A 72,089-nucleotide genomic window follows, 5' to 3' on the forward strand; every position below is an offset into this window, starting at 1 on the left:
CCTCAACCAAAAAGATTTACAAAATCCTAATTCTCTCCATCTCCTCCTCCTTCATTACATCGTTTTCTTGGTGGATACCGGTGGAGTGCTTCACACTTAAGGAGCAGCTGCTAAGGATCTCCGTTCATCATTTTTGGATCGCTATTAAAGACCTCCACCTTTCCATTAACGTAAAGCTTCTTAAGGTAAACATACTGAACTACGAATTAAATATTATTTTTTCGCATGGATCCTACAGAGGGTTTCGTTTTTTTTTTAAGATTTAATTTACGTTTTCGCTGCGTTTATGTGCTAAACCCTTCAATGGCATCAGAGCTACTTGCGAAAAGTTTTTAATTCGTTTATGTGTTTAACTGTTTTCGATATATGAGCATGTACGTGATTCGCCATGATTTGATGTTGATATAATATGTTTATATATGTATGGTTTTGAATATATGATATTCATGTGAGTTGTATAATCATAAGATGATTATGTAATCTGTATATATACTGATATATACATGATGTATGTTTGTTATAATTATGAGAATTATATTAGATACAGATTCTGAATTGGCTGCTGCAGATTTGCTGAAATCTGGGTTTGGTGTCCAATTTACGCAAATGAATACCCTATTCCATAGGTAAACGAGCGTCTGAACAAAACTGATAGCAAAAGCTATCAACAACTCGTCTGTAAGGCGTTTGACGTCGTTTACTGCCCGTAAACAGTGATTCTTGTTTTTCTGATTTGATTCTGATTTTTCTGATTTTTGTCATATTTTCTTTTTATAATTAGATCATGGATAATATGATATGTTAAGATCAGATTATGTGTTTTAACATGCTTTTATGTGTTGTATGAGCATGGTGGATGGTTATGGCCTTTCGACCTTAGTGTAATGGTTTTGGTTTTGGTTTTGGTTTTAAATACGACTTGCATGTCGTCAATCTTTGTAATCATAAATCTCGAATGTAACTCGAGTTATTCTTGTAAGTTCATTAGATTAGTTTTACTTTCAATCATGTAATTTAATTGAAGACTTAAGAAGACTATCCAATGGAGGTGATACAAAGAAGAAGACGAGGCATACAAGAAGACTTATGTAATAAGTAGTTGTATTTATTTCCATCACCATATTAGATTGACCTTGATCTTTATCATGAGCTTGATAAAGATCACATAGGATGGGGCCATAACCAAACATATTTACTTTATTGCACTTTACATTTACTTGTTTATTTAATTTTATATATGAGATATATGCCTATGTTTAGGTGAACTTAAATCAATATAAGGCGTGCTCTAGAAAATCTAGAATAGACATTATTTCTTGCCTTAACAATAAATATTATGAATACGATCATGAGATTCTTGTGTTTATGAAACACGTAATTGAATATGAATTTTCAATATTGAGAGAAAGGATGATTCTGTCAACAATCTGTAAGAAAGGGTTATTAAGTGACGCCTCTTGAAAATGCTTCACCCGATCTGGGAATCATCTGATTATCGATTATTGATTTGAAATATTTAATTTAAAAGGAAGAATCTCTTTATAATATGATTATGATTGTAACGTAATATAATCCCTCTAAAATTAAATAATATCAAGTAGTAATTGGCCAATAACACAACGGGCTTGTGTCGGTCATAGCCTTCCAACATGGTAGAAAGTGGTTCTTATTTTTAAATCATTGTCGTTTCGTGCTACACCCGAGGGCTTTGATTTCAAAATAAGAAATACTTGTCTATTACATAGAGATGTGTACATTGAATTAGAATCTAAAGGTCGGTACGTGCTACAGCCGTGGGCCGTTGGAGACTGATTCAATTGTACGAATTGTTGGGTTAATTTTAGATTATGAATGCTTAATTTTCACTTAGGGGGTTGAAAAAATTAGATAAACTAGTTGTAGACACTTATGAATAAAGTCCCGATTCATATAGTGTTTTGAAATGAAATTGAATATTTGCTAAGTGTTGTTATGTGTTTATCATTTACAGATTTACTATATTCGTCATGTCTTCTGCACTATCACTCCGGAGCATACTAGATGCTCACAAGTTGACTGGTCCTAATTTAGCTGTTTGTTTTCACTGTAACAAGTTGGGGCACTGGAAGAGGAACTACAAGGTTTACCTTGCAGAATTGAAGAAGAAGGGTAGTGAGACTACCGCTTCTGATTCAGGCATGTTCATGATCGAAGTTAATATGTCACTAGGTCAAATTTCTACTTGGGTATTAGATATCGCCTGTGGTTCTCATATTTGCAATTCGTTGCAAGGACTAAAGGAAGTAGGTCTCTTAAAAAAGATGAGGTGATTCTACGTATGGGCAATGGAGCAAGGGTTGCGGCCATATCTGTAGGATCATTTAGTTTACATATGCCTATGGGCAAGAATATTATTTTGAATAATTGTTATTACGTTCCCTCTATTGTGAATAATATTTTTTATATTCCTATGTTGGATGTGGATGGTTTTTCATTTATTATTAAGAATAATGAATGTTCTATCCTTAGATATAATGTTCTTTTTTGGACGTGGCATTTTAAATAATGGTCTGTATGTATGTAACGTAGAGCGTGATTTACTTCAGATTGAACAAACTAATAAAAGAAAACGAGATGATGAAAATCTGACCTATTTATGGCACTATAGGCTAGGTCATATTAGTGAAAATAGACTTCAGACATTGCATAAGGAAGGGTTACTTGACCCCTTTGATTTTGAATCATATCCTACATGCGAGTCTTGTCTATTGGGTAAAATGACCAAATCTCCATTTAGTGGATATGGAGAGAGGGCTTCAGATTTGCTAGGATTGGTACACACAGATGTATGTGGACCAATGTCTACGCAAGCCATGGGTGGATTTTCGTACTTCATTACTTTCATAGATGATAGATCTAGATTCAGATATGTAAATTTGATGAAACACAAGTCTGAAGCCTTTGAAAAGTTCAAAGAATATAAACATGAAGTGGAGAAACAAACCAAACACAGTATTATAACTCTTCGATCAGATCGAGGTGGTGAATATTTGAATGGAGAGTTTCTAGATTATCTCAAAGAAAATGGTATAGTCTCTCAGTGGACTCCTCCATATACTCCACAGTTAAATGGGGTATGTGAAAGGAGAAATCGAACTTTGTTAGACATGGTTCGGTCCATGATGAGCTATGCAAATCTTCCAGTATTCCTATGGGGTTATGCATTGGAAACCTCAACATATTTACTGAATAAGGTGCCTTCCAAATCTGTTCCTCAAACACCATATGAGATATGGAAAGAAAGGAAACCGAGTCTTAAACACGTTAAGATTTGGGGATATCCAGCTTATGTCAAGAAAGTTGACCCAGATAAGCTGGAATCTCGATCCGTAAAATGTAATTTTATGGGATATCCTAAAGAGACTTTGGGGTATTACTTTTACACCGATCATCGGGTGTTTGTCTCCAAACATGCTACCTTCTTGGAAAAGGAGTTTATCTTTGAAGGAAACAGTGGGAGCAAAATTGAAATTGATGAAGTTCAAGAAGCACAAACTACTACGGATCAAGTGGAAACACCTGTTCAGACTGAACAACCTTCTGTAGAACAGCCCATTCGTAGGACGGGGAGAGTGTTTGAGAGGTATTATGGCCTTGTCATTGAGAATGACAATGAGTTGTCAATCATTGATGATGACAACCCTGTGACCTATAATGAGGCTATGAGTAGTGTTGACTCAGAGAAATGGCATAGTGCCATGAAATCCGAAATGGAATCTATGTATACCAACCAAGTATGGACTCTGGTTTAGGCGCCTGAAGGTGTTAAGCCTATTGGGTGCAAGTGGGTATACAAAAGAAAGATTGGAGCAGATGGCCAGGTGGAGACCTATAAGGCCAGGCTCGTGGCAAAAGGATTCAAACAAAGGCAATGGATTGACTTTGATGAAACTTTTTTGCCTGTAGCCCTGTTAAAATTAATTCGGATTTTGCTTGCGATTGTTGCTTACTACGACTATGAAATCTGGCAAATGGACGTGAAAACGGCCTTCCTCAATGGGGAACTTGAGGAGGAAGTGTATATGACACAGCTAGAGGGTTTTCTTTCCAAGGGAAATGAACACCTAGTGTGTAAGCTGCTGCGAACCATATATGGTTTAAGGCAAGCTTCTCGTAGATGGAACATCCGTTTTGATGAGACAATCAAAGAGTTTGGTTTTATCAAAAACATAGATGAACCATGTGTCTACAAGAAGGTTAGTAGGAGCGCGGTAACATTTCTTGTATTGTATATGGATGACATACTTCTTATAGGAAATGATATACCGATGCTACAATCAGTCAAAGTATGGCTATCAAAGAACTTCACTATGAAGGACTTGGGAGAAGCATTCTACATTCTCGGTATGAAGATCTATAGAGATAGATCTAGAAGAATGATAGGTCTTACCCAGGGTACATACATCCAGAAAGTGCTTAAAAGGTTTAGCATGGAAAACTCCAAAAGTGGTCTCATACCGATGAGCCATGGAGTGTCTCTTTCCGAAAAAATGTCTCCTAAGACACCTGAGGAAAGAGAGCGTATGAGTAAGATTCCTTATGCTTCAGCAATAGGATCTATCAGGTACGCGATGTTGTGTACAAGGCCTGATGTTGCTTATTCAATTAGTGTGACGAGCAGATATCAGTCCAATCCAGGTGAAGACCACTGGAAAGCAGTGAAAAACATCCTTAAGTACTTGCGAAGGACTCAGGACATTTTTCTTATTTTTGGTGGTGAATCTGAGTTGAAAATAGAGGGTTATACTGACTCTAGTTTTCAATCAGAAAGTGATAGCAAATCCATGTCAGGGTACGTGTTTACTCTAAATGGTGGTGCAATTCAGATTGTTGAAAGAGGAGATGTCAACGTTGAGAGAGTTGACATACATAACAACGTAGAAGACCCACTCACAAAGCCACTTTCTCAGAGTCACTTTGATCGTCATAAAGACAAGATGGGTATTAGATACCAGAGTGATTGGCTGTAGTACAAATGGGAGATTGAAAGAGATATATCCTAAGTCCAATCATGTATGAGGATTTAGGAATAACTTTTATGTAATCTGTTTTGATTTAATTGATATTAATAAAAGGCTTGTTTTGTTTTTATTGCGGGCTCTATCTATTTAAATGTTTAAATAAGATATACCACAGTTTAGAGTAAAGCTTTTATGGATTGTGATGAGATCATAATAATGAGAGCTAAAAGATGATAACTCTAAACTTAAATAGTTCTTGGTCGTAGGATTACTAACTGGTAATTAATAATCCACAAAGATCGGTACATACTATGCTTGTTTCATTATGAAGGATGTCTGTTCTCATAGACATGTGTGTATTGACACTATAGCTAGTATGCAGGTGCTTATTATAGAATAAGTTCACTGAACATGACTCACACAGCTGAACAACTGATGGAGTTCACTCACGTGTTAGCAGTTGTTCATATAGTGATAGTTGTACAAGTATCCTTAGACTTGAGGTCATCATAGTCATCTTGTGTACACTGAACTATGCTTTGGTTTAGTTCTTAGTCTCAAGGGACAATTATAAGGGCTCTACTTGGTATAGGAATTTGTACACAAAGATAATGTATGATCAATAAAGGAGCTACCCCTTCCAGTGTAGGAAGAGAATGTTCAATACTGATCCACTAAAGTTAGTTCTGGAATCTCTGGCCAGAGTGAATGAAATTAGAAAGGAGTTTCTAATTTATATTAAATAGAACTAAGCATAGTGAATGGGAAAACAAGTGATTAAATAAGATAGGTTTGACACAAGTTCCATACCTTGTATTTAATCGTGACATTGCAGGGTAGAAGGAATTGATTGTACGGTAACTACTCACTGAATAGGTTCTTGGTATTCTAAGCAGTGAATTCGTATTATCCGGATAGTCACGATATGCTGAAAAGTATCCCTCACAAAGTAGAATAAATATGATTAATTAATTAATCATATTTAATGAATTAGAGAATTTATATAAATAATGATATAATAGTTTTATTATTATTTATTTCTACTACCGGCTTAATATTGAACCTACAGGGTCACACCATAAAAGAGAATGATTTAATGGTGGAGGAATTAATTAATAATGGCTGATAATTATTTATTTATGAAATAAATAATTAATTGGCAAATTTAATAATTGATTAAATGAGATTTAATTTGTTAGTCCCTTAACAATGTAGCAAGAATTACAGAAGGGGGGTTGAATGGAATTCTTGAACCTTTTTCTTGAAATAAAAATGTTCAACTCGATTATTGATATATTTGTTTTGATTAGCACAATGTGGAATATAAACTTAAATGAATCAAAACACAAGTAATTAAAAACAAGAGTCTTTAAAAACTTTTTGGTGGATTTAAACAATTCCTTCAGAGATATATATAATATATCGAGAGGACTCTGTGTGCAGAAATGCTCACAGCTGCTTACAAAATAGAACTACTGAGAATACAGGAAATGCTAAAGATTATGCTTACAAAGATTTCTCTGTTTTTGTGTTTCTCAGCTATCTCAGTTATTTTTCTATTTGCTACTCTCTTGGTTTATATAATACCAAGATTACAAAGTCAAAAAGACTGAACAAATATAAAATCTAACAGTCTTAATCTTTGCTGCTTTTCGTCCTCTATTACCCAGTTAATGGGCTTCCACAATGTGTTTGTATCCAACTCGAAAGCTGCGTGTCAGCTTTCACTGTTCAACTGATGTTTGAATTCTTGATATGATCATCCGTCGACTTTCAGATCATCCGTCGATGACTTAATTGATCATCCGTCGACTGCTATGTTAAACATCCGTTGATAGTCATTTGATCATCCTTCGAAGGCTTTGTTAATCATCCGTCGGTAGCTATTTTGGCACTTGACTTCATTTCACTTATACAGAATTACAAGACATTACTTATGTACAATTAATCAACCTATTCTGCATATCTAGTTAAAGTCAACATGACTTATATGCTACTACAGATTCTATACAAAGGTGCATACATCACTGTGCTACAAACTTATTATTACATAAGCTACTCAATCGATGGATAATAAGTTAATCATCCATCGGGACTATAATGAGTTATCCGTCGGGACTATAATTCTTATCCGTCGAGTGCTCTTATTTCACAAGTGAAATCTACTTAGATGTTTTGTTTAAGTGATCATCAAGTACACAACATATTCATAACAATCTCCCCCAATTTATGTCTACTGGAATTGTAGCCATAAATTAAGAGATACTTGATGATAACAAAACATTCTAAACATATATCTTTAAAGATAAGTAGATAAAACTGAAAGTGCTTCAATTAAACAAAATGTACAAGGTTTGGCTCACAGTCAGTTCAAGATGCTCCTCTAGCCTGAACAGGTTTTTCTAGTTTCTTGAAGGTCTGGATCTTCTTCCAAGCTTTCTGTTATTTTCTTCAATTTGATTCTGGAGCTGCCTGTGGAATTCTAGTTCATCAGATTCTGAGAGATCTAGCATTTCTTGCATCTCCAAGAGAGTCTCATTGCTAAAGATGCTCAATTGGTCTTCTAGTCTGAAGAATCTTCTCACACCCTTGTCATCCATGAATTCCATCAGCCAGTAGGGCCTTAGATGCACTCTTCTCCCTGTGTATGGGATGATTAGAGTCTTTGGGAGTGCATCTTTAGCTCTAACACTCCTCAGCTCTTCAATCTTCTTCAATACTAGTCTTCTTGCAGTTACATTGAACCCAAAGTTTTTCTTGAAGGATGAATAGACTTTGATCAACACAGCTTGGATTTCTTGAAGTATCCTGTGAAGAGGCCACTGAATCTCCCTTCCTCCTTTGTACTTGAATACCAACCTTTCAGATAGGTTTCTGTATGCATCAATTGCCCTTACTTCATCCAGTTCCTCCAGATAAAGGTTTAGATCTGAGAATTCTTTGATGTCACACAAGAACAAGTAGTCTCCCCTATTGACCTTGGGTTGAGCTTTAACTACTAACTTGGATTTGAGAGGTGGCAGCTTCACTTTCTTGACTGTCCTTGATTTTGTCCTTTTTGGCTTGGTAGGGATTGGCAAGTTGAAGTCAGGAATTGGTAATTTATCCCACTCTATTGGCTCATCTTTTGGCACAATAGGCTCTCCATATATGTTCCTGTAGGGGTCCACCACCCTTATGTCTTCAAATACCATAGAGGGCTTTGATGCTTGAGTTTTAGCTGGTGTGGATTTCTTAGGAAATTGATCTTCCAATTCCTTGTCAATAACATCCAGTTTCCTTTTAGTTCTTCTAGCCAATTTTTTCTTGGGGATTTCTTCTGTTCTTCAATCTTCTTCTTTGATTCAGCAGCTTTAGATGGTTGAGAAAGAATTTGTTGAGAAGAATTCACAGCCTGTAGCTTGGCCAAGATAGCAATATGTTCTTTCTTTTGTTTAGACTTCTTTGCATCTAGAGCAGCTTGCCTCTTTTCCTGCTTTAATCTGGCGTTTTCTTCTTTTTTTGCTTGAGCAAACTGTGGATGTCCAGCTACCACACAAATTTCCTTTCCATTTCTGAATATCTTAGCAATTCTCCTTTTTGAAGCTGAATCAGCTGGATCTTTATAGAAGACAATGGATCTTGACAGAAGCTTCTTTTCATCAGGCTTGGGTGTCTCATACACAGTGTCCAAGGGATTCTTCAAAGATGACTTTGGATAATTTGCCCTTGGTTTGAGAATTATTTCAGCCTTTTGTGATTTGATGCAGGAAGATTGTCCTTTCTCCAGATAGTTCATGCTCATCTCATTCACACTGATTGGCTTGACATGAGAGTGATGGATGGATGACTTAACTGGCTCCTCAACTAGTTTAAACTTTCTCTGAATTTCCTCATCAATCTTTTCCCAGTTGATTAAACTCAACTTTCCTTTTTCAGCAACTTACAAATTTGCTACTGCTGCTTCAATTAGATCTATACCATCTGCAACTGGTGGCTTGGAGATAGTAATTGAAGGTACAATTACTTTGCTGATTTGTACTTGAAGTTTCTCCCCCTCTATTGGTCCTTTCTCCCCCTTACTTGATTCTCTCTCCCCCTTTTTTTTATCATCAAGTTGAGGAGTTAGGCCTTGTGCTTTAACCAGTTGCATGAGAAGATTTGTCTGAGTCTGTTGATTTTGAAGAAGAATAGCCACTGAATCTTCAATAACTTGAACTCTGTTTTCCAGCTTGGCTAGCTTCTTTTCAGATTCTGATTCTCTCCTTAATCTTAGTAGTAGATCTTGCATGCTACCATATGGCATTACTGAATCCAGCTTCTCAGAGTTATAGGTCTTCAAGTCAGCTATATCTCTTTTTAATTCATCCACACTGAGATTCTGTCTTAAGTGCTGGATCTTCATTAGATGTAGAGAGTCTAGGTGATCTTGCATGGGACTGTGTCTTTAGCACCAGTTTGCACTGTGTGTGTGCCCTGTGCATCCCCAGTAGTTTTGGATTTCTTCTTTCTAGTGTAAGTTTGGGGTGAGCTTGTGTCCCTAACCCTTTTGGCCTGTGCTCTTGGATGAGAGCTTTTTTCAATAGCCACATCCTTTTGGGAGGATGCAGCTAGAAGTGAGCTTTTGTCCTTTTTAAGCACTGCAGTTTGTTGGGAAACTGCAGTGTGGCTAGGCTGGGATTCACTCAACTCTCCAACCTTATCCTTGGGGTTTCTTTGATGTTCACCCCTTCCCTCACATATCTGACCCTCCTTCACACTCCCCTCTTTGGCTTTGGTAGATTTTTCAACTGGTACCTTTTGAGAGATACCAGAGGGGGTTTTCTTTGATTTGGATTTGGAAATTACAGTTGATTTGGCAGCTTTGGTAGGCAACTGTTTGGTCATTGTCACAGTTGTCATAGCTATGCCTGAAGTCAAAGAAATAGAGGAGATTGGAATAGTTGAGGGTATGGATGAACTTACCTCACTTACCTGAGGTGTCAGCATTACAGGGAAATAGAACATTGGCACATCCCTATGGTGGTTGGCTCTGTTCAAATCTGCAATGATTCTTCTCTTTTGAACCCAACAAGCTAATTTGTTTTTTGGGTTCTCAAGTGCAATTTTTTGACAAAGATGGTTAGCCAATAGCATAAAAAATCTAGCATAATATATGTTCTTTCCCCTTTTGGCTAACTCACCTAGTTTAAAACCTAACTCATATATGACAAGGTCACTGAAATTGTAAAATTAGTCTGTAACTAGCATGTTTAGCATGTTAAGCATGGAAATGTTCACAAAATCAAAATTACTGATTTTTCCAGAGAAAACTTTAGTTACAACATCACACATAAAACTCCATTCCTTCCTAAGACCTAATCTCCTAATATCACTTAGCTTATTAGTAGGAAGTGCATAATGCATGGAATTAAGCATATTGATCAAATCAGTGTCAGTGTGTGGTAAAGTTACATTATCATCAGGAATCTTGAAACATGCTTTTATCACATCACTATTGATACAGAATTCATTACCTTTGATGGTCAGAGTGATGGTTTTGTCAGTAGAGTTGTAAATTGCAGAGGTCCGCATCTCTTCTACAACTTCACAAAAGATTGTGGGTTATTCAAGCATGGAAAAACTTAACTTGCACTTCTTCACGAAGTCCATCATCTTGTGATAGTCTTCTGATTGTTGAATGCCCTTGTTGACCAAAGCAGTGAAGTTGTTCTTCTCATAAATGAACCCAGTCTGAGACATAATCTTTACTACAGGTGCCATTGTTAGAGAAGGAAAGCTTGAAGAGAAAGAGGATTTTTGCTTGAGAGAGAATGAAATAAACACAGTTGAATTTGAGAATGATAAAAGAAAATGATTAGAATGAAATAAGCTTTTATACTTTGCTCAAAAACAACGGATAAAAATAATAAAGAGAAGTAAATTACCCAATAGAAATTGTCTAAATTAGCCGTTTTAAAAATAAACTGTAAAAATTCCACTCATTATCCGTCGTGTAATGCTTACAAACTGTAAGTATACTCGATGGATAATGTTCAGGGAATTAACAGTTAAGATTTAGACACTTCGACGGATGAGGATAAACTGTTATCCGTCGAGTTTTAAAAGATTCCAGAAAAATAATTGATTTTTATTTGCACATTGTATATCGACGGATGACTTAACTTGATGGATAATGGCCATCCGTCGAGATACAAATTTTGACTTAGCCAAAATTTCATCCATGACTAAAAATCAGTTAAATTTCTGGCTACTTTTCAACTTGCAAAATAACTCAGATAGATTCAAGAGTAATTAAGCATACCTAACTCACTTACCAACCTAGAAAAGGTGGATTCATCCAGTGGCTTGGTAAATATATCTATAAGTTGCTTCTCACTAGGAACAAAATGTAACTTTACAGTACCATTCATTACATGTTCCCTTATGAAATGGTACTTGATATCTATGTGCTTTGTCCTTGAATGTTGCACTGAATTTCAGTGATGGCAATTGCACTTGTGTTATCACAGAAAATAGGAATCCTCTCAACTTGCAAACCATAGTCTAGCAATTGATTTTTCATCCATAAAATCTGTGCACAGCAACTTCCAGCAGCAATATATTCAGCTTCAGCTGTAGAGGTATAAACTGAATTTTGCTTTTTACTGAACCAGGACACAAGCTTGTTTCCTAGAAATTGACAAGTTCCTGTTGTGCTTTTTCTGTCAATTCTGCAACCTGCATAGTCTGCATCTGAATAATCAGTTAGATCAAAACCAGAATCTCTAGGATACCAAATGCCAAGTTTTGGTGTTCCCTTGAGATATCTGAAAATTCTCTTAATAGCTATTAAGTGAGACTCTCTAGGATCAGCCTGAAATCTAGCACATAAATATGTAGCAAACATTATATCTGGCCTACTAGCTGTTAAGTACAGAAGTGAGCCAACCATGCCTCTATAACTTGAAATATCCACAGACTTTTCAGTAGTTTTTAGTTCAAGCTTAGTTGCAGTGGCCATGGGAGTTTTTGCAGATGTGCAATCCATTAGATCAAACTTCTTTAAAAGATCAAAAATATATTTAGTTTGACTAATAAATATTCCATCACTAACTTGCTTAACTTGTAAACCAAGAAAGTAAGTTAGTTCTCCCATCATACTCATTTCATACTTACTTTGCATCAGTTTGGCAAACTTTTTATAAAATTTCTCATCTGTAGAGCCAAATATAATATCATCTACATAAATTTGAACAAGTATGCTAGAGCCATTAACATTTTTAAAAAATAAAGTTTTATCTACAGTACCTCTTGTGAAGTGATTTTCCAAAAGGAACTTTGATAAAGTGTCATACCAGGCTCTAGGTGCTTGCTTCAGTCCATAAAGTGCTTTCAGTAGATAATAGACATACTCTGGAAAATTTGGATCTTCAAAGCCAGGAGGTTGACTAACATACACTTCTTCCTTTAAATCTCCATTCAGAAAGGCATTTTTGACATCCATTTGATAGACCTTGAAATTGGCATGGGCTGCATAGGCTAAGAAGATTCTGATGGCTTCAAGTCTTGCAACAGGAGCAAATGTTTCATCAAAATCTATTCCTTCTTGCTGGCAATAGCCTTTAGCAACCAATCTGGCTTTGTTCCTTACTACTATGCCATTTTCATCCATCTTGTTTCTGAATACGCATTTGGTGTCTATTGGATTCTTTCCTTTAGGTTTGGGTACCAGCTTCCATACTTTATTCCTTTCAAATTGGTTTAACTCCTCCTGCATAGCTAAAATCCAATCAGGATCTAACAAGGCTTCTTCTACCTTCTTTGGTTCTTCCTTTGACAGAAAGCTGCTGTATAGACATTCTTCTTGAGTTGCTCTCCTGGTTTGAACTCTAGAAGAAACATCACCAATAATCAGTTCAAAGGGGTGATCTTTTGTCCATTTCCTTGGTTGAGGTAGATTAGCTCTAGATGAAGAGACCTCAATGTTGTCTTGATGTGTGATTGAGTTATGATTGCTAGAAACTCCCCCTGAGTTTGTGGATTTGTGATTTGAGAAAGGGGTACTTTCTATGGGTGATCTGCCTTGACTTCCTTCTTCTTTTGATAACCCGACGGATGGTGAATCTTGAGTACCGACGGATGAGGCAGGTTGTCTACCGACGGATAACACAGATTGCCTTCCGACGGATGAAGCATTTTGCAACTCGACAGATGTTGAGTTTTGTGCTTCATTGGTGGTAGATTTGTCTGCATTATCCTTAGACACTGTTTCTTAATCACTCTCATCATCACTTTCATCACTAACCATCTCAACATTGTCGAATTTGAGACTCTCATGGTAATCTCCATCTTTTAGTCCTTCAATCTTTTTATCATCAAATACAACATGTATAGATTCCACAACAATGTTGGTTCTTAGATTGTAGACTCTATATGCTTTACCAACAGCATATCCAGCAAAAATTCCTTCATCTGCTTTGGCATCAAACTTCCCATTTTGATCAGTTTGATTTCTCAGAATATAGCATTTACAACCAAAGACATGAAGAAAGTTAGAGTTGGCTTCTTGTTCTTGAACAATTGATAAGGTGTCATGCATCTTGCTTGATTAATCAGAGAGATGTTCTGAGTGTAGCATGCAGTGTTTACAGCTTCAGCCCAGAAATATGTTGGTAATTTTGATTCTTCAAGCATTGTCCTTGCAGCTTCAATAAGAGATCTATTCTTTCTTTCCACTACTCATTTGCAAAATGCCCTGCCAAGCCACATTTGAAACATTTGAATTTTGACTTATCCACCATGTTTCTATTTGGCTTGGCTGCTCCAAAGTTCTTTTTGAACTTGAGCTTGGCAAATCTTCTTGAAAGGAATGCTAGGTGCTCATCAATATCCTCCATGTCATCTTGGCTCAATGATTCTTCACTTTCTGCAGCTAGCCCCTTACCCTTGCTTTCACAGACCTTTGAAGTTGATTCCACAGCTTCCATCTTCACTTCTTTCTCCTTTTCCAGATCAGCAACTAGTGCAATGGATCCTCCTTTCTTCTTTCCTCTCTCCATTCTTTCATCCTGCTCTATCTCAAGCTCATAGGTTTTCAGAATGCCATACAGTCTCTCTAAAGTAAACTCCTTATAATCTTGTGAGTTTCTCAATGAGATTGTCATTGGTTTCCATTCCTTTGGAAGAGATCTGAGAAATTTCATATTGGAGTCTTTAGTCTGATAGACTCTTCCATGCAACTTAAGAGCATTTAGTAGTTTTTTGGAATCTACTAAAAATGTCAGTGAGTGACTCACTTTCTTCATTGTGAAAATGCTCATATTGCTGAATCAGGAGCTGCATTTTATTTTCTCTTACTTGCTCAGTACCATCACAGATTATCTGTATTATGTCCCAAACTTCCTTGGCAGTCTTGCAGTTGATTATGTTATCAAACATGTCTGCATCAAGACTATTGAACAGAATGTTCATGGCCTTTTTATCTTTCCAGACTTGTTCAATGTCAGGATTAGACCATTCATGCCTTGGCTTTGGAACAGATGGCTCATTTCCTGTTGTAGCTCTCATTGGAACATGAGGGCCTCTTTCTATGCAGTCCACATAGGCCTCATCTTGAGAGATCATGTGAAGATGCATCTTTACCTTCCAATGATGGTAATTACCTTTATCAAGAAAAGGAATCTTGACTCCAACATCTTTCTTGTTCATCTTGCTGAATTGTTTTGATCTTTAAACTCTTTGTAGATTAAGAGCTTGCTCTGATACCAATTTTTAGTCTCTTAACAATGTAGCAAGAATTACAGAAGGGGGGTTGAATGGAATTCTTGAACCCTCTGAAATAAAAATGTTCAACTCGATTATTGATATATTTGTTTTGATTAGCACAATGCGGAATATAAACTTAAATGAATCAAAACACAAGTAATTAAAAACAAGAGTCTTTAAAAACTTTCTGGTGGATTTAAACAATTCCACCAGAGATATATATAATATATCGAGAGGACTTTGTGTGCAGAAATGCTCACAGCTGCTTACAAAATAGAACTACTGAGAATACAGGAAATGCTAAAGATTATGCTTACAAAGATTTCTCTGTTTTTGTGTTTCTCAGCTATCTCAGTTATTTTTCTATTTGCTACTCTCTTGGTTTATATAATACCAAGATTACAAAGTCAAAAAGACTGAACAAATATAAAATCTAACAGTCTTAATCTTTGCTGCTTTTCATCCTCTATTACCCAGTTAATGGGCTTCCACAATGTGTTTGTATCCAACTCGACGGCTGTGTGTCAGCTTTCACTGTTCAACTGATGTTTGAATTCTTGATATGATCATCCGTCGACTTTCAGATCATCCGTCGATGACTTAATTGATCATCGGTCGACTGCTATGTTAAACATCCGTTGATAGTCATTTGATCATTCGTCGAAGGCTTTGTTAATCATCCGTCGGTAGCTATTTTGGCACTTGACTTCATTTCACTTATACAGAATTACAAGATATTACTTATGTACAATTAATCAACCTATTCTGCATATCTAGTTAAAGTCAACATGACTTATATGCTACTACAGATTCTATAAAAAGGTGCATACATCACTGTGCTACAAACTTATTATTACATAAGCTACTCACTCGATGGATAATAAGTTAATCATCCGTCGGGACTATAATGAGTTATCCGTCGGGACTATAATTCTTATCCGTCGAGTGCTACATTATTTCACCAAGTGAAATCTACTTAGATGTTTTGTTTAAGAGATCATCAAGTACACAACATATTCACAACATAATTGATTATAAATTAATTAAGAAAAGGTTCTTAATATTATTAATTAAGAATTTAATTTTTGGAAATTAAATCAAGTGAGAGAATTATTTCTAAAGAGTTTAGAAAAAGGATTAATAATTAAAAGGTGTTTTAATTATTAGTGAGAATAATAAAGGGTTAATAATAATAATATTTTATGGGAAAATTTTCAGCTGAAAATTTTGCCTATAAATATACTAGTATAGACCCTATTTTTGCCTCAACCAAAAAGATTTACAAAATCCTAATTCTCTTTATCTCCTCCTCCTTCATTACATCGTTTTCTTGGTGGATACCGGTGGAGTGCTTCACACTTGAGGAGCAGCTGCTAAGGATCTCCGTTCATCGTTTTTGAATCACTATTAAAGACCTCCACCTTTCCATTAATGTAAAGCTTCTTAAGGTAAACATACTGAACTACGAATTAAATATTATTTTTTTGCATGGATCCTGCGGAGGGTTTCAGTTTTTTTAAGATTAAATTTACGTTTTCGCTGCGTTTATGTGCTAAAAACCCTTCAGTTGTTGGGTACAAGTCCCCGGGGTTGTGTTTGGGTAGGCCTTTTGGTTCTTGGCACTTGGAAATTTTTTATCATTTTCCTTTGATTTGTGGCCCCTAACCCCGAGGTGTTGTTGGGTACAAGTCCTCGGGGTTGTGTTTGGGTAGGCCTTTAGGTTCTTGATACTTGGAATTTTTTTTTTCATTTTTTCTTTGATTTGTGGCCTCTAACCCCGGGGTGTTGTTGGGTACAAGTCCCCGGGGTTGTGTTTGGGTAGGCCTTTAGGTTTTTGATACTTGGAATTTTTTTTCATTTTTCCTTTGATTTGTGGCCCCTAACCCCGGGGTGTTATTGGGTACAAGTCCCTGGGGTTGTGTTTGGGTAGGCCTTTAGGTTCTTGATACTTGGATTTTTTTTTTCATTTTCCCTTTGATTTGTGGCCCCTAACCCCGAGGTGTTGTTGGGTACAAGTCCCCGGGGTTGTGTTTGGGTAGGCCTTTTGGTTCTTGGCACTTGGAATTTTTTTATCATTTTTCTTTTGATTTGTGGCCCCTAACCCCGGGGTGTTGTTGGGTAGAAGTCCCCGGGGTTGTGTTTGGGTAGGCCTGGGTGCATATGTGACATTCGGGTAGTACTTTAGCGCTTTTCCCGAAGTGTCAGGCGGTGGTTGAGTTTCTTGTACGAATATATGTGTGAGTATATGTATATATACGAAACGTTGCAGTTCCCCCCTCCCCCTTTTTCTCCTCAAAAGCCGCGCCTGTTAAATAATTACAGCGATGTAATCATTAACTGCGGCGGTTATTTTCTTGACACTCAGGATTGCGCCACGTGTCTTCATTTGAAGGACAGGATTGCGTGGCAATCTAGTGGGTTACTTCTTCATTTGTGCCTATAAATACTCCATCTCTGTCATTTCTTTTTTCTTTACGCAATTGCAAACACAAAAACTCTCTGTAACTTTTCTCCAAGGCGAATTTGGGAGCTTTTCTCTTTGAAGCCGCCTTATTTCTCCTGCTTTCTTGTAAGTTTTCGAACTTTTCTTCGTTCTCTTTTCTTTTGTGAATATTTAACGAATATTTATAGTCTAAGTTCTTAGAATGCATGTGTGTCCAAACATCTGAATCAATTTACTTTTATTGTGTCGAGTTTTGGTGAATCGAACAGGTTATTGTTTATTGTTTGGATTTATAATTTTTGCTTGCATAGAAATAGTTGATGCTTGTAGTGAATCTGGGTTCGTGTTTTGGTGTCTGTATTTGCACGAATAAGAGGTTTAATTTATGCAAAAATCTGGGCTTGTTCTTTGTTTTTTTGACTGTTCGTGACATGTGTTGTAGGTGTATATATGTATGTATAGGTTGTGTGATGTACTTAGGATTAATAATTAAAAGGTGTTTTAATTATTAGTGAGAATAATAAAGGGTTAATAATAATTATATTTTATGGGGAAATTTTCAGCTGAAAATTTTGCCTATAAATATACTAGTATAGACCCTATTTTTGCCTCAACCAAAAAGATTTACAAAATCCTAATTCTCTTCATCTCCTCCTCCTTCATTACATCGTTTTCTTGGTGGATATCGGTGGAGTGCTTCACACTTGAGGAGCAGCTGCTAAGGATCTCCGTTCATCGTTCTTGAATCGCTATTAAAGACCTCCACCTTTCCATTAATGTAAAGCTTCTTAAGGTAAACATACTGAACTACGAATTAAATATTATTTTTTCGCATGGATCCTGCGGAGGGTTTCGGTTTTTTTTTAAGATTAAATTTACGTTTTCGCTGTGTTTATGTGCTAAAAACCCTTCAGTTGTTGGGTACAAGTCCCCGGGGTTGTGTTTGGGTAGGCCTTTTGGTTCTCGGCACTTGGAAATTTTTTATCATTTTCCTTTGATTTGTGGCCCCTAACCCCGAGGTGTTGTTGGGTACAAGTCCTCGGGGTTGTGTTTGGGTAGGCCTTTAGGTTCTTGATACTTGGATTTTTTTTATCATTTTTTCTTTGATTTGTGGCCTCTAACCCCGGGGTGTTGTTGGGTACAAGTCCCCGGGGTTGTGTTTGGGTAGGCCTTTAGGTTTTTGATACTTGGAATTTTTTTTCATTTTTCCTTTGATTTGTGGCCCCTAACCCCGGGGTGTTATTGGGTACAAGTCCCTGGGGTTGTGTTTGGGTAGGCCTTTAGGTTCTTGATACTTGGATTTTTTTTTTCATTTTCCCTTTGATTTGTGGCCCCTAACCCCGAGGTGTTGTTGGGTACAAGTCCCCGGGGTTGTGTTTGGGTAGGCCTTTTGGTTCTTGGCACTTGGAATTTTTTTATCATTTTTCCTTTGATTTGTGGCCCCTAACCCCGGGGTGTTGTTGGGTAGAAGTCCCCGGGGTTGTGTTTGGGTAGGCCTGGGTGCATATGTGACATCTGGGTAGTACTTTAGCGCTTTTCCCGAAGTGTCAGGCGGTGGTTGAGTTTCTTGTACGAATATATGTGTGAGTATATGTATATATACGAAACGTTGCAGTTCCCCCCTCCCCCTTTTTCTCCTCAAAAGCCGCGCCTGTTAAATAATTACAGCGATGTAATCATTAACTGCGGCGGTTATTTTCTGGACACTCAGGATTGCGCCACGTGTCTTCATTTGAAGGACAGGATTGCGTGGCAATCTAGTGGGTTACTTCTTCATTTGTGCCTATAAATACTCCATCTCTGTCATTTCTTTTTTCTTTACGCAATTGCAAACACAAAAACTCTCTGTAACTTTTCTCCAAGGCAAATTTGGGAGCTTTTCTCTTTGAAGCCGCCTTATTTCTCCTGCTTTCTTGTAAGTTTTCGAACTTTTCTTCGTTCTCTTTTCTTTCGTGATTATTTAACGAATATTTATAGTCTAAGTTCTTAGAATGCATGCGTGTCCAAACATCTGAATCAATTTACTTTTATTGTGTCGAGTTTTGGTGAATCGAACAGGTTATTGTTTATTGTTTGGATTTATAATTTTTGCTTGCATAGAAATAGTTGATGCTTGTAGTGAATCTGGGTTCGTGTTTTGGTGTCTGTATTTGCACGAATAAGAGGTTTAATTTATGCAAAAATCTGGGCTTGTTCTTTGTTTTTTTGACTGTTCGTGACATGTGTTGTAGGTGTATATATGTATGTATAGGTTGAGTGATGTACTTTGGTATTTTGATTTTGAGGTTAACTGTTTCTGAGGAGCTTTTGTGTTTCTTTCTTTTTCCTTTTCTTCCCGAAATGGCATAGACTCCGGGGTTATATGGTTAGGAGGGGTAGAAGGAAACAATTGGCTAACCTGAAACGTAGACCTGACCCTCCCCATTTTGGATTTCCCGAACATTCTTCGAGTGACTCTTCCCCGGAACCAGAAAATATGCCTCCCCGTCGCCAAACTATAGTTGAGGAGTTGCCTACCTTCCTATTAAACCCCGGGCAAACTTTGGGTAGGAGAGATGGGTCTTGGGTAGACATAGATCATTACTATGTTCAGACCCGTAAGAATAGCCCTCCCACGATTACTACTTCAGGGACCTTACTACTGCTTACAGGCCCGGGGGCATAGAACCTTATGATGGGGCCCGTATGGATCAGATTTTCTACAATGCTCCCGGGACTAGGTATGTTCCAGCTCCCCGTCATCCCGACCTCTCCGAGTATACCTTTCAGCAGATAGATGATCTAGTGAAGGCCGTTTTCCATTTCGGGGATGATATGGAGTGGAGGTGGCCCGAGCCTCACGAGAGGGTTTATCACCGCCCCGTTGGTGGTTGGGTAGGAATTCATTTAGAGCATCTACGTAGTATGAGGCCCAACCTTCATCAATTTACCAAGTCTCCGTGTCGCGATGTCTACGGGATACCTTTCACCCAGTTGGCCCCGAATTCTGTTAAGTGGGTTTCTTGGTTCCTTGCCTGCTATCATGTAAAGAAGTATCTTCCCACGTTTAAACTTTTCCACTACCTTTTTAAGATTAAGAAGTCCACCTTGCCTCCCCTTTTTGAGTTTACCTTTAATATAGATGGTTCTGGGCTCCATTCCGATGCCAAAAAAGCTCCCGTCTTTATGTTGAACTCGCTCCAGGGCTGACACCAGGTGTTCATCTTCGTCCGGGTCTGGGACCTGGAGTTTATGCCTTTGTACAAAACTGTTTTGAAAAATAACAGGTTCCCATCCGAGCGGCTCGGTGGAGATGCCCTGGTGAAGATGTATGACTTTGTGGTTGCTCTTGGTGCCCAGTGGACCAGGGATACCTTTTTAGATAACCAAACATTATTTAATATTGGTTGTAAGTGCTTTACATTAGTAGTTTTTGAAAGAGATATGTCCTAAGTCCAATCATGTATGAGGATTTAGGAATAACTTTTATGTAATCTGTTTTGCTTTCATTGATATTAATAAAAGACTTGTTTTGTTTTTATTGCGGGCTCTATCTATTTTAAGTATTTAAATAAGATATATCACAGTTTAGAGTAAATCTTTTTATGGATTGTGATGAGATCATAATAATGAGACCTAAAAGATGATAACTCTAAACTTAAATAGTTCCTGGTCATAGGATTACTAACCGGTAATTAATAATCCGCAAAGATCGGTACATACTATGCTTGCTTCATTATAAAGGATGTCTGTTCTCATAGACATCTGTGTGGTGACACTATAGCTAGTATGTAGATGCTTATTATAGAATAAGTTCACTGAACATGACTCACAGCTGAACAACTGATGGAGTTCACTCACGTGTCAGCAGTTGTTCACATAGTGATAGTTGTACAAGTATCCTTAGACTTGAGGTCATCATAGTCATCTTGTGTACACTGAACTATGTTTTGGTTTAGTTCTTAGTCTCCAGGGACAATTATAAGGGCTCTACTGGGTATAGGAATTTGTACACGAAGATAGTGTATGATCAATAAAGGATCTACCCCTTCCAGCGAAGGAAGAGAATATTCAATGTTGATCCACTTATGCTAGTTCTGGAATCTCTGGCCACAGTGAATGAAATTAGAAAGGAGTTTCTAATTTACATTAAATAGAACTAAGCATAGTGAATGGGAAAGCAAGTGATTAAATAAGATAGGTTTGACACAAGTTCCATGCCTTATATTTAATCGTGACATTGCAGGGTAGAAGGAATTGATTGTACGGTAACTACTCACTGAATAGGTTCTTGGTATTCTAAGCAGTGAATTCGTATTACCCGGATAGTCGCGATATGCTGAGAAGTATCCCTCACGATGTAGAATAAATATGATTAATTAATTAATCATATTTAATGAATTAGAGAATTTATATAAATAATGATAAAATAGTTTTATTATTATTTATTTCTACTACCGGCTTAATATTGAACCTACAGGGTCACACCATAAAGTAGAATGATTTAATGGTGGAGGAATTAATTAATAATGGCTGATAATTATTTATTTATGAAATAAATAATTAATTGGAAAATTTAATAATTGATTAAATGAGATTTAATTGATCATTAATTAATTAAAAAAAAGTGCTTAATATTATTAATTAAGAATTTAATTTTTTGAAATTAAATCAAGTGAGAGAATTATTTCTAAAGTGTTTAGAAAAAGGATTAATAATTAAAAGGTATTTTAATTATTAGTGAGAATAATAAAGGGTTAATAATAATAATATTTTATGGCAAAATTTTCAGCTGAAAATTTTGCCTATTAATATACTATTATAAACCCTATTTTTGCCTCAACCTAAAAATTTACAAAACCCTAATTCTCTCCACCTCCTCCTCCTTCATTACATCGATTTCTTGGTGGATACCGGTGGAGTTCTTCACACTTGAGGAGCAGCTGCTAGGGATCTCCGCTCGTTGTTCTTGGATCACTTTTAAAGGTTAGAAATCGATCCCATATGTTTTAATCACGATTTGTATGCTTTTATTTGGATTTTATATCAAGAAAATTGTTTTACCATGCTTCTGTGATAGATAAAATCCTACAGTTTTTCCCTTGTACTTTTCTTGATGTATATCTTTGCCCTGTTGCTCCTCTTTAAAACCGTTATTCCTTGTGCAGGTCTTCCCTTTCTTAATCATTTCCATTACGCTATGTCGCAACAATTTAAGGATTTGGCCGGAAGGTTCAAGAAGATTGGTGGTGCTATGCAGTTGGACTCAGGAAAGAAGACAGCTGGTGTGGGTAGTGGCTCTCAGACACGGGATGCTGGTTCCTCGGGAAATAGTGTAAGGCAAAGTGCCTCGGTGCTTACTACACCTGTTGTCCCAGAGCCCGAGGAGGTTGAGGTGCTGGAGTTGGAGGAGGAAGAGGTTGGAACTTTAAATCCTCGTAAGAGGAAGGCTGTGGAAGAAGTTGCTGGTGGTTTCGGAACCCCCCAACATAGGAGGGTTGCTGCTTCGGGCCCTACCGAGGAGGAGAGCCAAAAGTTGGTGGAGGAGGATGCGTTGAAGAACCTCTTAGCCCGGATGACATTGGATGATCGCCGGAACGAGATGTTTGAGAACTATGCCACCCCTGCCGACTTTGATTGCTATGCCAAGGAGGATCTGGATACCTTCCTCGATTATCTGGTTCGGGATGTTTCGGAGGTAAGATTGTTCCCTTATCATTTTCCTTTCTACCCTTGCATTAGTATTGAGTCATTTATTTTCAGGTCAATGCTCGGATCAGCGGCTGCTCCACCATTCTTCACAATTACCGCATAAGAGAGGCCAAGAATAAGGACGCGGTGAAGGAGCTAACTAAGGAGAATGAAACCTTCACCAAGTACCGGGAGGTGAAGGAAAGGGAGTCTCGAGAGCATAAGAAGGCTGTTGCTGAGGCGGTGAAGTCTCGGGAGGCTGCGGAGCAGTTGGTTGGATCCCTCCGGGTGGAGGTGGAGAACTTGAAGAAAGAGCTTGCTGCTAGGCCCCGGGCAGAGGAGGTGCTTGAGTCCGTCTGGGGTACCCCCGCTTACTACGAGGAGCTCAACAACAAGATCTTTGAAAAGGTCAACATTTGCTGGGACATTGCTTCTTCTTATTTGGCTGCGAATCCGGGTGGTGATATGGATGGATTCATAGAGTTGTACCTCATAGAAGAGCTCCGTCGTGAAGAAGCCAAAGCTGCTGAGGTGGGTACATCCGGGGCGCAGCCGCCTCCGCCTCCCGAAGGGGGCCGCGAGAAGACTCATCCTCCTCCCGAGAATTGAAGAATTAAGAATGAAGACCCAGGCTTTGTGCCTTGTAATTTGTTTTTCATAGTTTGCTGTCATTTCAGAATTATCCCTTGTGGCCTTAAGACTTTGTTATTTGGATTTCGTTTGAATTTGGTTTGGATTTGTCCCGGGGCTTGGTTTGCCTCGAGAATGCATGTAAATATATTTCCTTTTCGTATTTGGTTTTGTTTTCCTACGTCAAAATTTTTCTAAGTACACGGAGTCCCCGAGAAGGGGTTTAAAATTTTAATTGAATAAAATTTTCTAAGTACACATGGTTTGTGTAATAGTCCCCGAGAAGGGGTTTAAAATTTTAATTGAATAAAGTTTTTTAAGTACACATGGTTTGTGTAATGGTTCCCGGAAAGGGGTTTTAAAATTTTAATTGAATAAAATTTTCTAAGTACACATGGTTTGTGTAATGGTCCCCGGGTAGGGGTATTAAAATTTTAATTGAATAAAATGTTCTAAGTACACATGGTTTGTGTAATGGTTCCCGGGAAGGGGTTTTAATTGAATAAAATTTTCTAAGTACACATGGTTTGTGTGATGGTCCCCGGGAAGGGGTTTAAAATTTTAACTGAATAAATTTTTTTAAGTAATATAGCGACGGTGATCGAATGACAATAGAATAATCTTGAGCTATGGGGTGCTCAAGGTGGGGTTTTAATTTAAATCATAATACATCCAAAATACATTCCGGGGAAAATGTTGAAAATTACATCAAGCTGTCATAGCCTAAAAGTAGAGGAGATCCCGGGATGTGCGCCTTACCTTTACTGGTAGAATTTCCTTAGGCGGGCTCTGTGCCAAGTGTTTAGGACTTCGGTTTCACCGCGATAGCTTAGCTTGTAGGTTCCTGGTCAGAGCACTTCTTTAAACCTATAGGGGCCTTCCCAGTTGGGTTGGATTTTTCCTTGATTTGTTGGGTCCGAGGCCTCGGTGTGCCGGAGTACCAAGTCTCCCGCTTCGTACTCTCTGATTTTTGCCTTCTTCCCAAAGTAGAGTTTTGTCTTTTCTTTGTAGCCTTCCATCCTTTTTACTGCCTTGTCTCTTACCTCATCTAGGAGCACCAGGTTGGTCTTAAGTCCCTCAATATTTGAGATCTCGTCGAAGTTGATGACTCTGTGGGAAGGGGACCCGGTTTCGATTGGTATACGGGCTTCGGTACCGTATGCCAGCTTGAAGGGGGTCTCATTGGTTCCCGTTCTGGGGGTGGTTCTGTAGGACCACAGGACTTTCGGAAGCTCATCAGGCCAAGTTTTCTTGGACTCTTCTAGTCTTTTTTCCAGGCTCTGAAGTATGGTTCTGTTAGTTACTTCGACCTGTCCATTATCCTGAGGATGTGCGACCGATGCCCTTTTGTGCTTGATTCCGAGCTCTTTCAGATATGCCTCGAAGTCGGACCCGACGAACTGCGGGCCGTTGTCGGAGAAGAGAACTACCGGGATCCCGAACCTCATGACGATTGAATCCATAAACTTGATACAATCTTGTTGATTGATTGTCCTCATGGCCTTAGCTTCTGCCCACTTGTCATGTAATCAATGGCTACCAGGACGTAGCGGAGGTCACCTTTTGCTCGGGGAAAGGGGCCCATGATATCTATGCCCCAAACAGTAAATGGGATCGGAGATAATACCGATGCCTGAAGGCTGGGGCTTTGCCTGGGAACGTTGCTGAACTTCTGGCATTGGGGGAATTTCTTAACATAGGCAATGGAGTCGGAGTGGACTGTGGGCCAGTAATATCCTTGCCTGATGACTTTATAGGCTAGAGCTTTGGCCGCCAGGTGGTCTCCGCAGATGCCTTCGTGAACTTCCCGGAGACAATAATTTGCCTCATCCGGGTCCACACACTTCAGGGTGGGTGCTGAAAAGGTTCTTCTGTATAACTGACCATCTTCTAGGAAGAAACGAGCAGCTTTGTGCTTTAAGTATCTAGCTTTGTTCTGGTCTTCTGGGAGTGTCCCATCCTTTAAGTAATCTATGTAGGGGGTCATCCGTTTGTCTGCGCTCCCGATGCACGGGACCTCAGCTCGCTCTGTGCTGTGTGCCTTGAGTTCTTAGAAGTACAATGAACTGGCGAGGTCCGAAGTATTTTGTATGAGCTTGGAAAGCTCATCTGCTTTGGAGTTCTCTTCTCTGTTGATCAGAAGTATGGTGATGTCGGGGGTGGCTTTCAGGATATTCCGTACAATTGCCTGGTATTATGCCAATATTGGATCTTTCGCAATATATTCTGCACTGGTTTGCTTAACCACAATCTGAGAATCACTATAGACGATCATCTTTGAAATACCAAGAGATTTTGCCAATTTGATCCCGAAGATGAGTGCCTCATATTCAGCCTGATTATTCGTTGCCTTGAAGCCAAATGTTATTGCCTGTTGAATGGTGAAGCCCTCCGGGCTGATTAGGATAAGGCCCACTCCGGACCTTTCAGCCGTGGATGATCTATCAACATAGAGCTTCCAGAATTCCGTTCCCGAGTTGGTTTCTTCCGGGGTTATCTCTTGGGAGGAGGGTAGTTGCTGCTCCGGGAAGGTGCATTCCATGACGAATTCTGCTAAATCCTGGGCCTTTATCGTCGTGCGTGGCACAAACTTGATGTTAAATTGGCTTAATTCAATGGCCAGTTAACCAACCTTCCGGAGGCATCTGGCTTGTGGATGATCTTCCTGAGCTGCTGATCTGTGACCACTCTAATCTCTCGGCCTTGGAAGTATTGCCTCAGCTTCCTGCTGGAGTATACAAGGACCAAGGCGAATTTTTCTAAGTTTGGGTACCGAGTCTCGGCGTCCTTGAGGACTTGGCTGACATAATAGATGGGGATTTGCATTCCTCCTTCCTCCCAGACCAGGGCCGAAGAGACAGCCTTGGGGCCGGAGGCGATGTAGAGGGATAAAGGCTCTCCGGGCTTGGCTTTTGATAGCACCGGGGGGTTCATCAGGTGCCTCTTGATTTATTCAAAAGCTGTGTGGCATTCTGGGGTCCAATCCCCTAACTTCTTGTTCCGGGCACCTTTTAGCAACTCGAAGAATGGGAGACATCTTTCCGCCAATTTCGGGATGAACCTGCACAGGGCCGCTAGGCAACCTGCGCAGGGCCGCTAGGCAACCTGCGCAGGGCCGCTAGGCATCCTGCCAACTTCTGGATGTCCTTCTGAGTGTGAGGTATCTTCATTTCTATTATGGCATTGATTTTCTCCGGATTTGATTACATTCCTCTTTCTCTAACCAAGAATCCCAGGAATTTTCCTGAACGTACCCCGAATGCACATTTCTTCGGGTTCAGCTTCATGTTGTATCTCCTCAGGTTGTCAAAACACTCCTTGAGGTCTTTTATGTGATCTGCGACTGTGAGTGACTTGGAGATCACGTCGTCTACATAAGATTCCATATTCTTCCCCAGTTGGCTTTTGAAAATTGTGTTCATCATTTTCTGGTAGGTGGCTCCGGCGTTGATGAGCCCGAAAGGCATCATGATGAAGGCATAGACTGCCCTATGAGTGATGAAGACTGTTTTGGTGATGTCTTCGGGATTCATGCGGACCTGGTTATATCCTGAAAAGGCGTCCATAAAGCTGAGCATGGTGTGGCCCGAAGTTGCGTCGATCAGCTGGTCAATGCTTGGGAGGGGATAGGAATCTTTGGGACATACAGCGTTGAGGCTCGTGTAGTCGACACACATTCTCCACTTTCCATTCGGTTTCTTGACTAGCACCACATTAGCGAGCCAGTCGGGGTACTTGATTTCACAGATGACGTCGGCCCTGAGTAGCTTCTCTATTTCTTCGTCTATTGCTTGCTTTCGCTCAGGGGCAAAGTTTCTCCTCTTCTATTTGATCGGTCTTTTCCTCGGGTCTACGTCCAGACTGTGCGTTGCCACAGACTGGTCAATCTCGGGCATATCTTCCGGTGCCCATGCGAATACATCCGCATATTCCCTTAACAGCAAGATGAGCTCTTCCTGGAAGGATGTCTCTAGGCCTTTTCCAATTTCAATTTCGGGGTGGGGTTACCGGGATGCAATTCTATCTCCACTGTCTGGGCAACAGGTTCTACCTTGGTTTTCTCTTTTATTTCCACAAATTTCTGAATCCGGGCGTCGGCGTTGGTACGTTGTATCCCGAATCCTCTATCATGTTGACATTCAACTTTAGCCTTTTGCTGAAATGTTCACGATGCTTCTTGCGGCTTTGGCCTTTGGGTAAGGCCATCGCCTTCTTTCTGTTTTCTGGGTCAGTTTCGGCCATGACCAGCGCTTGTCCGTAGCATTTTTCCGATGTGCCCCGGTCCCCTCTGAGTTCTTCGATGCCTCCCGGGGTGGGAAATTTCAGCTTCAAGTGAATGATAGACGGGATGGCCCGAAGCTTGGTGATGGTGGGTCTTCCCAGAATCATGTTATAAGAGGATGCAGCACTTATCACGTAGAACTTCATGACATGAGATACCTGCCGGGGTGCGGCACCAAAGACTATGGGGAGGTATATTACCCTGCGGATCGGGATCATATTGTTCCCGAATCCGTAGAGAGGGTCTTCGAGGCATGGATCCATACGGAGGTGTCCCAACTTCATCCTGCTAAGGGTATGCTCAAAGACAATGTTAGCTGAGGAACTATTATCAACCAAAATTCTTTGTACCTCATTGTCGGAGATGTCAAGAGTCACGACCAGGGCTTGGTTGTGCTCGGGATCTAGGCCCTCATAATCGGCTTTGGAGAAATATATGTGTTCATCTTCAGCAGGCTGGATCATTAGGACATCATTGTCCACATCTGGACTCCGGGGTGGGGAGGAGGTCCCTCCGAAGATCATGTTGACCACATGTTTCCCGCCGCCATAGGGCTTATCTCTGTCATCGAGTCTTCTTTGTAGGTATTGGTTCATGTTTCCCTTTTTGATTTGGTCTTCAATGAAAATTTTGAAAAAGAAGCAGTTCTCCGTGGTGTGACCATGATCCTCGTGATACCCACAATGTTTGTCCGGGACCCTGTTCCCGGGGGTGCCAACAGCGGCTTCGGGGGGTAATAAAAGGTTTTTCCCTTGACTTATCTCAAGATGTCGGCCCGGGGCCGGTTGAGTGGAGTCCATTCGGGCTCCGGTTTTGGCTCCCTTTGGGGCTTGGGCTTCCTTTCAATCTTCTGCGGTCTGGAGTAGTCGTCCCGGGGTGGGGTCCCACGGGATTGCTGCACATAATTGGTCTGCCTTTCTGTCCTGTGTCTCTTTTCTTTTCCGTAGGTGGAGCGGCATTCCGGAGACTCATCATCATCCCGGATCCGCCTGTTCATCTTCATCGAGGCGAGGAAGTCATTTTCTTTGATAAACTTCGAAGCCGAAGCAAGGCTTTGGGGCTCCCTATGGATCAGGTCCTTCACGTAGCCTTCGCATGAAACCGGGTGGAGATTACGCCAAAAAATATTCACGGCTTCCTTCTCCTCAAGGTTGGAGAGCTGGTTGACTGATTCCTGAAACCTTTTGATGAATTCTGGTAGAGTTTCTCTGCCTCTCTGTTGAATGGTTTCCAAGTGGCACATCTGGAGCTCGTTCATACGGTTCGCCCTGAACCTATTGAGGAATATCTCCCGAAAGTCCTTCCTAGAGTCGATGCTCCGGGAAGAGATTCTACTGAACCATTTATGTGCTCCTCCCTTTAGTGTTGAAGCGAAGAAACGACATTTGGTGAGGTCATTGTAATTATATATGTTTGAGATCTGTTCAAAGTAGTTGAGATGTTCTTCAGGGTCGGCAAGCCCGTCAAAAGAGTCGAAGTTGAAGTGCTTGAGTGATGGTTCCCTGGGGGTGGATTCCAGCTTTCTGGTGAAGGGCGTGGCCGGCGCCCCGACTTCCACGTCCCCCTCCACTTTTCTTTTGAGATCTCGGAGAACCCGGGCCATTTGCTCCTGTTTAGATTCCTTCTCTGGTTCTGAATCCGAACACACATGAATCCGACGTGTCTTCTTCTTTAGTTTGGCTTCCTCCTTTTGGACCCTCTTTTCAATGTTAGCTTTCGCCTTGGCCTCTTCCTCCTTCCGGATGCGGTTCCGGAGTGTGACCCTCTTGATCTCGTCTCGGGCGTCATCTGACGGTCTCTTAGTTCTGCCAATACGGTCCAAGACTGAGCCCCGAGATTCTTCCGAGTGCTCTTCCTGGTTCCCGGGACGGGTTTCAGGGGCCTTGTTCTTTTCTTTCCACAGGTCCATAGCCGCTTGAATCTGCTCCGAAGTCATGCTTCCCCAAGGATTTGTAGAGGGTTCAGCATACTTATGGGTTGTTTTCTCTATAGTTATCCTTTGGTCTCCGGGCTGGAGCTGAGATGAAGCACGAGTTATGGGAGGCTCTTCATCTATATCTTTCATCTCGCCGTCCCTGGGCGGGGCAACGGTGGGCTGAATGGTTCCGGAGATCGAGATTTTGCTTTTTCTCGTGGACATTAGTTTCGGAACAGATTATGGGAGATAGTAGCAGGTGTTCACCAGGGTGATGGTGTGTGTATAGGTGTGTAGCAGTCAAATATTTTTCAACCCCTAAAACCCTCTTTTTGGGGCCTTTTATAGGTCCCCAGATTTAGAATTTTTGGGGTTTGTACCTTTTCATCCTGACCTTTGATTATTCTTGGTTGATGATTGATTGGACGGTTCGGATGGACTGTGTGGTCAGGTGTCCTTTCTCCATCAGAGTTGCATTGGGATATTTACCAATGAACGGCTGAGATGCAATTGTTCCATTTTGGGTAACATGAGACAGTTGACTCTTTTATCTTGTGTCACGTGGCACCGGGGACCACCCCGGCTTAGACCTGGGATGTTATCTCTTTTGGGCCTCTGTTTCTTTATTTGGGCCTGATTACTTCCTGCCTATCAATGATTATTTATTAAGATCTAACATTTAATCTCTCCGAGGATCAGAGCCGCAAAATAGCTCCATTATACAGAAGCCTGCTAAATATCAACCAATGTTCTCACATCTTTTCCTTGAACCACTAGCAGAGCTCCTTTTGCTCTGAAATTCGGTTTAACCAGCTGTAACATTTACACTTTATTAACTCATTTCTTACCATTTCAAAATTAATCTCCAACCTATCCTTAGGTGGACAGAAAAAATGAACCAGTCGACAACTCAATATCATGTCATTTCGCAATTGCAAGCAAATAATTGAACAGGTTTCCATTTTTCAGTCTGTTGAAATCTCAGCATTTGTTTAAATTATATTGTTTGATAGGATCTATATTTATTTTTATTTATAAGGACACAAATCAGGTCAAAATCGGAAGTCTTTCCCATAGACAAGCAACTTGTTAACTATTGGGGAAGAACGAGGAAAGTTCATGATTATTTTTTAGTTGAAACTTCAACGACAACATGACCACTTGGTACGGTCGATCTAGGTATGAAACTATCTCTTATCATTCCATGTCCGCAACCACCATTTCATAATCTATGGACTGTCAGTGGTATAGTTTGACGAAATGAAAAATTCGCAATCTCTGGGTGGTCGAATAAGAAATGTGACTAAATTAACTATTTTTTATTAAATAATTTATAGCTCCATTGCAAACTATAAAAGCATACATGGTCTTATGCTAACAACATAAGAGTGCTTAGGAGAATCAGATAGCCCTAGCAGACACAAATGGTTAGACTATTGAGTTTACATAATTTGCCTACGGATGGCGGTGCTGCAATTGGCACATCCGGGATTATGCTGATGCTGGTGATGATTGTCGCGACACTGTCAATTTTATCCATGATCATTTTTGGTTGTGGCGACTGTGATGGTGAAACCAGTTCAGGAGCTGGTGCTATGGCATCTTCAGCAGGTTCCGCGGCGGTAAGCGGAGGGGGAGGAGGGGGTTGTTGAAGTTTAGTATATGGCACATACTAGTGTTTTGACAAGTTTGTTATGTGAAGTTTAATTTCTATGTTAAATTGCTTAATGTTTTGGTATGTAATGAAGAGATGTTTGTTACATGCTACTACTGCACAAGGGTTGCAAATGTATCTCAATTATTATGTTTTTATGTATCCATTTCTGTGGACGTAACATTACTCCTTGTGACAATTGACGAGCGATAAATGTAAGTGAGATAGTAAGTGAGGGTTAAGTCAACAACTATATGAGTGAAAGAGCTAAATAACCAAAGATAACAAAATGACAATTGTAAGACCTCCATACAGAGCAGCAAAATGAAGGGAAAAAAATACTGGAAGTCCTATTGATGAAATCGTAATGGGCGTACAGGGATATACTTTTTGGGTCGATAAATATCCGTAAAAATATAGAGAAGCGTAAAGCATTGGGACTGTGGTATTTCACTGGGCTCAAACTATTTCTAGTTCTTTAATGGTGTATGTAATTGTATTATGCGCTTACCAAATACAAATTGTATTATGCAACGCTTTCATGGTTTGTACTACTTTACTTCTCTTTTTAATACATAATATTGACTATCATCTGGGAACATGTTAAATGCATTTTTCTTAGGAGCAACTCATAACATCCTTGTTTCACTGGATCGATACTCCGTTTGTCCCATTTAATTTTATACAAATAAAATGAGCACGGACATTAAAAGAAAGTGTAATTTAGTTTTAAAAAATAAAAAAAGTAAGTAAAACGGTAGAATCAATCAATATTTAATGTATAAAGTGTGTGTAATGGGAAAAAGTAATTATTATACTTAATTTTTATTATAAAATTTTACTACTTTTGCTGACTTTTCAAATATATACCAAATGAGATATTAAAAAGGAAAAACATATATAAATGAAGGGAACATGGGAGTATATATAGATGAAAACACATTAATCCCGAGGGCACATTTATAAGCCCTTCAGGACGAGTAACCCAGGTCCCAGGACATCCTTGTTTTTTCCGGTTCTCTAGTCACTAGTGGTTCATCTTCTTTGGTATGCATGACGTCAGTTAATTGGATGGTTCAATGGTTTCCTACTTTCCTTGATGTCTTGTCAGTTTGTCCTCGTCTCTTCACCAGTGGTTCTGGTTCATTATCTTCGGCCGCCTGATCTCTTTTGTTAAGTTATTCAAACTGTATTTTTGTATTAGGGTCTAGTTTTATTTTTAGTATATCTGATTTGATAGTTGTTCAATTTTCAACCGCTCAATTCATATTCATTTTGTTAACATTTTAGATTGTCGAATCAAAGGTTCTGACGATTTTAATATTTGGATATATATAATTAATATAAAACATATTATTGACACAGAATTGATGTAGTAACTAGTAATTGAGATCTTGTTCCATTGCGGAAGGTCAAAAATTAGACACGTGAATGTGTAATTAATTAGTAAAAAGATAATATAACACATATTGAGGTCCCACTATAATTAAATAGTGAAATAAATAATTTTATTAATATTATCAAACGGAAAAAACTTAAAAATTTTGGTCCATAAAGTTTGCAATAGTACAGTAAAACCTCTATAAATTAATATAGTTGGGACCGGAGAATTCTATTAATTTAGAGAGGTATTAATTAATCGATAAATTAATAATTATTAATTTATAGAGAATTTTCGTAGCAAACAAAATTAACTTTTGATTAAATTTTTATTCACATAAATTTAAATAAAATGAATTGTACAATTTATATTTTATACTTAATTCAATTAATTCAATGTATATGAATTTAGAAAGTCAATGTAATGTACAATATGTTAGATTCAAAGTCCATGTAGTGTATAAGTTAAATTCATTGTATTTTACATAGAAAATATTCAATGTATATTAGGAAAATTCAAAGTACATGAATTAATTTAATTAATTGTATTTTACATAGAAAGTATTCAATGTATGTGTAGTCATAAAATATATTATATATACTGTATATACTAGATTGGGGGAAAAATTATACAAACAAAACAATGGCTTCTCATCTAAAAGGTGTCACAAAATCAACAATGACGGATGAAGGAAGAAAAGCATTATGTGAGTATAGAAGAGATTGCAAACACCATCCTTGAAAATAGTGTTGAAGATGATCTTGAAGACGATACAACACCGTTGGAGCCGGTTACACGTAAAGAAGCACCCAAGGCATCAAAAATGCTTAATAACTTTTTGATGCAACATGAAAGCACCACACCCGAGTTTTTGGATGCAATAAGTAAGATTAGGGATGAGCTTCATGTTGATTTAAATTATATGAAAAAACAAATTACAATTGAATCATATTTTACAAAGATGTAATAGCTATATTTTTATGAATATAAGGGAATTATTAATTTATAGTTTTATTGGGACCATATTTTTATACAGGGTTTTCAAAAAAATTATTATCTTATTATCTTATCGAAATTGATCATTTTTTGAACTGGCTCAAGTCGGGACCGGACAAAATTATTAATTTAGAGAGATTATTAATTAATCGAGTATTAATTTACAGAGGTTTTACTGTATGTGAGAGTGCTTTTGAAACAACAAGTAGCATTATGTAAAAAGTACCGCTTCATTTGGATCCATCTATTCCATTTTTTATCGGGAAACTTTCTCGAGTAATCTAGAATATTATAATAATTTCTTGTAAATAAAGAAAACTCTAAAATAATGTGAAATGTACTTAGAAGATATATTAGATAGATATTTTAGTTGGAAAACCCTAGAACCACTACTAGAAAAATGTCATTAGACATCGGTTATAAATCGATTTTTTTTCATACCGATGTCTTCGCATGTGTAGAGAAAGATCGGGGTATTTAACATCGATTTTTAGCTGTTGTTAAGGATGTACATATACATCAGTTTTCTTAGCAAACTGATGTATAATTAGCCCTTATTTTTAATAACATTTTAAAACTACATTGTGAAAAATGATAATTAGGAGGTTAATAAGCACTATAAACATATAACAAGGAAGAACTTTAAACTAATAGACATCAAATTCTTTAAAAAAATAATGTCTTACTCTATATTTTACATCGATTTATTTACGAAACCGATGTTAAATATTTCATATCATATCAGTTTCACTTAGGTTAGCGATGTTAAATATGGCATATCACATCGATTTCACTTAGATTAGCGAAGTGAAAGTCTCTATATACATCATTTTTAACCGATGTTAAATATGTCATATCATATCAGTTTGACTTAGGTTAGCGATATTAAATATGGCGTATTACATCGGTTTCACTTAGATTAGTGATGTGAAAGTCCCTATATACATCAATTTTCCTGTCAAAATTGTTGTGTTTTGCTTATTTTTTAAATCAGTTGGTTAATAATTAAATGATGTTATATCTATCCAAGATACATCATTCTCTTTAATTAAAATAAAAGCTATATCAATAAAAAATAATCTTAAACAACAAAAATGTACCAAAAAACTTATATATCAACATTCAACCAACATATTACTATATCTAAATCTACATCAACATTAAAAACTATCTACTTACACATCACATTCCTAACCTATCTAGCTCACTAAAGGAGCATCATATATTGAAAAAGTAGAACTTGTTCTGAATTTGAGTTCGTGAACCACTTCAGTCATCGAAAGCCTACTATCTGTATTTTCTTGGCAACATTTGAGGGCTAAGCTCAAAAACCTTTCCACACACTCGGAAGGATATGACCCCATTCTTTTATCAATGACTGAGAACATCATGCCAGATCGAAATGCATTATTGACCTGATGCAGATGCAAAATTAAAAATAAGATTTTAAACGAGCACACAACATATATTGGTTGGCCGTGTTTTTGCCAGTAACCTTACTTAGTACATTATATATGATGTTAGACAAATACAGGAAAAGGCAGGGGTAAAACTTGCCTCCCGAACAATATTTTTCCCATGCGAGATTGGATGCATACCAGTCAAAAGCTCTAAAAGTACAACACCAAAGCTATAAACATCACTTATGTGGGTTAGTTTATGAGTAAGAAAGTACTCTGGATCAAGATACCCATGCAAAGATCGTACATTAGATTCATGCTCGGACCAATAACAAAGGGCTACCTTAACTAAAGCTGTCTACATTTGCCAGCACGTCATTGTACTTAACTAAGTTTTGATCAGATTGTAATACCAATTACATGTTCTCGGGTTATATGAAGTGGAGAAGACTAAAGACTGTATATCTGAATTTATAGATCTAGTGAACATCCCCATTTTTTTATTTTCTCTAAAGATTTGGCTTGTTAAGCAGTATAGTTTTCTCCTGTGGTGATACAAGTTGCTAATTTATTGATTATTAAAAAACTCTTAAGGTACTGATATGTGGTATTTATGGAAACCCGTAAAGAAGCTACATGACATAATGCAACAATATAATTTTTTAACATTGATAGCGGTTAACAGTAATGATTGGAAAATGTACCTCAATAAGCTCATTTGAAGCAACATAACCTATTGCTTCTTCAAGGGTCATCTGCACCAAAAAATGCATAACATATTCGAAATAAACAAACTATAGTCAAGTCCATAAGATTATTTTGATCCTTCACCATTCCACTTTATCCCATCATAAAAAGTGGAGGAGATTTGAAGGATGACGATGAGTACTTATCATTCTCATTGTTTTCGCCTTCTTTTTCAAAAAGGCTCAAGCATTTAAAAAGGGATGATAAAGAAAAGATTAACACAGAAAAGACAAGTACCCTTGATCTGACTATATGAATGTAACAATATTCTAAGTAAGATCTTGAAGTAGTACTACTTCCAGGAAGCTCATTTGCAATTTGTCTTGTATCATTGCAGGTATTAAAAAAAAGAGCAATGTACCACCTGTACGTATGTACTACTTATATATATGAATTGCTTCAGCTATAACTTGATCACTGAGTTAATTATATTGTTCACACACACCACAATAAAGAGGGGCTACGGACAAAATGAAGATGAGAAAATTTCATGTGCATATTTAGTATATGAAAGATTGTTAATGCAAACACCTTCGACATATATACACTGTCATGTATAATATGTACTTGTGAACTTAACATATGGATACTACATTTGCAACTTACAACTTAGGAGGGACTAGATAATTTTTTCCTTGATTAGAGAAATACCGATTTATATCTAGAATGTAGATCATTGTATTTAGTGTACATTGAAAAACCAAACCCCATATGATAATTTTCTTACTTTACTATAGTTAATTGAATATTCAGGCCTTGGAATTGACAATGGAATCTGCTGGTCTTATGACATTCATATGTGTTTATACTTTTGAAGTTCTATATATTGTACTTAATCTCACATCTTTATAAAGCACTGTCTTATAAATAATGGTTAAGGGCGAGTTTCAAATAAGGAAAGGCTGTGCGCAAACTTAATAAGCTTCATCCTCAGAACCTTCTCCAGTAATTAAACTAGGATGATCCTGTGACGAGTAAACTATTAGGGCCTTTTCTTCGGTGATTATATAGTTCATAATACGAGTATTACTATAAAGCTCCAATTCAAGCCCGCCAAGCACAGATGATAGAGTGCAAATTCAAGTAAACATATATATACTCACAAAATTGATCATGAAAGAAATATACAGATCTAGCTAGCTCACCAGGAATAAGAACTCTCCACATAACTGAGGTTCTTGTAATTAAGAAACTCTCTGGATCCTTATAATTATATGTAGTGTTAAACCTCTACCTAGAGGTGGAGCTCATTAAGGTAAAACTAATAATTAGGTACAAAAGTAGGAATTGAGGACAACTTGACATAATCTATAAGAAAGTGGTAAAACTTGGTAATAATTGTCAACCTCCATTCCAGAATTCATAAAGAGAGTTACACGGGGCTCTAAACGACGCAACGCATAGGCTGTTATAAGTCCACGGCCCATTGATACCTGTCAAACAAAATTATATAAATGAGATGCATAAAATTACATAACAGAAAATGTAAAATTGGCATTTGTCAAAGTCATTGCAGATTAGCAACGTAGTACCTCTTCTTCATACCTCTCATTATTATGATGCTGCTTATTGTTGCACTTTTTCTCTTGAGCATTTTATCAAACATCTTCCTAGCAATAAAATCCCGCAGTACAATTAAACAAAACTACGTAGTCGAGGTTATCAACGAGTTTCCTCCTCGGATGAACCCTTCACTCTCTTCCTCTTTTTTTTCTAACTACTCTCACCTTTACTAATCCGCTTCTTCTCCGACTTACTAACCTTCCCCTTCCCCTCCTTCCCATCTCCCTTCTCCGCACCTCCACCATTCTCATCATCAAAATCCAAAACTCTCTTCGTCACTTTCCGCACTTCTCCATCCACACCCAAAATACCCCAATTAGACAAAAAAATCCAGGAGTAAAAAGTCAAAAAAAATGAATAAATGAAGTTGAGTAGATAAACAAAATCAAGAAAATCAGGTAGACATGAGAATAGATCGGAAAAAATAAAATAGGTTTGTACCAATCAAGCTCGATTTATGAATTAATCGTGTTTAATTCATATAAATAGGGGTTTTAGGTTTAGAGAGAGTGAGTGAGAAGAGAGACAGTGAGAGATGAGAGAGAACTTTATGAATTAATCGTGTTTAATTCATATAAATAGGGGTTTTAGGTTTAGAGAGAGTGAGTGAGAAGAGAGACAGTGAGAGATGAGAGAGAACAGTGACTGTGAGAGATGAGAAGAGAGACGATAGAGTGAAATAGAAGATAGGCTGTTAGTGAGAGAGGAGAGAGAATGAGAGAGGGGGAAACATTTTTCATCAAGGGAAAAAACTGAGAATAAAAACTTTGTTAAGGGGGAATTTTTCGGTGTATTAACGAGGGAAGAAAGAAGTGGAGCTTTTTTTCTTTTAAAACGATAATTGACATCGGCTAGTTAAGATAGTGATGTATTACAGCCCCTTTAACATAAATTTTGAAATGACCGATATTAAAATTGCTTTTAACATTGATGACATTTCTAACCGATATTAACGGGGTGATGTCGTAGGCACTATTTCTAGTAGTGACCTCCTTTAGTGGAGGAATATTATAAAAGGTTCTAGAATCATCCTTAGAGTAGTATAAATAGAGGAGATACCTTCATTTCGAGGTAATCCAAGAAGTTGTAAAAACTCTCACTTGTAAACACTTGTGCTCTTAGTAATAAAAGTTCCACTCTTTCTCTAAGTGTTCTTCTGTGGGTTCACTTAGTTGGCTAGAAAGACTTAATTATTAGTTCTCAAGGGGAAAAAAGATCTAAGTGTCGACGCTGTTGAACTAAGGGAGTTCTAAGTCCGTGACAACGTGGTATCCGAGCCAAAGGTTGCGAATGGCGTAACTTTGAATGAAGACATCGTGGAAAGTGGAGTCGATGAAGTCACTGATGCTAGCAACATCAATGACCGAGAAAGGGATGTTATTCCACGCAATGATAATGACAAAAAGTCTCGAGGTTCAAGTTAGTCTCGTCTTAATCTTGATCAATTTGGAAAAAAAGTTTCTACTCTTAAAAAAACTATGAGTGAACAAATCCCACGTATTGAGAAAATGACCCATAACTTCGAAACATTTGAGCATCATATGCTTGAGGAGGCGGAGGAGACAAGGACATATCTTGAAGGGATGAAAAATGATATCCTAGAGCTTCAAGATCAATGCAAAGTCCATGAAGAACACTTGAATGTCGTGAATATTATAATGAAAGAGGAAATCAATGAGATCAACGTTCAACTCTCAATAATTGAGATCGAAATTCGTAATGGGGCTGTGGTGACTAGGGAGGCACCAAGGATCGAGATCCCTAAGCCTAAGCCATTCGTAGGAAAGAGGGATGCTAAGGAAGTATAGAACTTCTTGTGGGATCTAGAGCTATATTTTGAGGGCATGGAAGTCTCGGATGAGTAAACAAAGGTACGGATGACTACTCGTTATCTTTCGGATATTACTACTTTGTGGTGGCGTAGGAAGCGGGCCGATATTGCGAAAAGGCATGTGCACCATCAACACTTTTGAGGAATTCAAGAAGGAGCTCAAGCGCCAATTTTATCCAGAGAATGTGGTGTATGAACTACGCCTTAGAGGCACTATTCGTGAGTATGTGAGGGAAGTCACGACTCTCATGCTATAAATTCCGAGCATGACGAGTGAAGAATTGCTATTCTACTTCATGGATGGACTTCAATCGTGGGCTTAGAAAGAGCTACAACGTCGAGATGTCAAGAATTTGGATGAAGCTATTGTTGTATCCCAGTATTGATGGAGTTTCAAGAGGGAGAATCATCCAAATCCATGTCCAACACCAGGACTACTACTTTTAATAAAGGCAGGGGAGACAAAGGCCTCAAAGATTAAAAGGACAAACGAGATGGATACAAGCCGTTTGCCAAGAAGGAAGCTTATGAGGAAAAGAAGAAGAATTTTATGCCAAAAGGGGATGTTTCGTTTGCAAATGTTCTCACACCATGAAGGATTGCCCGAAGCTTGGCTCCCTCTCAGCTATGATGGAGCAACAAGGGAAACCTATTGATCAAGCATCTGATGCAGGGCACATTGGATCGATTCGCTTACTCAACGCCATAGAGGCCAAACCGGTGCCGAAACCACAAGGAAACAAAAGGCTCATGTATGTGGGGGCATTTTTGAATGGGAACAAGGCCCAAGTCATGGTAGAAACGGGAGCGACTCATAACTTCATTACTTTGGAAGAGGCCAATAAGGTTGGCTTGAAGATCTCTAGTGGAAACGGGTGGCTCAAAACTGTTAATGCTAAGGCCAAGCCTTTGGAGAGAGTAGCATTAAGCGTCGAGTTACAACTTGGCACTTAAAAAGGGAAGGTAGACTTCTCGGTGGCCTCAGTGGATGACTACAAGGTCGTGTTGGGTATGGAATTCCTAAGGTACGTGAATGTCATCCCGATACCTTAATATAACTCGATGTGTATTATGAGAAGGGTCTCCTTTCATGGTCCCAACAATAGAAGGCACCAAGGAAGTGAAGACACTATCAGCTATGCAACTATCGAAGGGGTTCAAGAAGAGGGGAGAGACCTACTTAGAGGTAGTCATAAAGAAAGATGAACTTGAAGAAGATGGAGCCGTCCTTCCAAACTGTAACACCCCCAGATCCGGGGTCGGGGATCCGGGTCGTCACGGTCTTTCTTTCCACAATATCACTTCACTTAATTAATAATAAATAACCTTATGCCGTGACCCCACACTAACACACACCACAACCCGTTATAGTCTCAGAGATGAAATTGAAATAAGTACAAGTCTTTGAATCCACAATTTAAAAGTTATTACAACCCAAAATGATTACTTGATAATTTACAGTTAATTGCCATTATCTGCCACAAGTTATAATTATACATAATTTGATTCTCAAAAGTAGAGTGCCTGGTCTACCAATAGATCTACCTCTGCAGCTATAGCAGCTACAACATCATCGGGAAGACGCGGGACGCTTCCCACGCGCTTGCGCTGGGTCTGCTGGAGTCTGGCCATCTTTCCTAACTGTTGTTGTGTGATGAAGAAATAAAGCAAGAGTGAGCCTTACAGCTCGCAAGATAATATATAGTGATAACAATAATATAAGTATCTAAATGGATACTTACTAGAATCTTTTATCATGTGTAAGATAATTACTTACTAGATATAAGTAAAAATAAGGGATGAAGTTACCAAATACTTCACTACACTTATATCATTTATAAAGCTACTTGAACTACCACTGTTCAAAGTATAATGAGCTTTCAACAGTTCATCACATAGATGAGACTACAAGACAAGATTTGAATAGATTAAATCTTTGAAATATTATTAAAGGAAATGAAGTTATGATATACTTCATTAAGTTCTGATATATGTATATATATATATCCACATATACATCTTCTTTATACATTTCCTGAAAACCTCTGTCATGTAAAGTATGAACAGAATTGCAATATCCAATAAATTTGGAAAGGAAAAGAATTTTGGCATAAACCAGATATCTTGCTGATCAGGCAAAGATACCAATAAGTAACCTTTTCTACTAGTAGATGGACGAATTCCCCACTGGTCATCACCCTGGTCGCAATAGGACCTTATGCTGGACTGCCACTCAGCCACTTATGCATTTGATGGACTCCCACTGAGCCACTTACACTATCATGGACGCCCACTGAGCCCATGTTGCTTATGCCGACTCAATAGATGGACTTACTTCCCGAACGTTGGGTAAGTAATCAATTCATTTACCAAAACTGCAACCTTGTTGCGAATATAAAATACACCACAGAGCCGGATCCCTCAGGTTTTGAGCGAGTATTTAAATCCCCTTAAAAAGGAAGATCTTAAATATAAAAATGAGTTTTGGGATCCGCTCTAACTTTTAAAAATCATTTTGAAGACTCGAAAACACTTTAAAGAGTGTTTGGAGTAATACTGATTTAATGAAGTAAATCAGTCCCAATATATTTAGAAAATGTCTGAATATTATTATTTAAATAATATTCCCATAAAGAATAATCTTTATACAAATAATTGAAGTAGAAGTTGTAAGACTTATACTTGAAATGAGTATTAAATAACCAAAGATATACTTATACGAAAGTAATATCTTTATTTGAATATCAAAAGTAAGTTTGATTATCAAACATTATTCTTAAATAAAATAAAGAATATTATTAAATAATAAGCGGAGTCATAATACCTCGAATGAATATTATAAATAATATTCATTAAATAAAATAAAGGAGTCAATACATCCTCAAATGACTATCCAATTAATAATCATTAAATAATATAAATTGAGTCATAAGCCCTCGAATGAATATTCGAAATAATATTCAATAATAAAATAAAGGAGTCATAAGTCCTCGGATGAATATTCGAAATAATATTCAATAATAAAATAAAGGAGTCATAAGTCCTCGGATGAATATTCGAAATAATATTCAATAATAAAATAAAGTTAAAGTTATCGAATAAACCTTATTCGATTAATAGTTTTGAAAACTATAACCATATATATATAAAAATATATATATTATACTCGGGAACATCGACTCCCGGTTTAGAAATATGTTCACCTTTTGATCCCCTATACTAAGGGTAAATTCAAATACCGCTTATCTCTAGCATAGGTATTATGCAACTGTAAGCATTTTAACCAACAGATATATAATCCAAAAATATGAAACAGGCATGCATATATGCCATATCACATGCTACAATATATCGCAAGAATTTGCTAATAACAAATATGCATTTATTGCAGGATCATGCATATACACATATACATCACAACAACAGTAAACAGGTAGAAAACTTGCCTGAGCGACTTGGGGTGATAAAAGGCTCGGGATGAGTCTGGTAACCTATAAACAACAAGTAAGTTGGAATTAAACCAAAGTCACTTGTAAATCTATACTTTAACTAACTTAGACTCTAACGCTTGTTTTGCGCTTATTGATTCTCTTAAGTCACTCGGGTACCCTCGGCTCCACCATTTTTAATAATTTAACCTTTACGAGTTTTAAGGTGATTCCTTCGCGAGTGTCTTACCAACTGCCTAACACACTTACCATAAATGTTTCATACATTAATTAATCCTTTTTGGTCTTTAACCTATGTTTCAAAGTAAGGCGAGGGGAAAAGTTTCGTTCGCGAAACGCCGTTACTTGAAACGGTCGTTTCTCCTAAACCGTGCATCGGAATCGAACGAACTACATATCAAAACGAAGCTCGTAACACGAGCTATCTAGACATGGCAATGGTCATAATCTAGCAGGGGGTTCTCGGGTCCTAATGTTATGCACAAAAACAGTCTAAAGAAAATCAGACGTTACGACGGCTATGTTTACGTGATTTCCCAATTTTAAACCATTCAAAAACCATCCCAATTCAACCTCAAATCAATCATACAACCAACATCCATCCTTATCACATCATAACAGCCCCAAACAATTCAATTTCAACATTTATACTTATGCCTAAGCTTAACTTTAACTATACTTAAGTTCTTTTAATCAAAACAACAAGATTTACCATTCCATTTCAATACCACTTCAACCCAAACTCTAAACCACAAACATTAAGCTACAATATCACCATAATAATAAAAATCATCTTATTAAACATAGGAATCTAAGGTTTGGAGATGATATACCTTCCTTGAAGTGGTGGGAGGAGCTAGGAAGCCTTAAGAAGCTTTGAGAAGTCTTAGGGATGCTTGGATCTTAAAGGAAAACAAGAAAAATTCAAGTCAAAAACCTTGAAAACACTATTCATTATCTTCTTCATTGATTTAATGAAGAAGATTGAGAAAGAATTGATGGCTTAAACTCATGATATAGCCCTAACTATGCATAAGGATGATTAGGGAATTAACTCACCAATTTAGGAAGCTTGGATCTTGAGTTTTGAATTTCTCCTCCCTTTGCAATAGTAAAAGCCGAGAGCAAGATTTGCTTGAATGAGAGAAATGATTTCTGTGTTTTGATGAAAATGATTTGCTTGGCTTGGTTGATTGGTTTTGTGTTTGTTTTAGTTAATTACCTATTTGCCCTTGATTTTGTGTGGTTAAAAATCCACCACATCTCCTTCCTTCCCATGTCATGCCTATGTCATGTTGTGATGTCATCTTTCCCTCCTTGTCCTCTTCTCATTGGTTGGGTGACATCACTCTCTCTAATCCCTTTGCTTAACTTCCTAGTTGTTTGCCTAATGACCGCTGATCTGTTATACGGTTCGCTTAACTTTCGTTTTCGTTTATCGTTTGAAGGATCATACCCGGGATCTTATTACTTAGGTTCCCATAACCTTTCTCAATACATTATATTCCTTTTTATGATCCTCTATTATAATCCTTTAATTTAAATCCTTTTTATCCTGTTACCTTATACTCAATTCTCTCCGTATCTAGTGTATTTTCGGGAAAAATCAAAGTGTTCGGAATTGGATTCTGACGATCTTTACATACACTCATATACCATATAGAGTACTAATAAAATCTCAGAATATCCATAACAGAACCCCTACATAGTGTGGCATGAAAAATTTTCTCATTCAGCTAAAACACTATTCACAAGGGTTACAAAAAGTTCAAAATTTTGGGGGTTATTACAGTCTCCCCTCCTTAAAAGGATTCCGTCCCGGAATCAAATAGAAAATAAATGGGGGTACTTTTCTAGCATTGCGCTCTCTAGTTCCCAAGTTGATTCTTCCACATTATGATTCTGCCATAGCACTCTGACTAGCTTGATCACTTTGTTCTGAAGCACCTGCTCCTTCTTATCTATAATCCTTACTGGCTTCTCCACGTAAGTTAGATCTGGCTGCATATCCACCTGCTCGTACTCCACTATGTGTCTGGCATCCCGATGATATTTCCTTAGCATTGACACATGGAACACATTATGAACTTGTTGCAAGTTAGGGGGTAAGGCTAGCTCGTAAGCTAACTTTCCAATCCGTCTTAATATCTCAAAAGGTCCAATGTATCTTGGGCTAAGTTTTCCTTTCCTTCCGAACCTCATTAATCCGTTCCAAGGGGATACCTTTAGCAGTACTAAGTCCCCTACTTCATATTCCTTGTCCTTTCGGGCTAGGTCTGCATATTTCTTCTGTCTGTCTTGGGCTGCTACAAGTCGCCCTCTGATAAGATCCACTATATCTTTGGTCCTTTGGACCACTTCGGGTCCGAGCATCTTCCGCTCCCCCACTTCATCCCAGTATAAGGGAGATCGACACCTTCTTCCGTACAGGGCCTCATAAGGCGGTATTCTGATGCTAGCATGAAAGCTATTGTTATAAGAAAACTCGATCAACGGCAAGTGATCATCCCAACTCCCTTTAAAGTCTATTGCACAGACTCTCAACATATCCTCTAGTGTCTGGATGGTCCTTTCACTCTGCCCATCCGTCTGGGGATGGTACGCGGTACTCATATTTAACTTGGTCCCTGCACATTCCTGAAAGCTCCTCCAAAATCTGGAGTTGAACCTGGGGTCTCGGTCTGAGACAATGGACGCTGGGACTCCATGTCGCGTCACTATTTCCTTAAGGTAAATGTCCACCAGTCTATCGACTGTGTATCTCTCATTGATAGGAATGAAATGAGCTGACTTTGTCAGTCGGTCTATAATTACCCAAATGGCGTCGTGATTGGCTTTCGTCCTTGGCAAGCCTACAACAAAATCCATCGCTATCTGTTCCCATTTCCATTCGGGAATCTCCAGGGGTCGTAAGAGTCCACTGGGTCTCCGGTGCTCTGTTTTTACCCTTTGGCAAGTCAAACATTTGTTTACCCATTCTGCTACGTCCCTCTTCATGTTGGGCCACCAGTAATATTCCTTCAAATCCCTATACATCTTGGTACTTCCCGGGTGAATGGAATACCTTGAACTATGGTTTTCATCCAAAATCTCATCTTTAAGCTCTTGAACATTCGGAACCCAAATCCGGTAGGAGTACCTCATTATCCCTTTATCATCTTTCTCAGTATGGATCTCCTCTCCAGTCATTGACTCTCTGCCTTCATTCATTATTTTTTCCTGGCACAATCTGATCTTTTCCAATAACTCTAGCTGCATTGAGATCTCAAAAAGCTTTTCAGTTCCGGTTCCGGTTACCTTTACTTCTATTTCCATTCTCTCAAAATCCCTTATCAATTCTTTCGAAGTTGTTATCATTCTGAGTCTTTCCTTTCTACTAAGGGCATCAGCCACCACATTGGCTTTCCCTGGATGATAGAGAATCTCACAATCATAGTCCTTGATTAGTTCTAACCATCTCCCCTGGCGCATGTTGAGCTCTTTCTGTGTAAATATGTACTTGAGGCTCTTATGGTCTGTGAAAATCTCGCACTTCTCTCCATACAAGTAGTGCCTCCAAATTTTTAAGGCAAATACTATTGCCGCGAGCTCAAGGTCATGAGTAGGATATCTAACCTCGTATTCCTTCAATTGTCTCGACGCATACGCAATCACTTTACCGTGCTGCATAAGCACACATCCTAATCCTTTGTGCGACGCGTCACTATATATCACAAAATCTCCTTTTCCGTCCGGCAATGCCAACACCGGAGCCGTTATCAACCTTTTCTTTAATTCCTGAAAACTGTTCTCGCATTTCTCCGTCCATTCAAACTTCTCTGTCTTACGAGTAAGTCGGGTCAAAGGGGCTGCGATCTTCGCAAAGACCTGTACAAATCTACGATAGTAGCCGGCCAATCCTATGAAACTCCTTACCTCTGTGGGTGTTTTTGGCCTTTCCCAATTTGAGACCGCCTCTATCTTGGAGGGGTCGACCAATACTCCTTCTTTATTGATCACATATCCTAAAAACTGTACTTCATTCCGCCAGAATTCACACTTCGAGAATTTGGCATATAACTGTTCCTCTCTGAGTATTCCTAGAGCTATCCTCAAATGCTCTGCATGTTCTGCCTCAGTCCTTGAGTAGATCAAAATATCATCGATAAAAACTATCACACATTTATCCAAGTACTTCTTAAATACTCTATTCATTAAATCCATGAAAGCCGCTGGGGCGTTGGTTAATCCAAAGGACATTACCAAGAACTCATAATGCCCATATCTGGTACGGAACGCTGTCTTGGAAATATCTTCGGGTTTAATCTTTAGTTGGTGATATCCAGTTCTCAGGTCGATCTTGGAAAAATAAACAACATCCTTTAGTTGGTCGAACAGATCGTCGATTCTAGGTAATGGGTACCTGTTCTTTATGGTTAGCTTGTTCAACTCTCGATAGTCGATGCACAGCCTCATGCTCCCATCTTTCTTCTTAATAAATAAAACTGGTGCTCCCCACGGAGACACACTGGGTCTTATCATACCCCTATCCAAGAGCTAATTCCTTCATTTCTAATGGGGCTAACCGGTAAGGTGCTTTTGAAACTGGCGCCGTCCCTGGGGCCAACTCAATAGCAAATTCAATCACTCTATCGGGTGGTAATCCCGGAAGGTCTTGTGGGAATACATCTTCAAATTCGTTGACTACTGGAATATCTTATAAGTTGGGCACCTCCTTCTGCGTGTCCACCACATAGGCTAGGTAGGCCTCATTTCCTTTTCGTAGCATCCTTTTGGCCTGGGCCATGGTCAAAAATCTCTGCGTCTGCCTCTTTCCTCTAAATATAACTTCTTTCTTCCCTGGGATATTTAGCTTAACTTTCTTCCCTTTACAGTCTATCTGAGCATCATTGCTAGATAGCCAGTCCATTCCCAAAATTACATCAAACTCCCCTAATTTAAAAGGAATCAGATCAACACTAAAGGATTGCTCCCCTATGCCTATCTCACAGGCGGGGTGAATCTGGTTAACAGGAATAATTTCATGATTGGCTATTTCTACTTGCAAGGGTTCTATCAAGGGTTCAGCCTTAAGTCTTAACTTACGCGCAAAGTCCTTTGATATAAAAGATTTAGTTGCTCCCGAATCAAATAAAACGTTTGCACTGACTGAATTTAGAGAAAGGGTACCTGCTATCACATCTGAATCTTTCATAGCATCCTGGACTGTCATGTTGAAAGTCCTTGCAGTAGGTGGCTTATTGGAGACAGCCCTGCTTGCTCCCGAAGCTGCTGGTTTGTTCATTGGGCATTCCCTCTTCCAATGACCCGGGCGTCCACACTGATGACAAGTGGTGGTTGGAATGACGGCAGGGGTTGATGATGGGCACTTAGTTGAATAGTGACCTTCCCGACCGCACTTAAAGCAGGTTACTGGCTTTCCTTTACACTCCCCAGTGTGATTCCTTCCACATATGTTACAGGCTGGCAATGGGGGTCGAGACTGGTTGGGATAGGACATTCTTAACTTCTGGCCGCCCTGGCTCGCACTCATACTCATTGGCCGCTTAAACCCAGTGTTCCTTCCTGGTAGGGACACTGCTCCTCGATTAAATCTAGTTGGGAAGCTCCTTCCTGCGGAACCTCCACCCATGCTCATACTTTTCCTCTTTATTCCTTTCTTCTCTCTTTCCTTCTGTATTTGTTCACTTCCGACTTCTACAATCGTTGCCTTTTGCACCAGAGTGGCATAGTCCGTAAGCTCAAGGATTGCCACCCTATTCTGAATCCACGGTTTCAGTCCCTGCTGAAACCTCCTAGCTTTCTTTTCCTCGGTGCTCACAAACTCCAGCACAAACCTTGATAACTCAGTAAATTTCACTTCGTACTCTGCTACAGACAAGTTATTCTGCTTTAGCTCCAAGAACTTGAGCTCCATCTGGTTTTCCATAAACCTCGGGAAATACTTTCCCAGAAACAACTGACTAAATCTCTCCCAGGTTATAATAGCATCTGTCTCCATGTTTTTCTTGGCCTCCCACCAGTAGTTAGCTTCTCCTTTCAGAAGGCAGGTAGCAAATACAGTCTTCTGTGCCTCATCGGTACTCAAAATCTCAAAGGATTTCTCCATTTCCTTTAACCATGCCCTTGCCTCAATTGGGTCAGCTGATCCGTGGAACTCAGGGGGCTTAAGGGACTTAAAAGCCCTGAAAGAGTTTGCCACTGCATTGTTACTTCCTTGAGGGGGTGGGTTGGGTTGACGTTCCAAATTCTGCCTTAGGAGTTGCATGAACTGGCCCATGGGATCCATGCCTGGGTTTGGTACTGGTTGCTCAACCTCAGTTTCTCCTTCTTCAGCCTCTATCTCAAATCCCTCAACATCATATGTTTCCTCTTCCTCTTCATACAGGGAGTCATCCTATTCCACATAATCCTCATCTTCCTCTTCACTTTATTCCTGGTTCCTATCATCCTGGTTATGGCTTCCCTGGTCCTCAGATCCAGGGTTCGCCCTAGTTCCAATCTTTCTTGGCGGCATGATTCTGATAATAAAAAAATTATTGGGAAATTCAACGTTAGGTCACAATCATATACAACATTGTGCCTTGCACAGCTTCATAATGGGGAGAACGTATATCACAATTCTATTATTTTATGACAGTTCTAATACGAAGTGCAGTAATAATAATGATAAAAACAGTGACCTCGTCACTAAGGAACTGAACCGAAACGAAACAAATATATACATAATGCGAGAAATACATAGTTTGATCTGGTCAAAAGTACAACAGTGCTACAGTCATCTGTCCCAAAAGTGATACACAAGAGTCTATCTGTCTAGTCAGAAAAAGGGATGCTATATACAAGTTAACTATCCCGGAAAATTGGCTCTTACTAAGGCCTCGGCTAACTAGACAACTAGACTATTCCATCGTCAGTCCTGAATCATACACCGGAGCGGGTCAGCTCCCATACCCTTTCTATCGCACGACGGAAGATATAGTCGGCCTGCCGCCTGGAGATCCTACCATGTCTGTCCCCCTGGAGAGATCTGAGTCTCGCTCGGGACGTGAGCTCTATCCCCGTAAGCTCCCTCCTCAAGGATCGGGGTATAGAAGCCCTAGTCTCATAAGCTCGGGTACGCCTACCCGCCCTCTCCGCATCCAACTCCCTCCTGGCCTCATCCAGTCGGGCCTCGGCAACAGCCACTCGGGTCCTCCTCATCTGAAATAGCAATGACCTCCGTCTCTGACTCCTCTGAGGGGTCCTCCTCATCCTCCTCCATCTCAGGCTCCTCCTGATCCTCAACATCTAGCAGTGCCTCATCATGCTCACGCTCGAACATCTCAGGGTCCTCTATCTCAGGCGCCTACACATTAAACGAGCTAAGTTACTATCATGATACTTATAAGGGTTCCCGTAAGGGTTTTAACTGTCAGCACTACTTTAAGTAGTTTGACCATGAACTTGGCAAGAGTTCTTATTATCTTTGTGAGTTTATTATTATATCGTCGCATCATCTCTGAGGTTTATAACGCTTAGCTCTGATACCATTTCTGTAACACCCCCAGATCCGGGGTCGGGGATTCGAGTCGTCACGGTCTTTCTTTCCACAATATCACTTCACTTAATTAATAATAAATAACCTTATGCTGTGACCCCACACTACCACACACCACAACCCGTTATAGTCTCAGAGATGAAATTGAAATAAGTACAAGTCTTTGAATCCACAATTTAAAAGTTATTACAACCCAAAATGATTACTTGATAATTTACGGTTAATTGCCATTATCTGCCACAAGTTATAATTATACATAATTTGATTCTCAAAAGTAGAGTGTCTGATCTACCAATAGATCTACCTCTGTAGCTATAGTAGCTACAACATCATCGGGAAGACGCGGGATGCTTCCCACGCGCTTGCGCTGGGTCTGCTGGAGTCTGGCCATCTTTCCTAACTGTTGTTGTGTGATGAAGAAATAAAGCAAGAGTGAGCCTTACAGCTCGCAAGATAATATATAGTGATAACAATAATATAAGTATCTAAATGGATACTTACTAGAATCTTTTATCATGTGTAAGATAATTACTTACTAGATATAAGTAAAAACAAGGGATGAAGTTACCAAATACTTCACTACACTTATATCATTTATAAAGCTACTTGAACTACCACTGTTCAAAGTATAATGAGCTTTCAACAGTTCATCACATAGATGAGACTACAAGACAAGATTTGAATAGATTAAATATTTGAAATATTATTAAAGGAAATGAAGTTATGATATACTTCATTAAGTTCTGATATATGTATATATATCCACATATACATCTTCTTTATACATTTCCTGAAAACCTCTGTCATGTAAAGTATGAACAGAATTGTAATATCCAATAAATTTGGAAAGGAAAAGAATTTTGGCATAAACCAGAAATCTTGCTGATCAGGCAAAGATACCAATAAGTAACCTTTTCTACTAGTAGATGGACGAATTCCCCACTGGTCATCACCCTGGTCGCAATAGGACCTTATGCTGGACTGCCACTCAGCCACTTATGCATTTGATGGACTCCCACTGAGCCACTTACACTATCATGGACGCCCACTGAGCCCATATTGCTTATGCCGACTCAATAGATGGACTTACTTCTCGAACGTTGGGTAAGTAATCAATTCATTTACCAAAACTGCAACCTTGTTGCGAATATAAAATACACCACAGAGCCGGATCCCTCAGGTTTTGAGCGAGTATTTAAATCCCCTTAAAAAGGAAGATCTTAAATATAAAAATAAGTTTTGGGATCCGCTCTAACTTTTAAAAATCATTTTGAAGACTCGAAAACACTTTAAAGAGTGTTTGGAGTAATGCTGATTTAATGAAGTAAATCAGTCCCAATATATTTAGAAAATGTCTGAATATTATTATTTAAATAATATTCCCATAAAGAATAATCTTTATACAAATAATTGAAGTAGAAGTTGTAAGACTTATACTTGAAATGAGTATTAAATAACCAAAGATATACTTATACAAAAGTAATATCTTTATTTGAATATCAAAAGTAAGTTTGATTATCAAACATTATTCTTAAATAAAATAAAGAATATTATTAAATAATAAGCGGAGTCATAATACCTCGAATGAATATTATAAATAATATTCATTAAATAAAATAAAGGAGTCAATACATCCTCAAATGACTATCCAATTAATAATCATTAAATAATATAAACTGAGTCATAAGCCCTCGAATGAATATTTGAAATAATATTCAATAATAAAATAAAGGAGTCATAAGTCCTCGGATGAATATTCGAAATAATATTCAATAATAAAATAAAGGAGTCATAAGTCCTCAGATGAATATTCGAAATAATATTCAATAATATAATAAAGTTAAAGTTATCGAATAAACCTTATTCGATTAATAGTTTTGAAAACTATAACCATATATATATATAAATATATATTATACTCGGGAACATCGACTCCCGGTTTAGAAATATGTTCACCTTTTGATCCCCTATACTAAGGGTAAATTCAAATACCGCTTATCTCTAGCATAGGTATTATGCAACTGTAAGCATTTTAACCAACAGATATATAATCCAAGAATATGAAATAGGCATGCATATATACCATATCACATGCTACAATATATCGCAAGAATTTGCTAATAACAAATATGCATTTATCGCAGGATCATGCATATACACATATACATCACAACAACAGTATAACGGGTAGAAAACTTGCCTGAGCGACTTGGGGTGATAAAAGGCTCGGGACGAGTCTGGTAACCTATAAACAACAAGTAAGTTGGAATTAAACCAAAGTCACTTGTAAATCTATACTTTAACTAACTTAGACTCTAACGCTTGTTTTGCGCTTATTGATTCTCTTAAGTCACTCGGGTACCCTCGGCTCCACCATTTTTAATAATTTAACCTTTTCGAGTTTTAAGGTGATTCCTTCGCGAGTGTCTTACCAACTTCCTAACACACTTACCATAAATGTTTCATACATTAATTAACCCTTTTTGGTCTTTAACCTATGTTTCAAAGTAAGGCTAGGGGAAAAGTTTCGTTCGCGAAACGCCGTTACTTGAAACGGTCGTTTCTCCTAAACCGTGCATCGGAATCGAACGAACTACATTTCAAAACGAAGCTCGTAACACGAGCTATCTAGACACGACAATGGTCATAATCTAGCAGGGGGTTCTCGGGTCCTAATGTTATGCACAAAAACATTCTAAAGAAAATCGGACGTTACGACGGCTATGTTTACGCGATTTCCCAATTTTAAACCATTCAAAAACCATCCCAATTCAACCTCAAATCAATCATACAACCAACATCCATCCTTATCACATCATAACAGCCCCAAGCAATTCAATTTTAACATTTATACTTATGCCTAAGCTTAACTTTAACTATACTTAAGTTCTTTTAATCAAAACAACAAGATTTACCATTCCATTTCAATACCACTTCAACCCAAACTCTAAACCACAAACATTAAGCTACAATATCACCATAATAATCAAAATCATCTTATTAAACATAGGAATCTAGGGTTTGGAGATGATATACCTTCCTTGAAGTGGTGGGAGGAGCTAGGAAGCCTTAAGAAGCTTTGAGAAGTCTTAGGGATGCTTGGATCTTAAAGGAAAACAAGAAAAATTCAAGTCAAAAACCTTGAAAACACTATTCATTGTCTTCTTCATTGATTTAATGAAGAAGATTATGAAAGAATTGATGGCTTAAACTCATGATATAGCCCTAACTATGCATAAGGATGATTAGGGAATTAACTCACCAATTTAGGAAGCTTGGATCTTGAGTTTTGAATTTCTCCTCCCTTTGCAATAGTAAAAGCCGAGAGCAAGCTTTGCTTGAATGAGAGAAATGATTTTTATGTTTTGATGAAAATGATTTGCTTGGCTTGGTTGATTGGTTTTATGTTTGTTTTAGTTAATTACCTATTTGCCCTTGATTTTGTGTGGTTAAAAATCCACCACATCTCTTTCCTTCACATGTCATGCCTATGTCATGTTGTGATGTCATCTTTCCCTCCTTGTCCTCTTCTCATTGGTTGGGTGACATCACTCTCTCTAATCCCTTTGCTTAACTTCCTAATTGTTTGCCTAATGACCGCTGATCTGTTATACGGTTCGCTTAACTTTCGTTTTCGTTTATCGTTTGAAGGATCATACCCAGGATCTTATTACTTAGGTTCCCATAACCTTTCTCAATACATTATATTCCTTTTTATGATCCTCTATTATAATCCTTTAATTTAAATCCTTTTTATCCTGTTACCTTATACTCAATTCTCTCCGTATCTAGTGTATTTCCGGGGAAAATCAAAGTGTTCGGAATTGGATTCTGACGATCTTTACATACACTCATATACCATATAGAGTACTAATAAAATCTCAGAATATCCATAACAGAACCCCTACATAGTGTGGCATGAAAAGTTTTCTCATTCAGCTAAAACACTATTCACAAGGGTTACAAAAAGTTCAAAATTTTGGGGGTTATTACACAAACATAGTCAAGGAAGTTCTAGACGAAAATGAAGATGTGATGCCACCGGAGCTACCTAAGAAACTTCCACCAAGGAGGGAGGTGGATCATAAAATTGATCTTGAACCGGGCACTAAATCACCGGCCATGGCACCATATAGGATGGAGCCCCCGAAGTTGGAGGAACTTCGGAAGTAACTCACGACACTCTTAGATGCGGGGAAAATTATGTCGTCCAAAGCATTTTATGGAACACTGGTCTTATTTCAAAAGAAGGCGGATGAGTCATTACGAATTTGCATTGATTACTGGGCCCTCAACAAGGTAACTATTAAAAATAAGTATCCTATTCCTTTGATCGCTGACTTATTTGATAGTTTGGGAAAGGCAAAGTATTTCACCAAGGTGGATATAAGGTCGTGATACTATCTAGTAAGAATCACCAAGGGAGACGAGCCGAAAACCGCATGTTTGACCCTCTATAGCGCCTATGAGTGGCCCTCGGCTGTAGCACGAAACGACAATGATTCAAAAATAAGAACTACTTTCTACCATGTTGGAAGGCTTTGACCGACACAAGCCCGTTGTGTCATTGGCCAATTACTACTTGATATTATTTAATTTTAGAGGGATTATATTATGTTACAATCATAATCTTATTATAAAGAGATTCTTCCTTTTAAATTAAATATTTCAAATCAATAATCGATAATCAGATGATTCCCAGATCGGGTGGAGCATTGTCAAGAGGCGTCACTTAATAACCCTTTCTTAGAGATAGAAATCTGTTGTTGACAGAATCATCCTTTCTCTCAATTTTGAAAATTCATATTCAATTACGTGTTTCATAAACACAAGAATCTCATGATTGTATTCATAATATTATTTTTAAGGCAAGAAACGATTCCTGTTCTACATTTTCTAGAGCACGCCTTATATTGATTTAAGTTCACCTAAATCTATCATCGCATGGTAAACATAGGCATATATCTCATATATAAAATTAAATAAACAAGTAAATGTAAAGTGCAATAAAGTAAATGTGTTTGGTTATGGCCCCATCCTATGTGATCTTTATCAAGCTCATGATAAAGATCAAGGTCAATCTAATATGGTGATGGAAATAAATACAACTATTTATTACATAAGTCTTCTTCTTTGTTTAGACTTCTTGTATGCCTCGTCTTCTTCTTTGTATCACCTCCATTGGATAGCCTTCTTGAGTCTTCAATTACATTACATGATTGAAAGTAAAACCAATCTAATGAACTTGCAAGAATAACTCGAGTTATATTCGAGATTTATGATTACAAAGATTGACGACATGCAAGTCGTATTTAAAACCAAAACCAAAACCATTACACTAAGGTCGAAAGGTCATAACCATCCACCATGCTCATACAACACATAAAAGCATGTTAAAACACATAATCTGATCTTAACATATCATATTATCCATGATCTAATCATAAAAAAAATATGACAAAAATCAGAATCATAATGAGAAAAACATAAATCACTGTTTACGGGCAGTAAACGACGTCAAATGCCTTACATACGAGTCGTTGATAGATTTAGCTATCAGTTTTGTTCAGACGCTCATTTTACCTATGGAATAGGGTATTCGTTTGCATAAATCGGACACCAGACCCAGATTTCAGCAAATCTGCAGCAGCCAATTCAGAATCCGTATCTAATATGATTCTCATAATTAGAACAAACATAAATCATGTATATATCAGTATATATACAGATTACATAATCATCTTATGATTATACAACTCACATGAATATCATATATTCAAAACCATACATATATAAACATATTATATCAATATCAAATCATGGCGAATCACGTACATGCTCATATATCGAAAATAGTTAAACACATAAACGAATTAAAAACTTTTCGCAAGTAGCTCTGATGCCATTGAAGGGTTTTTAGCACATAAACGCAACGAAAACGTAAATTTAAATCTTAAAAAAACCGAAACCCTCCGCAGGATCCATGCGAAAAATAATATTTAATTTGTAGTTCAGTATGTTTACCTTAAGAAGCTTTACATTAATGGAAAGATGAAGGTCTTTAATAGCGATCCAAGAACCACGAGCGGAGATCCTTATCAGCTGCTCCTCAAGTGTGAAACACTCTACCGGTATCCACCAAGAAAAATGATGTAATGGAGAAGGAGGAGGTGGAGAGAATTAGGGTTTTGTAAAATTTTTAGGTTGAGACAAAAATAGGGTTTATAATAGTATATTTATAGGCAAAATTTTCAGCTGAAAATTTTCCCATAAAATGTTATTATTATTAACCCTTTATTATTCTCATTAATAATTAAAACACCTTTTAATTATTAATCCTTTTTCTAAACACTTTAGAAATAATTCTCTCTCTTGATTTAATTTCCAAAAATTAAATTCTTAATTAATAATATTAAGAACCTTTTCTTAATTAATTTATAATCAATTAAATCTCATTTAATCAATTATTAAATTTGCAAATTAATAATTTATTTCATAAACAAATAATTATCAGCCATTATTAATTAATTCCTCCACCATTAAATCATTCTCTTTTATGGTGTGACCCTGTAGGTTCAATATTAAGCCGGTAGTAGAAATAAATAATAATAAAACTATTTTATCATTATTTATATAAATTCTCTAATTCATTAAATATGATTAATTAATTAATCATATTTATTCTACATCGTGAGGGATACTTCTCAGCATATCGCGACTATCCGGATAATACGAATTCACTGCTTAGAATACCAAGAACCTATTCAGTGAGTAGTTACCATATAATTAATTCCTTCTACCCTGCAATGTCAAGATTAAATATAAGGCATGAAACTTGTGTCAAGCCTATCTTATTTAATCACTTGCTTTCCCATTCACTATGCTTAGTTCTATTTAATGTAAATTAGAAACTCCTTTCTAATTTATTCACTCCGGCCAGAGATTCCTGAACTAACATAAGTGGATCAGCATTGAACATTCTCTTCCTTCACTGGAAGGGGTAGATCCTTTATTGATCATACATTATCTTCGTGTACAAATTTCTATACCCAGTAGAGCCCTTATAATTGTCCCTTGAGACTAAGAACTAAACCAAAGCATAGTTCAGTGTACACAAGATGACTATGATGACCTCAAGTCTAAGGATACTTGTACAATTATCAATATGTGAACAACTGCTGATACGTGAGTGAACTCCATCAGTTGTTCAGCTGTGTGAGTCATGTTCAGTGAACTTATTCTATAATAAGCACCTACATACTAGCTATAGTGTCACCACACAAATGTCTATGAGAACAGACATCCTTCATAATGAAGCAAGCATAGTATATACCGATCTTTGCGGATTATTAATTACCAGTTAGTAATCCTACGACCAGGAACTATTTAAATTTAGAGTTATCATCTTTTAGGTCTCATTATTATGATCTCATCACAATCCATAAAAAGCTTTACTCTAAACTGTGGTATATCTTATTTAAACATTTAAATAGATAGAGCCCGCAATAAAAATAAAATAAGTCTTTTATTAATATCAATGAAATCAAAACATATTACATAAAAGTTATTCCTAAATCCTCATACATGATTGGACTTAGGACATATCTCTTTCAATCTCCCACTTGTACTAAAGCCAATCACTCTGCTATCTAATACCCATCTTGTCTTTATGACGAACAAAGTGACTTTGAGAAAGTGGCTTTGTGAGTGGGTCTGCTACGTTGTTATGTGTGTCAACTCTCTCGACATTGACATCTCCTCTTTCAACAATCTCCCTAATCAGATGAAAGCGCCACATGACATGTTTGGAATTTTTATGAGACCTAGGTTCCTTGGTTTGTGTTATTGATGTGTTGGTATCACAATACAACACAATAGGCTCTTCAATGCTAGGAACAACTCCCAAATCAGAAACAAATTTCCTCATCCAAACGGATTCTTTTGCAGCCTCATTTGCAGCTATATATTCTGCTTCCGCTGTGGAGTCAGCCGTTGTAGACTGTTTGGAACTCTTCCAACTAATTGCACCACCATTCAGAGTAAACACGTTGAAAGAGATATGTCCTAAGTCCAATCACGTATGAGGATTTAGGAATAACTTTTATGTAATCTGTTTTGATTTCATTGATATTAATAAAAGACTTGTTTTGTTTTTATTACGGGCTCTATCTATTTAAGTGTTTAAATAAGATATACCATAGTTTAGAGTAAAGCTTTTTATGGATTATGATGAGATCATAATAGTGAGACCTAAAAGATGATAACTCTAAACTTAAATAGTTCCTGGTCATAGGATTACTAACTGGTAATTAATAATCCGCAAAGATTGGTACATACTATGCTTGCTCCCTTCAGGAGGATGTCTGTTCTCATAGGCATTTGTGTGGTGACACTATAGCTAGTATGTAGGTGCTTATTAGGGAATAAGTTCACTGAACATGACTCGATAAGTTGAACAACTAATGGAGATTACTCACGTGTCAATAGTTATTTACTGAGTGATAGTTGTACAAGTGTCCTTAGACTTGAGATCGTTAAAGGTATCTTATATATAATGAACTGTGCTTTGGTTTAGTCCTTAGTCTCAAGGACATCCATTAGGTCTATTCTGGGCATAGGGATTTGTGTATAGAGATAGTTAACATCAATAGAGGATCTACCCCTTTCAGTATTGGAAGAGAATATCCTATGTTATTCTTAGTATGCGAGTTCTGGAATCTCTGGCCAGAGTGTATGAAATTAGAAAGGAGTTTCTAATTTGCATTAATATGAACTTTGCATTATGAATAAGAAATCATATGATTAAATTTGATAGGCTTGACACGAGATCCATGCCTTGTATTTATTCGGGATATTATAAGGGTAGAAGGAATTCATTGTACGGTAACTAGTCACTGACAGGTTCTTGATATTCTAAGCAGTGAATTCATATTATCCGGATAGTCGCAATATGTTGAGAAGCATCACTCACGATGTAGAATAAATATAATTAATCAGTTAATTATATTTAGTGAATTTTAGTATTCATGTAAATAATTAATAAAAGTTTATTATTATTTATTTCTACTACCGGCATAATATTGAACCTACAGGGTCACACCATAAAAGAATATTTTCTTTGATGAAATAATGAGAGAGAGAATTAGTTTCTAAATAGTTAAGAAAAAGAAATAATGATTAAAATAGTTTTAATTATTATTAAAGCATTTTATGAAGATAAAATGTGGGGGTTAATATATATAAAGATATATTATAAAACCCTAGGAGAGCCCTATAAATAGAATGAGATGAATGACTCATTCAATACACACACAATTTTGGTTTTGTGAAAACCCTAGCCTCCATCTTCTTCCTCTCTCTCTCTCAAAACTCCATTTTATAAAAGTTCAGTTTTATAAAAAGGTTCATCGAAGAGGATCGTTCTTGGTGGATACCGGTAGAGTGCTTCACACATTGAGGAGCAACTGCTAGCATTCCATTTTTATAAAGCTTCGATTCACTAGGTATGGTTACGATTCCTCAGTTTTTCCTTTTTATATGTTTTTCTATATGTGCGGTATATGGTTTTTACGGAATAAATATTATTTCACGCTTCCGCTCATCCGTAAATTCCTTCATTGGCATCAGAGCTAGGTTCTGCATATAGAGATTCATATAAAAAATTCAAATTTTTTTATGCATGTATGGATTTATTATGATTTTTGCAAGTTTATTTGGATTTAATTATGAATTAATTCGAAATAATTTTTGCATGAGATTTTGACTACTGATCTGGGTTCTACAAGTGTTGTAGATTGTCTAGGTATTTTTTTCATAATTTTGTGATGTGTAGATTATTTGTTATGAATTTTTTAAAAAAATTGTTTTAATTAAAATTCATGGAATAATTATGCATGTGAATAAATATGATTAAAATTTGCACAATGACCCACGGCTGATCTGGTATTTTTCTGCTACTCCCTGATTTAAGAAATCATATTATTTTGATTTTTATTAATTTATTAATTAAATGTTAATTAATTTATTAATAATAAAATTAAAATAATAAATTAATAAAGAGTTATTAAGGAAGGGAGTAAAAGAAAAAGGGGGTTACCTTTTTTGTTTGTAACGGCTGGAAACGGCAGGAGAAGAAGAAACAATCAAAAAAAAAAAACCTACTGTCGGCTGCTGCAGGCGCGTGCAGCTCACGCGGGGTTGGGGGTGTGTTGCGCATTCCGTGAATGCGTTACACACTGTTGCGCATTTACGGAATGCGTTACACACGTAAATGGCTCAACAGTGTTGTAACGCATTACGTGAAAGCGTTATAGACCTTGTAACGCATTACTGTAATGCGTTACAGCCCATCTGTCTTTTTAAAATTTGATTTTTGGGAGTTTCGTAACTCCGTTTTGGGCGTGCAATATATCGTTGGATTCGTTTTTCCGAGATGATCTAATGGAGTGGTCAAATATTTTTTATATAAAAGTTTTGAATTGTTTATATTCCCGAAAGTGTTTTAAAGCATGTTTTAATTATTTTAATTGCTTTTAAATGCTATAATAAATCCATACATCATTATATCAATGTGTGACATGATATTACTTGCATGCTTACTTGTTTATTTATTTTTATATATGAGATATATGTCTGTGTTTACCATGCGATGATAGATTTAGGTGAACTTAAATCAATATAAGGCGTGCTCTAGAAAATCTAGAATAGGAATCATTTCTTGCCTTGACAATAATATTATGAATACAATCATGAGATTCTTGTGTTTATGAAACACGTAATTAAATATGAATTTTCAATTTTGAGAGAAAGGATGATTCTGTCAACAACAGATTTCTATATGTAAGAAAGGGTTATTAAGTGACGCCTCTTGACAATGCTCCACCCGATCTGGGAATCATCTGATTATCGATTATTGATTTGAAATATTTAATTTAAAAGGAAGAATCTCTTTATAATATGATTATGATTGTAACGTAATATAATCCCTCTAAAATTAAATAATATCAAGTAGTAATTGGTCAATGACACAACGGGCTTGTGTCGGTCATAGCCTTCCAACATGATAGAAAGTGGTTCTTATTTTTAAATCATTGTCATTTCGTGCTACAGCCGAGGGCTTTGATTTCGAAATAAGAAATACTTGTCTATTACATAGAGATGTGTACATTGAATTAGAATCTAAAGGTCGTTACGTGCTACAGCCGTGGGCCGTTGGAGACTGATTCAATTGTATAAAATGTTGGGTTAGACTTGACTTAGAATATTGAGTTTGTCATGCTACAGCCGTGACTCAATTATTCAAGAGGCTAAAATTATATTAGGGAATAACATAAGATGTAATTGACAAGAGTTGTCTTCCTATTGAACATCACATGACGTTTCGTGCTACTGCCGAGGTTGTGTAATGGAATGTAGGATCCCTATTCCCACTAGCATTATGAATTCCTAATTTTCACTTAGGGGGTGTATAAATTAGATAAACTAGTGGGAGCCACTTATGAATAAAGACCCAATTCATATAGTGTTTTGAAATAAAATTGAATATTTGCTAAGTGTTGTTATGTGTTTATCATTTACAGATTTACTATATTCGTTATGTCTTCTGCACTTTCACTCCGGAGTATACTAGATGCTCACAAGTTGACTGGTCCTAATTTTGCTGACTGGCTTCAAAACTTGAGAATTCTTCTCAGGGTGGAGAAGCTGGAATATGTGCTTGACTCACCTAAGCCTACTGAACCTGCTAACGATGCACATAATGATGAACATGTTGTGTATCGTAAGTGGATAGATGATACAAATATTGCTCAATGCATCATGCTAGCTTCCATGAACATTGAGCTACAGAAGCAACATGTGCATATGGATGCTCACACTATCCTAATGCATCTACAAGAGTTGTATGATGTGGCAGGGAGGACAGCTCGATATGAGATATCGAAGGAGCTGTTCGGTTGTAGGATGTCTGAGGGATCATCCGTGAATGACCACGTACTTAAGATGATCAATTTGATTGAATGTCTTGGACAACTTGGTTTTGCCATGGATGGGGAGCTGAGCCAAGACTTGGTCTTGCAATCACTTCCGGGTTCGTTTTCACAGTTTGTTGTGAACTTTCACATGAATAAGCTGGATGTTAGCCTGGCTGAACTCCACAACATGTTGAAGACTGCAGAATCGAATTTTCCCCCTAAGAAGAGCTCTATTCTTCTAATTGGTGAAGGTTCCAATCCTAAGAAAAGGAAGAGGAACCCTTCCAAGAAGAAGAAAATAGGTGAAGAAAAGCCGGTTCTACCAAAAGCTGAAGACCCCAAGAGCAAAGTTGTTTGCTTTCACTGTAACAAGGTGGGGCACTGGAAGAGGAACTGCAAGGTTTACCTTGCGGAGTTGAAGAAGAAGAAGGGGAGTGAGACTACCGCTTCTGATTCAGGTATGTTCATGATAGAAATGAATATGTCATTAAGTCAAATTTCTACTTGGGTATTAGATACCGCCTGTGGTTCTTACATCTGCAATTCATTGCAGGGACTAAGGAGAAGTAGGACTCTTGAGGAAGAGGAGGTGATTCTACTGATAGGAAATGGAGCAAGAGTTGCTGCTGAAGATATAGGATCATTTCATTTACATATGCCTACGGGCAAAACTATTGTTTGAAATACTTGTTATTTTGTTTCCTCGATTGTAAGGAATATTGTTTCTATTCCTATGTTGGATTTGGATGGTTTTTCATTTTATAATTAAGAATAATGAATGTTCTATCCTTAGAGATAATATTCTTTATTGTCGTGGTATTTTAAATAATGGTCTGTATGTATGTGACATAATTTACTTCAGATTGAACAAACTAATAAAAGAAAAGGGATGATGAGAATCTCACTTTCTTTTGGCACTGCAGACTTGGTCATATTAGTGAAAATAGACTGCGAAAATTGCATAAGGAAGGGTTACTTGACCCCTTTTGATTTTGAATCATATCCTACATGCGAGTCTTGTCTATTGGGTAAAATGACCAAATCTCCATTTAGTGGACATGGAGAGAGGGTTGCAGATTTGCTAGGATTGGTACACACAATGTATGAGGACCAATGTCTACGCAAGCCATGGGTGGATTTTCATACTTCATTACTTTCATAGATGATAGATCTAGATTCGGATATGTGTTTGATGAAACACAAGTCTGATGCCTTTGAAAAGTTCAAAAAGTATAAGTATGAAGTGGAGAAACAAACCAAAAATGGTATTATAACTCTTCGATCAGATCGAGGTGGTGAATACTTGAATGGAGAGTTTCTGGATTATCTCAAAGAAAAGGGTATAGTCTCCCAGTGGACTCCTCCAGATTGGTATCTGAAAGGAGAAATCGAACTTTGTTAGACATGGTTCGGTCCATGATGAGCTATGCGAATCTTCCAGTATTCTTATGGGGTTATGCATTGGAAACCTCAACATATTTACTGAATAAGGTGCCTTCTAAATCTGTCCCTAAAACTCCATATGAGATATGGAAAGAAAGGAAACCGAGTCTTAAACACGTTAAGATTTGGGGATGTCCAGCTTATGTCAAGAAAGTTGACCCAGATAAGCTGGAATCTCGATCCGTAAAATGTAGTTTTGTGGGATATCCTAAAGAGACTTTAGGGTATTACTTTTACACCGATCATAGGGTGTTTGTCTCCAGACATGCTACTTTCTTGGAAAAGCAGTTTATCCTTGAAGGAAACAGTGGGAGCAAAATTGAACTTGATGAAGTTCAAGAAGCACAAACTACTACGAATCAAGTGGAAACACCTGTTCAGACTGAACAACCTTCTGTGGAACAGCCCATTCGTAGGTCAGGGAGAGTGTCTCGCCAACTTGAGAGGTATTATGGCCTTGTCATTGAGAATGACAATGAGTTGTCAATCATTGATGATGACGACCCTATGACCTATAATGAGGCTATGAGTAGTGTTGACTCAGAGAAATGGCAAAGTGCCATGAAATCCGAAATGGAATCTATATATACGGTATACAAAAGAAAGATTAGAGCAGATGGCCAGGTGGAGACCTTTAAAGCCAGGCTTGTTGCAAAAGAATTCAAACAAAGGCAATGGATTGACTTTGATGAAACCTTTTACCTGTAGCCCTGTTAAAATCAGTTCGGATTTTGCTTGCGATTGCTGCTTACTACGACTATGAGATCTGGCAAATGGCCAGATGGTTTTCTTTCCAAGGGAAATGAAAACCTAGTGTGTAAGCTGCTGCGAACCATATGTGGTTTAAAGCAAGCTTCTCGTAGATGGAACATCCGTTTTGATGAGACAATCAAAGAGTTTAGTTTTATCAAAAATGTAGATGAACCATGTGTCTACAAAAGGGTTAGTGGGAGCGCGGTAACATTTCTTGTATTGTATTGAAAGAGAGTTGACACACATAACAACATAGCAGACCCACTCACAAAGCCACTTTCTGAAAGTCACTTTGATCGTCATAAAGACAAGATGGGTATTAGATACCAGAGTGATTGGCTTTAGTACAAGTGGGAGATTGAAAGAGATATGTCCTAAGTCCAATCACGTATGAGGATTTAGGAATAACTTTTATTTAATCTGTTTTGATTTCATTGATATTAATAAAAGACTTGTTTTGTTTTTATTACGGGCTCTATCTATTTAAGTGTTTAAATAAGATATACCATAGTTTAGAGTAAAGCTTTTTATGGATTATGATGAGATCATAATAGTGAGACCTAAAAGATGATAACTCTAAACTTAAATAGTTCCTTGTCATAGGATTACTAACTGGTAATTAATAATCCGTAAAGATTGGAACATACTATGCTTGCTCCCTTCAGGAGGATGTCTGTTCTCATAGGCATTTGTGTGGTGACACTATAGCTAGTATGTAGGTGCTTATTAGGGAATAAGTTCACTGAACATGACTCGATAAGTTGAACAACTAATGGAGATTACTCACGTGTCAATAGTTATTCACTGAGTGATAGTTGTACAAGTGTCCTTAGACTTGAGATCGTTAAAGGTATCTTATATATAATGAACTGTGCTTTGGTTTAGTCCTTAGTCTCAAGGACATCCACTAGGTCTATTATGGGCATAGGGATTTGTGTATAGAGATAGTTAACATCAATAGAGGATCTACCCCTTCCAGTATAGGAAGAGAATATCCTATGTTATTCTTAGTATGCGAGTTCTGGAATCTCTGGCCAGAGTGTATGAAATTAGAAAGGAGTTTCTAATTTGTATTAATATGAACTTTGCATTATGAATAAGAAATCATATGATTAAATTTGATAGGCTTGACACGAGATCCATGCCTTGTATTTATTCGGGATATTATAAGGGTAGAAGGAATTCATTGTACGGTAACTAGTCACTGACAGGTTCTTGATATTCTAAGCACTGAATTCATATTATCCGGATAGTCGCGATATGTTGAGAAGCATCACTGACGATGTAGAATAAATATAATTAATCAGTTAATTATATTTAGTGAATTTTAGTATTCATGTAAATAATTAATAAAAGTTTATTATTATTTATTTCTACTACCGGCATAATATTGAACCTACAGGGTCACACCATAAAAGAATATTTTCTTTGATGAAATAATGAGAGAGAGAATTATTTTCTAAATAGTTAAGAAAAAAAAATAATGATTAAAATAGTTTTAATTATTATTAAAGTATTTTATGAAGATAAAATGTGGGGGTTAATATATATAAAGATATATTATAAAACCCTAGGAGAGCCCTATAAATAGAATGAGATGGATGGCTCATTCAATACACACACAATTTTGGTTTTGTGAAAACCCTAGCCTCCATCTTCTTCCTCTCTCTCTCTCTCAAAACTCCATTTTATAAAAGCTCAGTTTTATAAAAAGGTTCATCGAAGAGGATCGTTCTTGGTGGATACCGGTAGAGTGCTTCACACATTGAGGAGCAACTGCTAGCATTCCATTTTTATAAAGCTTCGATTCACTAGGTATGGTTACGATTCCTCAGTTTTTCCTTTTTATATGTTTTTCTATATGTGCGATATATGGTTTTTACGGAATAAATGTTATTTCACGCTTCCGCTCATCCGTAAATTCCTTCACACGTACCCTGACATGGATTTGCTATCACTTTCTAATTGAAAAGTAGAGTCAGTATAACCCCCTATTTTCAACTCAGATTCACCAACAAAAACAAGAAAAATGTCCTGAGTCCTTCGCAAGTACTTAAGGATGTTTTTCACTGCTTTCCAGTGGTCTTCACCTGAATTGGACTGATATCTGCTCGTCACACTAATTGAATAAGCAACATCAGGCCTTGTACACAACATCGCGTACATGGTAGATCCTATTGCTGAAGCATAAGGAATCTTACTCATACGCTCTCTTTCCTCAGGTGTCTTAGGAGACATTTTTTCGGAAAGGGACACTCCATGGCTCATCGGTATGAGACCTCTTTTGGAGTTTTCCATGCTAAACCTTTTAAGCACTTTCTGGATGTATGTACCCTGGGTAAGACCTATCATTCTTCTAGATCTATCTCTATAGATCTTCATACCGAGAATGTAGGATGCTTCTCCCAAGTCCTTCATGGTAAAGTTCTTTGATAGCCATACTTTGACTGATTGTAGCATCGGTATATCATTTCCTATAAGAAGTATGTCATCCACGTACAATACAAGAAATGTTACCGCGCTCCCACTAATCTTCTTGTAGACACATGGTTCATCTATGTTTTTTGATAAAACCAAACTCTTTGATTGTCTCATCAAAACGGATGTTCCATCTACGAGAAGCTTGCCTTAAACCATATATGGTTCGCAGCAGCTTACACACTAGGTGTTCATTTCCCTTGGAAAGAAAACCCTTTGGATGTGTCATATACACTTCCTCCTCAAGTTCCCCATTGAGGAAGACCGTTTTCACGTCCATTTTCCAGATCTCATAGTCGTAGTAAGCAGCAATCGCAAGCAAAATCCGAATTGATTTTAATAGGGCTACAGGCGAAAAAGTTTCATCAAAGTCAATCCCTTGCCTTTGTTTGAATCCTTTTGCCACGAGCCTGGCCTTATAGGTCTCCACCTGGCCATCTGCTCCAATCTTTCTTTTGTATACCCACTTGCACCCAATAGGCTTAACACCTTCAGGCGCCTCAACCAGAGTCCATACTTGGTTGGTATACATAGATTCCATTTTGTATTTCATGGCACTATGCCATTTCTCTGATTCAACACTACTCATAGCCTCATTATAGGTCACAGGGTTGTCATCATGAATGATTGACAACTCATTGCCATTCTCAATGACAATGTAACACCCCCAGATCCGGGGTCGGGGATCCGGGTTGTCACGGTCTTTCTTTCCACAATATCACTTCACTTAATTAATAATAAATAACCTCATACTGTGACCCCACACTAACACACACCACAACCCGTTATAGTCTCAGAGATGAAATTGAAATAAGTACAAGTCTTTGAATCCACAATTTAAAATTATTACAACCCAAAATGATTACTTGATATTTACAGTTAATTGCCATTATCTGCCACAAGTTATAATTATACATAATTTGATTCTCAAAAGTAGATGGTCTGAACTACAATGGATCTACCTCTGCAGCTATAGCAGCTACAACATCATCGGGAAGACGCGGGACGCTTCCCACGCGCTTGCGCTGGGTCTGCTGGAGTCTGGCCATCTCTCCTAACTGTTGTTGTGTGATGAAGAAATAAAGCAAGAGTGAGCCTTACAGCTCGCAAGATAATATATATAGTGATAACAATAATATAAGTATCTAAATGGATACTTAATAGCATCTCTATCATATGCAAGATAATTACTTACTAGATATAAGTAAAAACAAGGAATGAAGTTACCAATACTTCACCACACTTATATCATATATAAAGTTACTTGAACTGCCACCGTTCAAAGTATTATAAGTTTTAAGAAAAACACCCCATAGATGAGACCACAAGTTAAGACTTGAATAGATTCAATCTTTGAAATATTATTGAATGAAAAAGTTATGAGATACTTTATTTAGTCCCGGTATATATATACCACATATATATACCCCTTTAAACATTTCCTGGAACCTCTGTTATGTAAAGTATGAACAGAGTTTGAAACATCCAATGAATTTTGGAAAGGAAAAGAATTTTGGCATAAACCCGATATCTCGCTGATCAGGCAAAGATACCAATAAGTAACCTTTTCTACTGTAGATGGATGAATTCCTCACCGGTCATCACCCTGGCCGCATTAGGACCTCGCGCTAGACCGTACCCCGGCCCCTCACGCGTTGATGGACTGCCACCCAGCCACTTACACAATAATAGACCGTACCCCGGCCTGTCGCTTATGCCGACTCAATGAGATGGGCTTACTTCCCGAACGTTGGGCAAGTAATCAATTCATTTACCAAATCTGCAACCTCGTTGCGAATATAAAATACACCACAGAGCCGGATTCCCCAGGTTTTTGAGCGAGTATTTAAATCCCCTTTAAAAAGGAAGATCTTAAATATAAAAATGAGTTTTGGGATCCGCTCTGACTTTTAAAAATCATTTTGAAGACTCGAAAACACTTTAAAGAGTGTTTGGAGTAAGGCTGATTTAATGAAGTAAATCAGTCCCCAGAATATTTAGAAAATGACTGAATATTATTATTTAAATAATATTCCCATAAAGAATAATCTTTATAAAAATAATTGAAGTAGAAGTATTAAAACTTATACTTGAAATAAACATTAAATAACCAAAGATAATACTTATATGAAAGTATTATCTTTATTTGAATAATCGAAAATAAGTTTGATTATTAACACCTTACTCTTTAATAAAATAAAGAATATATTACAGCACATAATCGGAGTCATAGATCCTCAAATGAATATTCAAATAATATTCATAATAATATAAAAGAGTCATAAGTCCTCGAATGAATATTCAAATAATATTCAATTAAATAAATAAAAGGAGTCATAAGCCCTTCGAATAATATTCGAAATAATATTCAATAATAAAATGAAGTTTAAAGTTATCGAATAAACCTTATTCGATTAATAGTTCGGAAAACTATAACCATAATATATATAAATATATATATATATATATCCATATCCATATATATATGAAATCTACTCGGGATCCTCGACTCCCGGTTTTAGAAAATATTTTCACCTTTGGGTCCCTATACTAAGGGTATATGCAAGATACCGCTATCCTCTAGCATAGGTATTATCAAATGAACCAACAGATATATATTTCAAGAATATGAAACAGGCATGCATATATACCATATCACATGTTACAATATATCGCAAAAATTTGCTAAATAACCCATAGGCATTTATCGCAAGATCATGCATATACAAATGTATACATCACAACAACAGTATAACGGATAGAATACTTGCCTGAGCGACTTGGGGGTGATAAAGGCTCGGGACGAGTCTGATAACCTATAAACAACAAGTAAGTTGGAATTAAACCAAAATCACTTGTAAATCTATGCTTTAACTAACTTAGACTCTAATGCTAGTTTTGCGCTCACCGATTTGCTTAAGTCACTCGGGTACCCTCGGCTCCACCATTTTTAATAATTTAACGTTTACGAGTTTTAAAACGATTCTTTCGCGAATGTCTTACCAACTGCCTAACACACTTACCATAAATGTTTCACACATTAATTAACCCTTTTTGGTCTTTAACCTACATTCCAAAGTAAGGCGAGGGAAAAAGTTTCGTTCGCGAAATGCCGTTACTTGAAACGGTCGTTTCTCCTAAACCGTAAATCGGAATCGAACGAACTACATATCAAAACGAAGCTCGTAACATGAGCTATCTAAACATGGCAGTGGTCACAATCTAGCAGGGGGTTCTTGGGTCCTAATGCTATGCACAAAAACAGTCCAAAGAAAATCGGACGTTACGACGGCTATGTTTACGTGATTTCCAAATTTTAACCCATTCACAAACAACCCAAATCAACCTCAAATCCACCATACAACCATCCTCCATCCTTATCACATCATAACCACCCCAACCAATTCAATTTAATCTTTCATACTTATGCTTAAACTTAACTTTAATCATTCTTAAGTTCTTTTAAATCAAAACCACAATAATTACCATTCCATTCACTACCATACCAAATCTCAAACTCTAAATCATAACAACAAGATACAATATCAACCCACTACTCAAAATCACCTTATAATATATATGAACCTAGGGTTTGGAAATGGTATACCTTCCTTGAAGTGGTGGGTGGAGCTAGGAAGCCTTAAGAAGCTTTGAGAAGCCTTAGGAAAGCTTGGATCTTCAAGAAAAACAAGAAAAAGTTCAAGTTAAAAACTTGAAAACACTATTCATTGTCTTCTTCCTTGATTAAATGAAGAAGTTAGAGAAAGAATTAATGGCTTAAACTCATGATATAGCCATAACTAAGCATAAAGATGATTAGGGAATTTTCTTACCAATTTAGGATGCTTGGATCTTGATTTTTGAAAAATCTATGCCTTTAAAATGTAAAAAGCCGAGAGCTCCTAAGAACAAATGCCTTGGTTGTTTTTGATTTTTGATGAAATGATTTTGCTAGCTTGGTTGGCTTGATTTGTATTTGATTTAGTAAATTACTACCTTGCCCTTGAATTTGTGTGGTCCTTATTCAACCACACCTCCTTCCTTCCCATGTCATGCTTACCTCATCCTCATGATGTCATCCTTCCTTCCTTGTCTTCTTTCTATTGGTTGGATGACATCATTCCCACTAATCCCTTTGATTAACTTCCTAATCGTTTGCCTAATGACCGCTGATCTGTTATACGGTTCGCTTAACTTTCGTTCTCGTTTATCGTTTGAAGGATCATACCCGGGATCTTATTACTTAGGTTCCCTTAACCTTTCTCAATACATTATATTCCTTTTTATGATCCTCTAATATAATCCTTAAATTTAAATCCTTTTTATCCTGTTACCTTATACTCAATTCTCTCCGTACCTTGTGGATTTCCGGGAAAAACCAAAGTGTTCGGAATTGGATTCTGACGATATTTACATACACTTATATACTTCATAGAGTACTAATAAAATCCCAGAATATCCATAACAGAACCTCTACATAGTGTGGCGCGAAAAGTTTTCTCATTCAGCTAAAACACTATTCACAAGGGTTACAAAAAGTTGAAAATTTTTTGGGGTTATTACATAATCCATTTGCGAGTGCAAGACATAACAGGTTAATTGATTCATATGTATTCTTGATAATTCATAATCAAGGCATATTATCAAAGAAAGAGCCTCACAATCAAATGTGATCAACAAAAGCTATTCCGTCAGTAATCTTTCGAGATGACATCAAAGGTTTTCAGTACGGGACAAGCTATGCAGAAAAGGGATGTCATTATGGAATTTGAAGCAACTTCCTTGCTTTGGAATCAAGGCACAAATCCTCTTATCAGATAGTTCTGCATCAAAGGACAAAAATGTCAATTCAATGAAGAATTAGTGTCTCACCTGAAGCAGGAAGATTGAGAAGCTTGCTCTTCTTAGAGTAAGGAAAGGAAATGCTCGTATCTAAACTAGAAATTCTGAAAAGGTGAAGTCAATGGTTTCTACTGTAAAGCTTCATCTGACAAAAGTTTAGCTATGGCATTAGAAGCTCTCATCCTTGAACATAAACTCAAGGAACTCTTTTGTGAAAAGGGATTAGTGAGAGGACTGCCTCATCTGAAATTCAGAAGATGATAAATGTGAGGCATGTCAAAAAAGGAAGTCAAAGACAACATCACATCAAAGTAAAGATATACCTTAGTGATGGTAGTTGACTACTCTTATGAAACAAAGTTGTTGTTCGTGCA

General features: G+C 37.5%; 2 protein-coding genes and 1 long non-coding RNA gene across 9 annotated transcripts; 1 reads left to right on the forward strand and 2 right to left on the reverse strand.

The window, feature by feature from the left end:
- Positions 1-24,317: 24,317 nt before the first annotated feature.
- On the reverse strand, positions 24,318-24,917 carry LOC141659957 (uncharacterized). The gene has a single exon (XM_074466902.1). The coding sequence runs from the start codon at positions 24,915-24,917 to the stop codon at positions 24,318-24,320; it is 600 nt and encodes a 199-aa protein (XP_074323003.1).
- A 5,457-nt stretch (positions 24,918-30,374) lies between these two features.
- LOC141723957 (uncharacterized) lies at positions 30,375-31,496 on the forward strand. 2 transcript variants are annotated; one of them, XR_012576421.1, is made up of 2 exons: positions 30,375-30,620; positions 30,706-31,496. It is a non-coding gene; the product is annotated as an uncharacterized LOC141723957 (long non-coding RNA). The 2 variants fall into 2 exon arrangements; XR_012576422.1 differs by having other exon boundaries at positions 30,718-31,496.
- A 3,296-nt stretch (positions 31,497-34,792) lies between these two features.
- LOC141723791 (putative LRR receptor-like serine/threonine-protein kinase At1g06840) lies at positions 34,793-38,188 on the reverse strand. Of its 6 annotated transcripts, XR_012576365.1 has the most exons (5): positions 37,377-38,187; positions 37,191-37,277; positions 35,802-35,852; positions 35,255-35,327; positions 34,793-35,112 (listed from the first exon to the last, which is right to left on the reverse strand). XR_012576365.1 is itself a non-coding variant. In XM_074525681.1 (4 exons), exons 2-4 carry the CDS (start codon positions 37,269-37,271, stop codon positions 34,897-34,899), a joined length of 348 nt encoding a protein of 115 aa, XP_074381782.1. In that variant the 5' UTR covers positions 37,272-37,277; positions 37,377-38,187; the 3' UTR covers positions 34,793-34,896. The 6 variants fall into 6 exon arrangements, 2 of the variants coding, with proteins under 2 accessions (XP_074381782.1, XP_074381783.1); XR_012576364.1 differs by having other exon boundaries at positions 35,802-37,277; positions 37,377-38,188; XM_074525681.1 differs by lacking the exon at positions 35,255-35,327.
- Positions 38,189-72,089: the final 33,901 nt, after the last annotated feature.

This window comes from Apium graveolens, chromosome 5 (genome assembly GCF_009905375.1).
Source record: "Apium graveolens cultivar Ventura chromosome 5, ASM990537v1, whole genome shotgun sequence".
Lineage (NCBI taxonomy): Eukaryota > Viridiplantae > Streptophyta > Magnoliopsida > Apiales > Apiaceae > Apium > Apium graveolens.

Bases quoted from the DNA above. Each gene is read 5' to 3' on its own strand.
- LOC141659957 (XM_074466902.1), bottom strand. From the start codon at position 24,917: ATGAGGTTCGGGATCCCGGTAGTTCTCTTCTCCGACAACGGCCCGCAG.
- LOC141723791 (XM_074525681.1), bottom strand. From the start codon at position 37,271: ATGGGCCGTGGACTTATAACAGCCTATGCGTTGCGTCGTTTAGAGCCC. The intron at 35,853-37,190 runs GTTGACAATTAT...TTTTTGGTGCAG, and splicing joins TTATGAATTCTGGAATGGAG to ATGACCCTTGAAGAAGCAAT. The intron at 35,113-35,801 runs GTACATTTTCCA...CATCTGCATCAG, and splicing joins CTTCAAATGAGCTTATTGAG to GTCAATAATGCATTTCGATC.